Raw genomic sequence first — 50,470 nt, 5'->3', positions numbered from 1 at the left:
AATCATTTAAATTTTATGAGTTATTATTGTGATATCATGTCAGTTATCATTTCATATTATTATAATAATAGTTAATCAGATTATGAATAGAGTCTATTTACATGGATTCTCATGTGAAAACGATCGCCAAATACTTACGATGTTAAGAACAAACAACAATGAGCAAAAATAAGTTTGACAAAGTAACAAACAAGGACACAAAAATTTAAGGAGGTTCACCCAATGATGGCTACGTCCTCCGTGGTGTGTAGTTATGTTTATATTATATCAAATGAATACAAACAACACTTCAATATGAAGAATTACAATTGAGATAGAGATAACAACAATAGGCTATGTGTTTGGCTTAAGGGTTGTGTTTGATGTGTTTTTACACATGAAGTGTGGGTATGAGAGCCCTATTTATAGTGCTAGGTACTTGAAGATGAATGGCTCACATAAATACATAGTTAATTTAGGGTAATGAATACTATGAAATAACTCTAAGAACTTGAAAAGGCATTATCTCAAGAGTCACACACATGGGACTCTTCACCTTAATCTTCATTAACACCAATAATTCCCATGAATACTCTTCACCTTATTACACCCTTTTGGATTCCACAACTCAAGAGTCACACACATGAATTCAACCCTTTAATGTGCACTCAAGTCACACATTAGTATACTATCATTTATAATCACATTAGTATACTACCATTCATAACAATCTCCACCTTGACTTGAGTTCACCCAAGTCACAACATTCATCAATCCACTTCATATTCAAAAAACATACACACCTCAAAATGCCCAAGAGGGCATTATCTCAAGCAAGGAGCTAAACCTACCAAGTCAACACATAACTCAAACTTGGTAGTAGGTAATGACTTTGTCATCATGTCGGCCGGATTTTCCGTAGTGTCAATTTTCTTCAATAACACCCTTTTGTGCTCAACTTCATCCCGGATAAAGTTATACTTAATATCAATGTGCTTGGACCTTCTATGAAATGTGTTTTGATTCCTAGCCAAATGAATTGCACTTTGACTATCACAATGCACACTTACCTCACACACTTTGTTGCACATTTCACCAACAAGACCTTTAAGCCATTTTGCTTCCTTGAATGACTCGGCCACGGCTATGTACTCCGCTTCGGTTGTAGAAAGAGCAACCACATCTTGCAAAGATGATTGCCAACTAATCGCCGAACCACCCAAAGTAAACACAAACCCACTTGTGGACTTTCTATTATCTAGATCACCACCATAATCCGAGTCACAAAACCCGGTTAGCTCACTTGAATTTTTCCCATACATGAGACAAACATTTGAAGTATCTTTCAAATACCTCAATAGCCATTTTAGTGCCTCCCAATGTCCCTTACCCGGATTAGACATATATCTACTCACCAAACTCACCGCATGAGCAATGTCGGGCCTAGAGCATACCATAGCATACATAATGCTACCAACGGCACTAGTGTATGGAATTCTTACCATTTGCTCTTCTTCCTCTTTTGTTTGTGGACACAAATTCTTGGACAATTTGAAATGAGAAGCAAGAGGAGTAGACACACCTTTAGCATCATCCATGGAGAAACGTTGAACAACTTTCTCAATGTACTTCCTTTGACTAAGGTATAAGACACCCTTAGCCCGATCTCTCAAAATCTCCATCCCAAGAATCTTCTTGGCTTCACCAAGATCTTTCATATCAAATTCACTTGAAAGCAACTCTTTCAAGTCCTCCACCTTAAGCAAAGAGCTACATGCTACTAGCATATCATCAACATATAAGAGCAAATATAGTAAAGAACCATCTTCAAATTTCTTAAGATAAACACAGCTATCATAAGAACTTCTAACAAAATCATGTGAAATCATAAAGGAATCAAACCTTTTGTACCATTGCCTTGGAGATTGCTTCAACCCATACAATGACCTCTTCAATCTACACACATGATTCTCCTTACCGGCTACCTCAAAACCTTCCGGTTGCTTCATAAAGATTTCTTCTTCAAGCTCACCGTGAAGAAAAGCCGTCTTTACATCCAATTGATGTAACTCCAAATCCTCCATCGCCACCAAAGCAAGCAATGCCCTAATAGAAGAGTGTTTCACGACCGGAGAGAAAACTTCGTGAAAATCAATACCCTCAATTTGAGAGTATCCCTTTGCAACAACCCTTGCTTTGTAGATGGGAGGAATATCACTAGAAGGACCCTCCTTCCTCTTGAATATCCACTTGCACCCCACAATCTTCTTTTTCTTTGGTGCAACAACGATATCCCAAGTTCTATTCTTCGCAAGAGATTCCATCTCTTGTTTCATAGCAATCAACCACTTGCTTGAGTCATTTGAGGCCATAGCCTCCTTGTACGTACTTGGTTCATTTAACCCTTCGACTTCGCTAGCAATGTTGAGAGCATAAACAACATAATCACACTCTTCAATGTACCTCCTTGGAGCCACGATCTTCCTTCTTTGCCTAGTTGTGGACAAAGGAGGAGACCTTTGTTGAACATCATCATTTTTCTCATTATCAACATTGGAGGATTCAACCTCCACTTGTGCTTCATTATCATCATTATTAAAAGGTTTTTCAACATTAGATACAAGCATGCTATCTTCATCAAAAACAACATCTCTAGAAACAATAATTTTCTTTGATTCATTACACCATACCCTATACCCCTTTACACCCACTCCATACCCCACAAAGATACCTTTTCTAGCCCTAGGTTCTAACTTACCATCATTTACATGAATATAAGCTGGACAACCAAAGATTCTAAGACTAGAATAGTTTACCGGAGTGTTGTACCATACCTCTTGTGGCGACTTGAACTTTAAGGCGGTATGAGGTGAACGGTTGATCAAATAACATGCCGTAGCCACCGCTTCGGCCCAAAATTGTTTCCCCAAATTTGCTTGATTTAGCATGCATCTTGCCCTTTCCAATAACGTTTTATTCATCCTCTCCGCAACACCATTTTGTTGAGGACGACCTGCACAAGTTCTATGTCTAACAATACCTTCATTAGAACAATAATTGAGAAACTTGCTATCAACAAATTCAAGACCATTGTCGGTTCTCAAGGTCTTGATGCTCCTACCGGCTTTCTTTTCAATCATCTTCTTCCATTCCAAGAAGACATCAAAAACTTCATATTTATGTTTTATAAAATAACACCAAACTTTCCTAGAGTAATCATCAATAAAGGTCAACATGTAGCTACAACCACTAAGGGAGGGCGTTCGAGAAGGCCCCCACAAGTCGGAATGGACATAATCTAATATCCCCTTAGTGTTGTGGATGGCGGGTTTAAAACTAACTCTCTTGTGCTTCCCATAAACACAATGTTCACAAAAACCAAGGTTCCCAAAATTTTTTCCATCAAATAAACCTTGTTTAGAGAGTTCAAACATACCTCTTTCGCTCATGTGACCAAGCCTCAAGTGCCAAAGTTTGGTGTCACGATCGGACATTGTGCTTGTGGATACATTCGCCGAGCCAAGAATGGTTGAACCTTGAAGAGCATACAAACTCCCATTCAACCTCCCCTTCATCACCACTAGTGAACCCTTGGCTACCTTCATAACTCCACCTTCACAAGTGATTCTACACCCGATCTTATCAAGAGTACCCAAAGATAAAAGATTCTTTTTCAAGCCCGGGACATACCTTACATCGGTTAAGGTCCTCACAATCCCATCAAACATTTTAATTTTAATGCTCCCAATCCCAACAACCTTACATGTGGTGTTGTTTCCCATGGTAACATTTCCCCCATCAACACTTTCAAATGTATGGAAGAAAGTTTTGTTGGGAGTCATGTGGAATGTGCACCCCGAATCAAGAATCCATTCATTATTACCTTTGTACTCATGAGTGGCAACAAGAACATCGCCATCATCACTATCATTCACGTAACTAGCATTGGCATTGCTAGTTCCTTCCCTTGCCTCTTCTTCTAGCTTTCTCTTAAGCTTCCAACAATCCTTCTTGATGTGGCCCTTAAGCTTGCAATAGTTACAAGACTTATTTTTGTTTGGCCTCACGGACTTGGACCTTCCTTTACCCTTGTTTCCACTCCCACTAGTGGAACCTTTCTCTTGTGACCTCCCTCTTACAAACAAACCGTCACTAGCATTGCTTGGTGACTTTTGTGACAATTGTGTATCAATGAGATCCCTTTGAGTCAAGGCATTCTTCACATCATCACTACTCAAATTATCTCTACCATAAAGTAGAGTTTCTCTAAAATTTTTATAAGAAGGGGGTAAAGAACATAAAAGATAAATTGCCAAGTCTTCATCATCAAGCTTAACATCAATGTTTTGTAAATCCATAACAATGGAACAAAACTCATCCAAGTGAGGTTTTAAAGGTTTACCTTCCTCCAAGCGTAAGTCGTAGAGTCTACTCTTCAAAAGTAGCCTATTGGTAACACTCTTGGCCATGTAGAGTGATTCCAATTTCTCCCATATACTCTTGGTTGTTGTTTCTTTAACAACCTCTCTTAGAACTTCATTGGATAAGCATAATTGGATTGCCGATAACGCCTTTGTGTCTATCTCTTCCCGTCTCGATGCGGACATTCCTTCCGGCATCTTCTCTACACCATAAATCGCCTTGTGCACACCATTTTGAATCAAAATGGCTCTCATTTTGACTTGCCATAAGCCAAAGTTTACATTCCTATCAAACTTCTCAATATCGAGCTTCATTGTAGTCATGATTTTCAAGTAATAATTTCTTAAAACACCGCAAAATAACCTTGGCTCTGATACCAATTGAAAACGATCGCCAAATACTTACGATGTTAAGAACAAACAACAATGAGCAAAAATAAGTTTGACAAAGTAACAAACAAGGACACAAAAATTTAAGGAGGTTCACCCAATGATGGCTACGTCCTCCGTGGTGTGTAGTTATGTTTATATTATATCAAATGAATACAAACAACACTTCAATATGAAGAATTACAATTGAGATAGAGATAACAACAATAGGCTATGTGTTTGGCTTAAGGGTTGTGTTTGATGTGTTTTTACACATGAAGTGTGGGTATGAGAGCCCTATTTATAGTGCTAGGTACTTGAAGATGAATGGCTCACATAAATACATAGTTAATTTAGGGTAATGAATACTATGAAATAACTCTAAGAACTTGAAAAGGCATTATCTCAAGAGTCACACACATGAGACTCTTCACCTTAATCTTCATTAACACCAATAATTCCCATGAATACTCTTCACCTTATTACACCCTTTTGGATTCCACAACTCAAGAGTCACACACATGAATTCAACCCTTTAATGTGCACTCAAGTCACACATTAGTATACTATCATTTATAATCACATTAGTATACTACCATTCATAACATCATGGATGCATGGAACAAAAATGACAATGAAGTTATATATTGTTTGGGTGTTGCCGAATTATTCCTACAATGTGTTTCAAAGCCTTGGTTGATTGCTAGTTTGTGTCATCAAGACAAAAGTCTATTTACTATTATAGTTTTATCATTACAGTGTATGCTGTGAAAAAAGAATGTATTATAAACGAGATTTAAATTTAGTATTTTATATAAAAAATACTTTAATTGATAATACAAAAACTAATTTTTTACTATTATATTTTAATTCATATATTAAAAATAAAATAAATTACGATTGATTGATAAATAATGACAAAAATACATATATAGAGAAATGAAGGAAGTAACTGAAAATCAATAACAAAAGATCTTTACAAAAAGATAATTCACCAAATGTATTACAAACCATTTATCCTATAAAAAAATCTACAACAAACTTCAAAAAGATATTTATCCAACATGGTGGGAAATAGTTTATTTTCCTCTTATCATTTAGCATTATTTGCTATTTTAATTTATCCCATTTATTTTATATTATTTTTAATTTTGAATAACAACCTATTATTTTTTTTATCTCATTCGTATATTAATTATAACCCTCTTTTAATTTCATCTATGTAATTTAATTTTCTCATTTATTCATTATCAAATATTTACACTTTTCTTAAAACCAATATATTTTCTAATGTTAATTTAAAAGAACGTAATTATTCCGTTAAAAAGTGGTGGATCATTGATGGGTTGATAACAACACCAAAAATGTCATTATCATATTTGAAGCTTTGCAAACAGCACCAAAAAAAATAAAAAAATAAAAAAAAAAATAAAAAATCATAGTTGAGTATACACAAGAGGGCTATGGCAAGTTTGCTTAAAAGGAAGAACAACCGTTTCTCACTGTCTCCCATCAATTTAAATGTTATTTTTCTGAGTTATATATTATATAGAAGTATATTATATAAAAAAATTTAATAATTTAATGTTAATAAAGTTTTAAACTTAAATAATTAACATTGTATTTTTAAATCGACTTTCTTATCAATTTATAATATGCTGCTATAACATAACAGTGATTATATAACAAAATCGAGTAAGGTAATCATTGGTCAAATAATATATAAAAATGAAATATGAGGTTTTCGATTCAAATCTTACTATTATCTATAAATTTATTTTTAATTATGTTTAAGACTGAATTTAACAAATATGTTGTGATCGAATACTTATCGACATCTTCACACCTTCCCTACGTTACAAGTATCCACTAACAAAATTTTCCGATTCAAAAACAAAATTAAGAATTTTATCGTGTTTTGACTTTTGAACATATACTCCAATCCTTTAATTTACATTATTTATCTGATTTGGTTTTTACGCTATATCCAATGCACTAATTCAATCATATACATTTCTGACTGTGCATAACTAAATATTATAAAATATTAATATTAATAGAATTTACGTTAACACAAATCAAACAAAATCCCATTTAACTATATTTTGACATTGAGATTAAGAATAAAAAACAAATTAAAAGTGATCGATAAATAGTGTTAAAAAATCAAATGAAACAATTACTCTGCTTTAGAGGATGTATTATTCTTAATATACAGATTACAACAACAGTGTCAAACCCTTAATAAAAAAATTTTGTGTCAAAAACTAAATTCTCACGAAGCTCGATGAGCAAGTTACATAAACTGACTCGATGATAGCCGCCTGTTGCGCAAGTTTACCTATGTTTTGTATTGCTAAGTAATAAGTATACGTCAAGTTAGATGTAGTAGTACGCTTTTCTGGTTTTGGCCTTTTGTCATGCCCATAACTAAGTGGCGTGAGCTACGATCTTATTAGACTAAATTTTACGTAGTTTATTGAGTTTTTCTTGTGAGTTGTGAGAGACGGTTTTTAGGTCAGATATTTTAAAATAAGGAGCTTATATGCTAATAAGTGTATTATTAGGTTATTTAACCTATATATAAAAAACGTTTTATGAAGAGACCGTCTTACATAATAATTTTTAATTATTCAAATTAACTGAACTTAACATTGGTAAGTTTTTAAATACTCTTACGAAATAAACTAATAAAGACAAAATATATCAACTTCCTAAGATAGCCAAACAATCAACCATGAATCTTGAATACAAAACCATAACTCAAATGTAAAAGTTACTCACTTCGTTTTAGTTTGTTGGTTTTACTTTGATCAAAAAATTCTAATAGTTTTGGTCAAAGTGTAATCAATAAACTAAAACAGAAGGAGTAGTAATTAGAATTATTAAGCAACACATTTATTCTCTTTCAATGAATCATTAATAACTTTGTGAGTTGTTTTAAGCGCAAAAAATAAAGAGACTCTCTTAACTGATTAAGAAAACATACAACAATAATTCCTCCTTTATTGATGGCTTTAATCAATCATTCATCCTCTTCAATCATGAACATGAAAGGATACACTGAGTGGCGAAGCCATAACTTAAATTAATGTGAGCCCAAAAATCAAATTGTAACTACTCATGATACTAAAATTATCCACTATTTTTTCTACAAAGATTCTTGCAAGCAAAACTTCTTTAGTCTGATCAAGATCATGCATTGTTGACCAAAAACTTGACTTATTTGACCTAGACATTGATTTTGGCCACAACCTCGACTTTGACCATTAACTTCTACAATAAGGATTTCATAATTTACATTAGAAGATTAAATATAATAATAACACTATGAAAACTTGGGCAAGATCTGACCAACCTGAAATCGATCCAATCAACTATATTTTGTAAATAATGTTAAAAAAACCTTAATTTCCATAATAGTTCCAAAATATCATATTATAATTTCCACAATGTTATTCTTGGGAGTATTGATACTTAATTTGTTTGTTTTGTTTGACCAAAAAAACCTATAACACTATTTTTAATACACTATTAGCATATTTTCTCTTTAACGGGGACTTAGTTATTTATCCCGCTAAAACAAGAAAAGATGTTTACACTAGTGATTTACACTATTTTGATTTTAGCATACTAAGTTCCGGTGAAATGGAGCGTCTTTCGAATAAGCAAGCGGTTAATTCATAATACTTGGTTCTTAATAGACCAGTTAAAACAAACAGAGGTGATTTTTAAATTGAGTTATTTTTGGGTCAAAATCAGTTATTTTTTAGATCTGGTGGTTTCCAAATGTGGTATGTTTCGATCGACCATTTAGGTCAAGGATTTTATATAAAAAATTTCTTATCACTAATTTTTATCAACTACAACAGTGTTAGAGCCTTAATTCCAATAGAATGTACTCGTCTACTATCTAAATTTGTAAGTGTAGATCATTCCTATATTTTCAACTCTTGTTCTCCAAGTCATGTTCGGTTTTCTTCGTCTCCTTTTAAATCTCTCGAATTTCAACGTCCTATATTCTTTACCGGATTGCTAATATTACATTGAAAAGAGACTATGTATGCACAATGTAGCCTGATATATTCTTTTTAAGTCTTTTTTAAGACTCTTGAATTTCAGCTTCCCAAAGTCCCAAATCATTTTAAATATTCTCTTTTATATTTTATTCAATTTTTTGTCACTCCCATTCTCTACTATGATTATTTCTAAAACTCCCAACATTTTAATCTATATAATAGCGTTGAAAATTGATTTGAAACACAAAGTGTAAAATAAAGGAAAATGAAAATGTGAATTTATTAATGAGAAGGAAACTATATATATTACAATTTTGAAGATAATCTACACCTTGGAGAATAAGAAAGAAATCAAATGAATAAGGAAACAAAATGCCTAGCATATAATACTAATTTCCTAAATAAACTCAATATCCCCTCAAATTGGAGCATGGATGGAAGTAAGGCCCAATTTGGAGAGACGTAGATCAAATTGTACTTTCCCAAGAGCTTTAGTAAACACATCTGCGAGTTAAAACGAAGTAGAAACATGAGAAGGAGAAATCAGACCATCAGTAATTGCATCTCGAACAAAACAATCAACCTCAATATGCTTAGTACACTCATGGAACACTGAGTTTTTAGCAATATGTAAGACGGATTGACTATCACAAAATAATGGAATAGACTTAGAATGATGAACACCCATACTTAGCAAAAATCCCTTTAGCCACTTCAATTCACAAGTGATAGCAGCCATAGAACGATACTCAGCCTTAGCAGAAGATCTAGAAATAGTGTGTTGTTTCTTAGTCTTCCAAGAGATGGGATAATTACCCAAGAAAACAAGCCAACCAGTCAAAGAACGCCGAGTAATAGGACAAGCGGCCTAATCAGAATTGCACCAACCTTCCAAAGTAAAAGTACTATTAGCATGAAGTAAAATTTCATGACCAGGAGTCCCGTTAAGATAATGAACAACACGAAGAGCAGCTTCCATGAATTGGGACAAAATATGAACCGAATACGCAAGATCTGGTCAAGTAACAACAACATAGATGAGACGACCGACGAGTCGACAATAAGTTTCAGGATCTTGTAAAAGGGAGCCAGAAGCAAAACCAAGTTGATGATGTTGTTCAATAGGGAAGTTGCTGGGTTTGGCACCTAAAAGACCAGTCTCAGAAATAATATTCAAAGTATATTTGCGTTGACATAAGAATAAGCCAGAAGAACTGCGAGCCACCTCAATGCCCAAAAAATATTTAAGAGCACCAAGTTCTTTCATCTTAAAACAGTCACTAAGATAGGCTTTAAAACAAGTGAGAGCAGCAGAGTGATTACAAGCAATAATAAGATTATCAACATACACCAAGACATTGAGTTGAACGGGACCTTTGGTATAGTAAAAAGAGAATGATCGGAGTAAGACGGGAGAAACCCATAACTTTTTAAAGCAGAAACTAACTTAGCAAACATACAACGAGGAGCATGTTTCAGGCGATACAAGGATTTGCGCAAACGACAAACCAAGGTAGGATCAAGAGTTTCAAAACCATGAGGTAATTTCATGTATACCTCCTCATTAAGATCACCATGCAAAAACGAATTATGAACATCCATTTGATGTAGATGCCAATTCTTAGATGCTGCATTAGCAAGAAAAGCATGTACAATAGTCATTTTGGCAACTGGAGCAAATGTTTCGGTATAATCAAGACCCGCTTATTGATGATTACCCAACGCCACTAACCGAGATTTGCAGTACTCAACCTCGCCATTGGACAAAAATTTTGTCCGGTACACCCACTTACTACCGAGTGCACATTTTCCAGATGGAAGAGGGACATGAGACCAAGTATTATTATCCTCGAGAACCCATATTTCACCTTGCATGGATTGCCGCCAATGAGAATATTTTATAGCATCTTTAAAAGAACTAGGATCATGTGTTCTAACAATGGCTGCAAGAAATAGACGATAATTGACAGAAAAATTATCACAGTTGATACAATGTGCTATAGGATACGGAGTACCTGAGGAGTGCTTGGAAGGAGAGAGAGAAAGAGATGGATTATTAGCAAGAGTCGCATGAGTAACATAATCACGATACTTGACATTTGAAATTTTCTCCCTAAAACCGCGACCCAATTGACTGTCATCTAAAGGGGGAACCGAAGTAGAAGGAACAAGAGGTGGAGCAAACTTAGTGTCTTTAGTATCACTAGTATCCAAGATAGGAGGATGCGGCGAAGGAGGAGACACAAGAGCTGAGTTGGGGGAAGGCACAGACGAAGAAGCAACTTCAAGCATGGAAAAATCAATAACAACAAAGTCGTCGTGAATGTTCTCAGTAGGAAGGAAGCAGGAGAATCACCCAAGAAGGCAAAAGGAAAAACCTGTTCATCAAACTTAACGTCCTAAGACACAAAAAACTTCTTGGTTTCAAGATCAAAAAAACGCCACCCTTTCTTACCAAAAGGATATCCTACAAAGATAGACTTGCGACTACGACTAGCAAATTTGTCACCCTTAGTTTTCTGGTTGTGGGCAAAACATACACATCCAAAGGTGCGAAGTGAGGAAAACGAAGGGGCTTATTAAACAGTATCTCGAAAGGTGTTTTATTTTGTAAGATAGGAGTGGGGGTACGATTGATTAAATGAGCAACAGCTGGAACACATTCACCCTAAAATAATAGGTATTTGAGCTTGAAAACGTAAAGCACGACTAACATTAAAAATATGTTTATGCTTACGTTCGACCCTCCCATTTTGTTGGGGAGTGCTAATATAAGAGGTTTGAAACATAATACCAGTCGCAGCAAAATAATCAAGCAGACAATTAAATTCAGTCTCGTTGTCACTTTGGACGACTTAAATAGTTTGAGAAAATTGACGATCAACCATAGCAATAAAAGTCATAAACATGCGAAAATCTTCGACCTTATCAACCAATAAATAAATCCAAATAGTCTCGGAAAAATCATCAACAATAGTTAAGAAATAAAGAGCGCCACACGAAGAAGCATGTTGATATGGGCCCCACAAAATCACAATGAATTTTCTAAAAAGTACGGGAAGTTTTGTTGTCACTTAAAAGGAAACTTGTCTTGGGGTTGTTTAGCTTATATACAGACTTCACAAACAGTATCTAAATGATCTTTACTACTAGAAACACGAGGAAGTAATTGAACTACTTTTTCGAAGGGTAACCAAGACGACGATGCCATAACTCCAAAGGTGATAAAGCTTAAACTGTGGAAATAGTCTTCGGCGTGCTAAAGTAATGTAGTCCATCTCTTCTAATTCTCGTTCCAATCAGCTCCTTCATTTGGTCCTCTATAACACAATATTTAGAGTCAAAGTAAACTGAGATGTGTAAAGCATCATTAAGTTCGGAAACAGAGGGTGAACTACAACACAAATTTTGGACAAATAAAACTCCAGTAAGGATTAGAGAAGCTGATAAACAGACGGAGCCAACTAAGGTGGCACATTCGGTTGTGCCATTTGGTAAACCAACAGGACATTCGATCGATTGAATATCAAACATCTTCGAACGGTTCCGGTAATGTGTTGATTAGCACCAATATCAATAATCCAGCACAAAGCGTCAAACTTACCATTCAACCTATTGTCAGATAGGGGAGAATTACCAATGACCCCAGGGATCACCTTCCATTGGGCAGGAGTAAAAAAAATTGTCCATGGATGAAGCGGAAGAATTAGTAGTGGTGGCATTAGCACAAACTGGAGCCCGTGGAGGTTTCTTGGAGGCAGAGCGATCACCAGGATATCCAACTAGATCATAGCAGTGGTTTTCGGGATGACCTTTCTTTTTGCAATGGCCACAAATAGAATCAGCCCAACAAGTAGAAACATCATGACCTGGGAGGTTACATTGAGTATAGAAGGGTCTAGAAGTAGAAGGGCCCTGACCACGATCTGAAGAAGACCGAACAACAAATCCAATAGCTTCAACAGGCGCATGAATTTCCAAATGCGAGAGTCGAACATGTTCTTTCTGAGTGATCAATTGTTATGCGCGATCAAGACTGGGAAGAGGATCTTGAGACCATATTTGAGTACGTAAGAAAGAGTAATATTCTAGATAAAGTCCCATTAAAAAATCATGGATACGTGCCTCGGCGAGTCGATCTTCATGACGTTCCCCGGCAGTGCAGCTATTACAACATGAACATGAGATGAGTGGTTCATGACGATCAAGCTCTTGCCATAAAGCGTGAAGAGTGCCATAATACGTAGAGACCAACATGGATTTGGTTTGTTCGCACTTAGTAATCGAAGCACGAATTTATTGGATACGAGGGCCATTGGTTTGAGCAAAACGTTGCTTTAAATGATCCCAAAAAGGTTTAACCTTCCGAAACTTAGAAAGAGAGGCTTTAGTAGTAGGATCGATGGTGTTTGTTATCCAGGAGATGAGCATTGCGTTGATAGCGGTCCAATCCGACTTGCTGCACGGGAGTGAAGGTGTGATAATGGTGATCGAGAAAGTCGAATTTCCGCCGTGCTTCTAGTGCTGTTTAAATGTCAGTGTTGCTAAGTAATGACTCAAACTAGCAAAACAGGAAGAAGAAGAATTTTGGGACAGATTGATCTCCGCGGGGCGCGGATCCTGTACAGATCATGCTACGCGGGGCGCGGAGTTGCTTCTGGTCCTGCTTCGCGGCTCGCGTAATTTTACGCAGGTCGCGCAATTGAAGTTTATTTTCACGGGCACCGTCTTTTGGGACGGTTACCTTTATTTGTGGTCGGTTATTTGTAGTTACTTGGTCCCTAAAACCGTCTTTCATGTCGTTTTATTATAAATACACCTCCTTGTTAGCCTAGGATGGTATGATCACAAATTGAAAGACAGATCACAAGAGAGCCATCGTAATTTGTGAGCGTGATTGTAATTCATCTTGTATTCTTTGCGATCATAGTGAAATTGTTTGTTTTCGGTGCCGGTGGATGTAGCTATCACGTTGATAATGAACCATTTTAATTTCTTGTGTCATTTTCTTGTTGTTTGCATTGAATTTCTTGTTGTTTCATTGTTGTTCATCGACTTTGCTTCCGCTGTCGCACAACAGTCAGCTACCCATGTATCATAATTATCAGAATTGAGACGGGTGGAAGTAATGAAATCACCGAGTCGATCTTGAGGACCTAGAAAATATGGAGAACTAGGATCGATTTTAGGTGAAGGCGTTGATGAGCCTTCGGTAGACATTGAAACAGAAATGGAGTTTAGCCTGATACCATGTAAAATAAAGGAAGATGTAAATGTGAATTTATCAATGAAAATGAACTATATATATATTACAATGTTGAAGATAATCTAGAGAATAAGAAAGAAATCAAAATGAATAAGGAAACAAAATATCTAACATATAATACTACTTATTTTCTAAATAATCTTTAAAATGCTTTTGGAGCTATTTGACATATGTTTTATTATTTTTATAATAGGAAAGTTTTAAATTTGATTTTGCACAAGGAAAATAATTAATTCTTAAATAAAAGAAATTGGGAAAATTGTCAATAGCGTAAAATTGGGGAAATGGAATTGCACGTTTAATGTTCGATAAAATGTATCCGAGAGATTTAACCTTTTGGAATACAATGATCATATAGTTTAGCCTCATTTCAGCTTGCTCTGATTTGCAAATGCTTGACAAAGGAAAAGGATATACATGGCTATAATTGGAGGACTAGGATGTTTGATTTTTATAGATTTTTGATCAACTAAGGGCACAATCTTTTTGTTAGCGTTATGACTAACAAGAGTAAGGTTACGTACACTCGACCCTCAAACCCCACCAAGAGCCACTTAATGGTATTGGTGGTAATGAAATGCATGTATGTCTCTTGTTTAGTCGTAGTGTAACCGCAATGAAAGTATGCAAGATAGGTACACGACGCATTCAAAGGTTTAAGACGTATTTGCGAAATGGTTTTACATGTCGTTATGACTTAATAACAATCATCGTCGTGCTAGGGGCTTGTGAAGAGGTACCTACCATTGATTTTGGCTTGTATGGCTACAACTGCTCTTATGGGTATGTATGCACAATTCAGCAGGCTGCCTTCTTCACCACACTTTATTTGGTAAAATGACAGATAATACTTCGGTTTCTTCATATGAAATTCATGGGAATTGGGAAGGAAAAGGAACCTATTTCCATTTTGAACAAATGCTGTCCTAACTCCTAAGGCAACATTCCTGATGAGGGTAGTTTTTACTTTTTGACTTCATGTAGCCACGCAGGATGTGTCGAGGACAGGAGAAAATTTTTTATCAAATATGGAAAAGGAATATCATCATCTATTAATTTGATGAAGTTCAACACCTATGAGTTGTGAACTTTGGAACGGTGTAGCATTGCACATACAAATACAGTCGAACTGAAATTATTTTATAAGATGCATATCGTTCCATATATTATTGAACTCTTGAAGCATCCGTAAGAGTAAGGATACAAGAGCTTTCCTTATTGAATGTAAAGTACAACTGCAACAGCGGCAGCAACAACAACGAAAGACAACAAAAACAACGAGAACACACAGTGATGATCACACCACAGTAAGTTTTATGGCGTGACAATCATGTGATTGTCAACAGCTTTGAGCTTCACTCGATTATACACGCTTCTTAAACTATTACTTTCATATCTGTTTCATTGTTAAAGGGTAGTGGTTCCATAGGTTTGGTTGCTTCTAGAAGAACGTCGAGTGGAATCTTTGGCTTTGACTGCTCTAATGGAACGACTTGCCTTCCATAATTTTCAGGATTTGGACAATACTCCTGCAAACAAATAAAAACATTGTTACATAAACGATTGTGAAATAATATTTTGGATGCTTGAGCCTGTTGCTTACTTGATCAGCATGCATTTTCTTCACAAATGTCTTGATTACATTAAAGTTCCACCCATCTAGCAGCTGGTTGCACAGGCGAAGATATGTCAGGCCATACATCTTAAGTTTTGGTGGACCATCTCTATTAACTCCGTTTGGCCTAGCATTCAGCAGCATCTGATTGTAAGCGTTGGGATCATATCTGGGTAGTGCATTTTCACCTACAACCTCGATATTTTCTCTCCAGCTTCCACTTAAGACCTGGAATTATCGTCAGCGATTAAACATGCAACAAACCAATCTGATGTGAAATAAACTGCATTTTTAGTGCTTTTTCAATTTTTTTTTACAGGTTTCTCATTACTATTTGCAATTGTTATTCTCGTAGACTTTTAGTGCTTTAATCTTGTATAGTTTTCTATCAAGGAACCAACCCAACCAATAGCTTAAGCTGATGGTTAAGCCCCCAGATACTCTAACATGCCCCCTCACATGAGAGCCCAAATATGGGCTAGAAGTGTGGATGCAGCACAAATTCTCCCCATACCCGGCACTAAATATTTCACTCTAAATGAAGGGTGGTTGAGATTTAAACCCATGACCTCTTGTCACACTGGCTCTGATACCTTGTCAAGGAACCAACTCAACCAAAAGCTTACGCTAATGGTGAGGCTAGTGATACTCTAACATATTCTTCACATGCTCTTTTGTAGTCAGCAATCTGTTTGCAAGTTTTATGTAGCCAGAATGTCTGTCAGAAACAGTTGGTATGATGTTGATCTGATATTGTAGAGCTCACCTGTTGCACAAGCTCTTGTGGAGCACTATCAGCATAACCAGGCTGTTCATAGTCTCTCATCTCAAGACATGTAAAATCTAAAACCCCATAGTGTCGAGAAAGCATCCTTGCTATTGGTCGATACCCATCTCTGTCTCTCAAGTTGTAGTATCCAGCAGTAAGCTCAGCAGCATGACTGCTGTCCTTGTACCACCAATGTAATCCTGAAACCTGCCATTATTGAGGCGAAGAAAAACATTAGTCTTCTGCATGATAAAACTTCTACGGCCCTTGATACTCCTATATGAAAAGCTAACTATACCTACTTTAGCTGCTATTTTGACTTTGCAGCCACAAAATGCTTTTGTTGCTTCCTCTAGGATCTGGTCACCGTGGATCAGTAATTTGTTCGAATACCAAGTCAAGAAGAATTTCCCATGACCACTGAGGTATGCTCCATTGTTTCTGAAAAATTCGGTTGATTCTGGTCTGTCATTATATTGTCCTGCGTTATCTGGAAAATTCCACTCGGGATGGCCAGCATCAGCTGCCGCCTTTTTGAAATCTTCCGTCAGATATTTGTCATAGCACTGCGAAATAAACACATCGAAAAATAGTTAACTGTCAAGTGTTAGAGATCTTTTTTAATACATTGTGGTATCACCTAAAACTCCCCTATTTCGGGATAGCTCCATCCTTGGCTTTGTGGATACGAAGGATATCGCATTTCTCCTGCTGGCCCAAGGCCTACTTCAATGTTGACAATGACACCTGCGTGTAGGAAATCTGACATATTCTCTCTGAAACTCTTCATGTAATCAATATATATCTGTCAAGTTTAACAACAAATACATGTCATTCTCCCTTCTTTTGGCTATGTATGCATCTTAAGTGTGATGTAAAATCACAGAGAAAGAACCGTGTGACCTGGTTTGTTAATGGTAATGTAAAGCAGTCATTAGGTAATAGCAATGTCACATGATTCGCTAATCTCCTTGCAAATTGCAAATTGAAAAAGCGAATTATGGTTGGTTTTAGGCTATTCTTAGGCGAATTTGAGCGAATCACGAATTCAAAAAACGAATTATGTTACACGGCTATTGAATGATAGTTACCTGAATCGGAATTCGACCTCCAATGATGGGTTCGTTATCAATACCTAGAGTAAGGTACTCTTTGTTTTGGGTACCCCTTCTATTAGTATAGAAGATATCAGGGTTAGAATCTCCGACTTGAAGTACCCATTGAGGGAGTGGGATGTAAACGCCATCTCCTACATTCCCTCCACATTGGTGGAACGACATTATTGCTTGTATTTTCAGTCCACAATCCTTAACGACTTGAAACAAGCTTCTGTAAGCATGCCAATCATATTGCTAAGGTCCTTTCCATTCTATTATTTCCCACCAGACATCGACCATGACTCCATCAACTTCCGCTTCCCTAAGCTTGTATAATTGTCTCTTGATGTCATCCTGGTTCTCAAAGTTGTTGTCAGCTGTAACAACGCCCAACTGTTGCCACACAAAAAAAAAAAAGAAAATATGTCATTGTGCGGCTTTGTTATGTGAATAGCGAGCCAATGCTCGTACAAGTTTATCGAAGCTTACTGGTAGCATTGCGTAGACGGGCACATAGTTCAGCATCATCTTTTCCATATTGCTGACTTAAGCTGAGATCTGCACCATCTTAGTAAACTTTTGTTAGAAATGTTGGTAAAGAGTAGTCTATTTTTCATTAGACTTGCCAAAAATTGACTCATGTGCTGATGATTAAGCTACTAGAATGACCCGTTTGGCTGTTGATGCTAAAAGGTGGTAGTGAGAATGACTTGTGGTGTAAATTTTCATAAAATGTACCATGTCATTCCCATAAAACAACACTTTGATCATAAAAAAAATTTGTGTTCACAATTTCTCATTACCACCTAATACCACGTTTCTAAATGGTAATGCATTGGAATAAATTTTGTGAAGAATATGGGATACTTGTAGGAGAACAAACATAGGCATTAAAGGCCGAAAATTTTCAATCTTAGAAGTACACAACGTAGAAATATTACCACTAAGATAGCTCTATAAACTAACTCATCATCACCATTATATCACGCAATATATCGCTCTCATAGAACCTATGATCAGGGGTTTGGGGAGGATTAGATGACGGCAGATCATACCCTTACCAAAAGAGATAAGGAGGTCGCAGTCAGTGAGACTCTCGGCTATAAAATTACCTACAAACCCATAAATCTCAAATGAGGAGGGAAATTAAGGTCTCTTACAGAGTACTCCAATCACAGATATTGCTTTTCTTGGCTTTGTTTGACTCACAGTTGCTGTTTTTCTTTCAAATTTTGGGTCTGATTTTCTGTATGTCCAATGTTGTTATTTATACTCGTGGTCGCTGAATCTGTTACAGAAAGTGCCACTTGCTATCACTTTGCTACTGGATTCAGTCATCAGCTGTATGGCTGCCTGATGCCTCTAACTGTATGTAGTCATCAGCTGCTGTTTTCTGTCACTAGACCAACTGCAATGAAGGTTATCTGATATATATTCTAAGTAAACTTGTAAGTTTTTCCTGCTTCTTAATGCATAACATTGTTCTATAACATGATCAAGAGATCACATTTCATTTCTATGGTGTTTTTGTGATGCATGTAGTGTTAGAGTATATAACATATCATGGGACCTCAACCATTAGCTTAAGCTTCTGGTAGAGTTGGTTCCTTGACATGGTATCAGGAGCCAACGTGACAAGAAATCACGGGTTCGAATCTCCACCACCCCTCAATACAGTGGAATATTTAGTGCCAGGTATGAGGAGGGCCTGTGTTGAAACCACACTTCTAACCTAATGGACTCTCGTGTGAGGAGGCATGTTAGAGTATATAACATATCCTGGAGCCTCAACCATCAACTTAAGATTTTGGTTAAGTTGATTCCTTAACATGTAGAGGTGTTCATTCGGAATTGATCATCGGGTTATGTGTTTGGGGTCGGGTTTGTGTCCATATTGGTTTTTGCATAATTGTAAATCAATTTTTAAGTCTAGTCAAATCGAGTTCGGTTATAAGGTCAGATGAATATCAAGTCATTGGGTCTGTTTTGAACACCTTTAGCTGAATGAAATATGGTTCCTAGTCTTGGCTTCATCAATTTTACATAATTGTATAGAAATCGCATCACCCCCATTAATGCATAACGTGATTGTTACTGTATTTTGCATTATGCTCCTAGTCTTCCTTTTTCTTCAACCTATCTGTAATCATTAAAAAATAATTTCAAAGCTAGGATCTAATTTTCATGTATGAATAATAAAATTGCAATATATTATCTAATTTTCATATATGAAGAATGAAATTGGAATATTAATTATTTTATTTGCAAATTATTTTACAGTCAGTTGAGACTTGCAACAAAATGATGTCAGTTGCAAACAAATTGCTTATGCTTTAAAGAGAGTTTATGAGAGTTTAGAGACGTGTTTAAAATGATTGTTAATATTAATCATAACATTACATTATATTTATACTAGAAAAGAAATATTTAAAATATTACATATAATAATATAAATACTAAAAATAAAAATTACTTGTAATATTATAAATTATTACAAGATAAAAGAATTATATTCTCAAGATAATCATCATATCAATAGAGTTATCTTAATTGATATGTTGAGATTAAAATGATATGCAATTATATCTCTATTATGCTCGATGCCTACTTTTCAGTTGAGGGAAATTAAAGACTAGCTCAATCTTCATTTTTCCTACGATTTTGTTATTTTTATTATTTTATTTTAATTTAGTTGGGTTGAATGAATAAGAAAAATTGTTTTTAAAATTTGATGGAAGAAACTAATTTATTAATCATATAACAGGAGAATATAGTGTAATTTACTTGATTAAAAGAAAATATAACAAATTAAATAAGTGGGATAAATAAGTGAATTTTTACATTTTTTTTATCATAGCGATTCAATTTACCTATCATATAAATTGAAATTTTTGATTGATTCAAAAAAATTGATGTATTTGCTGTAGTATATTTTTTTAAGTTTGATAAATTGTTTATCTAATTTTATCACTAGAATTTCAAATATCCAAATTATAAACGTGTGTAATAATTAAAAAAAAAAGGTTTTTATTAGATTAGGTATCTTGATGTTTATTTTTGATGACTCGAAAAAGTGTACAAGTAAATTACTTTTACAATATTATTCATATAAATTTATACTATTTTACCAAAAATATTGTAATACTTAAGTGAATTTGCATGATTCGATAAGAGAATTATTATTTAGTGGGATACACTGAGTATGATGATGATGATGGTGAAAGAATTATTATAAAACCCTATATGCAAATATATTACCCATCTTTGTTGCATTATTTTCACTTTCAATGCTCTATTTTCAAACTGTTACATTATTATTATTATCTCTTTTTTAAAAAATCACTAGCATAAAAATATGAGTATTAAAAATTAAAATTATGAGTTTAATCTTTGTGAGAGTTTCAGTATGTATGTTGTCTTTTTATCGAACAAGAAATAAAATATATTTCATGGTTCTTGGGCTCCAATATATACAAAACCCAGCCCGTGTAATTATACACAAACACAATGTACCCAACCTCTAATGGGTGTACTATTCTTGGTGGTCACTCCACTTTCTAAATATTTTTACCCGAAATAAATGAAACAATTTAAAAGAATTGAAGGGAGTAATATATATACAATACATTAAAGCTTTAAGGTCTCTCACAAAAGTACGTGTATTTATAAAGTCTAAAACCGCTGAAGTTGGAGCATGTAGCTTATAAATCACCAACTTTGTAATGAAGATAAGTGGATTATGATGTACCCAAGCTAGGGTAAATATATTTTCAAGTTGTTCGGTGATAAATATACAACATAACTAACATAATGACAATCAACCTCTATATGTTTTGTGTGTTCATGAAATACGAGATTACCAAAACAAAGATGTATAGGAGTATTAGGGGAAGCTCCTAGACTAACAAGAAGAGCATACGACCATTTTAGTTCAACAATAACATCTAGCATGGAACGACACTCGAATTATTGAAATAGATAAGATAAATTATTAAAAAAAGCATGGAATAAAACGAAAGTTAACTTATTTCTAAAAGTAAATGTCTGATTTCCAAACCCGAGGTTTGGTTCTGTTTGCAGTTAGTAACTGTAAACAGGACTGTTGACTTTTCTGACCCTGTTTGCAATCACTAACAACCCCATTATACTCAAAAAAGTCAACAGCCCTGTTCCCAGTTACTAACTGGAACAACTTCTTTGCCTTTTTAAAAAATTAAGCACCTGTTCGCGGTTACTAACTGCGAACAGAGCCAAACCTCAAGTTGGGAAATTAGACACTTATTTTTAGAAATAGGTTGATTTTCATCTTATTTCGTATTTTTTTAATAATTTATCTTATCTATCTCATTTTTTGACGATACTCAACCTTAGAAGAGGAGCCAAATAACATATGGTATTTCTTTATGTAGGAGAAGAAGCGAGATAAACTATCCAAATTGTGTAATATATAAGGATCATCAACTAATATAATAATGGTGAAATTTAACATAGATCAAATTGCACTAAAATTTAGGGACAAACAAAATGTATCGAAACACAAGTTCATTTGTCTATAGTAATCTCCTTTGGTGTGAAGCACCATAGTAATAATCCTCTATAACAGAATGTTGACATGTATTCTAGCATTGGTGTTTTGTTCGTTATTAATTAGACCAACAAACGTCATTATTTGTCATGATTATTGTTTGTGCCTTCGTGTTTGTCTTGTATTTTTTAGTTTAAGATGTATTTTTTAGTTTAAGATAATTAGTCTTAATATTTATCTTCCTTTGCATTGTCTTGCTTTCCTTCATGATGCCTATGGCGTATTCTAGGTATGTCATTTTCATTTGCATTTCTTTCCCGAGTCCTAGTAACTGCAAGTCTGCAACGTCTTTATCTTCTTTGATAACGGTATGATTAAATGTCTTATATTTCCAAACCCTATTAATAACTCCTATGAGCAGAATGTGTACCGGTGATGATGATGAAGATGATGATTGATGATGAAAACGAAAAGTTGTGTTTGGTTAAATTATGAGTTTTGAATCCATTTGAAATAGAGGTAAAAAATGTGTTTTGTCATATAAGAATTGTTCGTTTGGCATTGTTAGCAACTACTTAAAAAAGAAACGTTGATATTATTAACGGTTTAAAGCTTAGAAGAAAAAAAAAAAAAATAAAACTAGCCAAAACCTTTTCAATCTAGTGGTTAGTTGTCTAAGTAATTATACATTTATAATTTATAGATATTCAACTGCTAGATAGTTGTGAAATTATTAATGTTAGATATAAGAAATTTTTAATGTTGGAATTATTTGTTAAGAAAAATATAAAGACAAATTAAGAATGCGTTCATTATAAGTGTAATTTTTTCTTTTGGTTTTGTAATTTATAAAAAACGACAACTAAAAAATGAAAATTATTTTTTCTTTAAGAGTGAGAAATTTAAATTAGATTTTTAAAGTATATATTAAATATAAAATATATTTACGTGAAATCTTGTTAAATTTGTCATGTAAAATTTTTTAATATATAATATTTTATTATGCGTACTTAAAAATATTAAAATTAAAAATTTACTTAAAAAAAAATACATATAAAAGGTAAAAATGGACAAACAAAAAAGCAAACGGTGGGGAGTAGATAATTATAAATCTAGTTTCCACTGCAAGTAACAGGCAAACATCTAGAACCCTCAACCCTGTCTATTGTCTAATCTTCGAGAATTGGGTGCGGGAAGCAAGAACAAAAAATTTAAGCTGGGTACTACTGATAATCACACTGTTACTCAAACTTCTCGATCCATCCATTGTTGTTGCTGTGTGGATTGGCTGCGTAACTTTCTACGGATGGATATCGATTCGACGCCATCCACTTTCTACGTTCGTGATCGAATCCTTCAGGTCATCTTCTTCTTCATTAAACCCGTTTTGATTTATGTTTTAATAATTTACATATATGTATGTGACGATTCTTTCCATTTTACCCAATTTTACTTTCTGGATGTCAGCCAAATTGAAGTTTTGGACCTGGGTTTTAGGATTTTCATTTTGGGTTTTGTTTAGTTTTGTCTATTCGTGAAGCTAGTGAAATAAAATTTGTAGGTTACATTTTTGTTGAAAAAATTTTGAACAAAGAATTTCCTTTATAGGTTTTTGTTGAAATTTTTGTCGGAGAATTGTAGATTGGACGATGAGAAATATAGTGACTCGAACAGAGGAAACTCCGTGGGGCGCGGAGAACCTGCTGTCCCAGTCCGTGGGGTGCGGAGTGCGTTCTGTCTTCTTTTCGCGGCTCGCGTAGTTTTACACGGCTCGCGTAATGACGGTTTGTTGGCACGTTTTTGGCCGGTTACTCTTAGTCTTTGACGGTTTCTTTTGTATTTTCTTAACCCTAATTTCTTTTTATTATGAGGTATACTATATAAAGGCCCCATATAATTAGAATTAGTTTATGATGCAATGCAAAACACAAAGTGAGGAAAACTAAGAGAGAAAAAGCTTGGAGAGTCATTGTTGTGGTTTCTCGTGTTCATCTTGTAATCTCCCGGTTTATAGTGAAAAGTTTATTCTCGGTGCCGGTGGATGTAGCTATCACGTTGATAGTGAACACGTTAATTTCTCGGTGTGATCTTTTTTTTGTTTGTTTGAATCTTTATTGCTTTTATTATTGTTTTCGATCTTTGCTTTCGCTGTCGCACAACAATTTGCATCAAGAGCTCAGGTTTTAATCCTAGGAAGAGTTTTTGAAGGAAACAATGGTAGGAGATTCTACGATAAGGATTGAGAAATTTAATGGAAAGAATAGCTTTGGGCTATGGCTGATTAAGATGAAGGCGTTATTAAAGCAGTTGTAGATTTGGCGTCCGTTGATCCCAAAGAGTGCGGCGTCTACGTCGGGATCTGGAAATGGATGGACTGATGAACAATTAGTAGTGATGGAAGAGAAGGCTTATTCTACCATCTTACTAAGTCTTGATGATCATATCATCACGGAGGTTGCTGATTAGGAGACGGCCGCAGAATTCTGGTTAAAATTGGAGTCACTATACATGACAAAATCTTTAACCAACAAATTACTACTGAAACAACGGTTGTTTAGCCTCAGGATGCAGTTAGGTACGCCATTAAGGGATCATCTAGAAAAATCTTAATTCTATTTTACTAGATTTGCGTAATTTAGAAGTTAAGATAGATGATGAGGATGCAGTATTAATATTGCTTGTTTCTCTACCGAATAGTTATGAGAACTTTGTGGAGTCTTTTGTGGTTGGCAAAGACTCGTTGACCCTAGAAGAAGTGAAGGCAGCACTTTATACTAGGGAGTTGCGTCAAAAGGCGATAGGTGATAATGAAAGTTATGACAGCGGGCTAGTTGTTAGGTCAAGTAGAAATTCTAGAAAGAAAAAGGAGTCTAATAATAGTAACGGTGCTAGGTCGGATACTTGTAATAGTAGAGATGGATCTAGCAACACTAAGATCATAATATGTTATCACTGTCAGGAACCAAGACACTTTAGGTCTAAATGTCTAGAATTAAAGAATAAATCTCAGGCCACAGTAGTCGAAAGCAAACAGAACAACAGCTATGATTCAGAGGAAGATTTAGCATTGATTAGTTGTGTTGAGTCTAGTGTTTTTGTTGATAGCTGGATTCTTAATTATGGTAGTTCGTTCCATATGAGTCCTCGTCGGGACTGGTTTGATACTTATGAGTCTTGTTTTGGAGCTTCAGTTACGATTGCTAACGGTACTCTATGTGAAGTAGTAGGTATTGGTTCCATAAGACTTCGGACTAGTGATGGGCGAAGGGTTACTTTGACTAAGGTGAGACATGTTCCTGCACTGGAGAAGAACTTGATATCGCTTGGGACCTTAGATGATTTGGGGCTCAATGGTGAGTTTAGCAATGGGGAAGTGAGTATCTTTTAAGGGTTCGGATGTGATACTTAAGGGTGTCAAGGTGAAATCCCTGTATGTCTTTCAGGGTGTTACGCTGCCTAGTTCTGCTGTTAGTGCTTCTACTGGTCACCAGGAGATGACGATTTATGATAGGCATGGGCATATGGGTGAAAGTAGAAGACTGGAATTGTCCATTGGAAATCGTCTCACATGTATCAAGGATGCCTACCTTGAGGAAGACAAGTAGGGTGTTTGGGTTTAAACATGGGTGTGAGCTTAGCATTGAAGCTCATGATCACTTGTATGGTAAGATAGTTAGTTGGCTACATTTGGATAGTTCGTCTTGTGGATTTGTTATGTTCTGTGTTTTAGGTATTTTGTGGCATCATACCTATAGGATAACACCATTGCAGAACGGTGTTACAGGAATAGCAAATTGGACCTTGTTAGGGAGAATCTTATGCATGCTTTCTGGTACTTGGTTGTTGAGTAGATACTTGATTAGTTTGTTCGATCGGGGTTTACACACGGGATTAGAGGTGCCCAGTATGTATGTAGTGTGGCTCAATAGGGTATCGTGTTATCTCATATCTGGAATCTTGTTAGGGCTTTGTGTGTTGTTGTGTATTTTGCAGCAGCTGGTTATGGTGATAGTGGTACCGAGTTTGAGGTGGAGTATGAGGTTAACTCCTCATCCATTTTTGTTCGACCCCAGATTGATGGTGTTGATGCTACCCCAGGTATCTCTCTGACTGTGATTTCTGGTGCTATCTCTATCTCTGTGGATAGTTTAAAGGAGTCAGTATAGGGAACATTCCGCCGATCTAAAGGGTTTCAAGAAAAGCCTATATGTGTTATCGAGAAGTCTAATAGGTTGGCTGTAGGGAGTGTTGTTTTGGTTGCTATAAGTGTGGTAGGTTATGCATTGAACCTTGTGGGATTGGCAAGGTTGGTAGCCAATTTTGTGGAGTCACTTGGACCACCAACTTATGAGCATGTAGTAGAGTATAGTGAACGGGTGCAGTGGCTTGCTATGACTTTACGTATGAGCAGAGTGTGGGAACTATTGTATGGACTGGTAGTGTTACTTAGCTCAATTACATCACCTCATGTTGAGATTAAGTCGGTCTACATGTCTAGAGTAATGGTTCGGTGTTTGAAGTATGCTGTGATGTGTACTTGTTTTGCGCATGCCAGAAGTGTCATTTGTAGGTTTGTGACTCAACCTGAGTGGGGGCACTGGTAGGTAGAGATTTGTTCTCTCTACGGTTTGCTTGGATCAGCTGTTGTGTTTCTTATGTACGGGAATGATATTAAGTGCTTTGTTACATCGGTTGAAGCTTGGGTTGTGTTCGCTGAGTTTGATTATGTCTTGATCTCGGTGATGGTTCTTTGTGATCAACCTTGGTTGGCTTTTGTGTACTACGATTGTGTTTAGTGATCAGGTACTTGATGTTCGGGAGAAGCACAGTGTGGTCAGATTTCATTCGGAATGCACGTACATGAAGATAGAGGTAAAGAAGGTAGGATGGTCTGACAGTCCTAGTCGATTCTTTACTATGCTGGATTCATTAGCATAGGCCCTTAGGGGCGGTGTGAGGGAGCTCACAGGTGGAGGTGTGCACAACCTCAAGGTGGAGCTTGCCTCGTGTACTCGTGATGCAGATGGAGCATTATGAGTGAACTTGTGATGCTAGTTGAGCGTTATGAGTTGTTATACTTGGAAACGAGTATGTGATGGGTCTTAGTTGAAGACTTATCGGGATGGGTCTTGGTTGGAGACTTGTCGGGATGTATGGCTTATGCTTGAGCTTTGCATCGGGTTTGGCTTGAGAATGGTTTTGTTTCACTATGGTTTGATGAGGTAGTGGTTGACTACGTGTTCTCGTCAAGGTGGAGATTGTTGAAATATAGTGACTTGAACAGAGGGAACTCCGCGGGGCGCGGAGAACTTGTTGTCCCAGTCCGCGGGGCGCGGAGTGCGTTCTGTCTTCTTTTCTCGGCTCGCGTAGTTTTACACGGCTCGCGTAATGACGGTTTGTTGGCACGTTTTTGGCCGGTTACTCTTAGTCTTTGACGGTTTCTTTTGTATTTTCTTAACCCTAATTTCTTTTTATTATGAGGTATACTATATAAAGGCCCCATATAATTAGAATTAGAATATGATGCAATGCAAAACACAAAATGAGGAAAACTAAGATTGTTGTGGTTTCTCGTGTTCATCTTATAATCTTTCGGTTTATAGTGAAATTTTTTCTCGGTGCCGGTGGATGTAGCTATCACGTTGATAGTGAACACGTTAATTTCCAGGTGTGATCTTTTTTTTGTTTGTTTGAATCTTTATTGCTTTCATTATTGTTTTCGATCTTTGCTTCCGCTGTCGCACAACAGGACGATGAGAAATTTATGAATTGATGTCAATGTAGTTCAAGTTATTTGCTAGTGTTAGTCTTGATTTTCGCTTTTTGGTGAATCAAATTTGCAAGATGGAATTTTTTCCTTGGGTCTTGCATTTTTATGACTTTGGTTCTTGGATGATTGAAATGAGTTGAGTTTAATGAAGTTGGCATGCTTTTTATTTTTCGAAGTTGGTATTATTGGTATTATGCGAAATGGTTTATCGTAGGTTACTTGTAAAGGCTTTTGGAAGGCTAAATTCCTTTGGAAAAACATTCTTGTCTTCTTGAAATTACGTGCTTGATTATGTATCTTTGTTGCCTTGAGATAGTAATTTGATTGAACTATGTCAACTTCTTCCACAAAATAGATAACAACATAATATTGTATAATTATCTCAACCAATAAAACATAATTCGCTAGTTAGTTCGCCTTTTGGATTCGCGATTCGCTCAAAATGGTTCAAAAGTAGCCTAAAATCGACCATAATTTGTTTTTTTATTCGCGATTCACAAGGCAATTAGCGAATCATGTATCACTGATCTCAACATCTAATAAAAAAAATTCAAGATTAAGACATTTATAGCCTATTAAGAATCTTAACCCACTAGGCTTTCAAGAATTTTTTTTTCTAGTAAAAGCAAAGTAGTTTTTTGAATTCTTGAAAAGTTAAAGTATTAATCTTAAATTTGCATATCACTAGAACTTATAAGCCCATGCTTGACTCTATGTGTTAGCATACTTCATAAAATTAACTAAACTATATTCAAGCATAAACAATCCAAAGAGTTTATATGGAGTTGACCAGATAATCTTGGGCTTGCAAGAGCTTTGAACTATATAACACTTGGCCTCAATAGAATCATATATCTTAGTGACATGGGTTGATCATTTGGAACAAAAGTAACTAGAAGCATTGGACTTTAGACTTATAAAGACTTCCTAATGTTTGGTAAGAAGATTGAATTTTGAGACTTGGAAATCTTCCTCTAGAGGGGATTGATGAGATTAATTTGTGGCTTTGCAACGATGGTTTTGTTTCATACTAGCTTTTACAAGTTTTTTGAAAGAATTTCGTCCATGGTTTGAATTTTTGAAGTCAAATGCTCGTCCCATGAGCATGTCCTTCGTTGAGATTTACCATATGAAACATACTTCATTGGCTATTCTCTTTGCGAATTCATAATTCGCTCAACATGGCCCAAAAACAGTCTAAAAGTGAACATAATTTGCCTTTTCAATTGACAATTTGTGAGATAAACAAATCAAGTGACACAAGATAACCCATTGCTTCTTTTCACTTAGGTCGTTGTCGAAAGAGAAGATCTCGTTTAAGGATTCCTTTAACAGAGCATAACTTGGTTTTATTAGCAATTTAAGTCTAAATGAAGAAGGTTCCTTGTCATAAATAAAAAATCTAGAAGAAAGAAAACATAAAAATCAAAAAGGAAAATCGCTAGTAGAAAAAAGAGGAAAATTAAAACAAAAAACCAACAAATTTTTAGAGTAGACGGGATATCAAGAATAGGAAAATCAAACGAAAAAAAATGGAAGTAGTCTAGAAGAAGAAACGAAAAAAAGAAATAAAAGGAGGTACCTAGCGGTGGTGTAGGCATGGGGAGAGAAATCCTCTAAGTATTAGAATTGTACATATGACATTAATGTTCGTTTTCTTACCCTTGTTAGTAATGACAAAGAGGTTGTTTTCGAATTTTGATTGACACCTTGGTAACAAATATCATTTGCCACTTCACATAAATAAGAAGTGCACACGATTTAATAAGTTATTTTAATATGATCTACTATAATACAAAATCAATAAACTAATAAACTATATTCTTTGGCCCCATCAAGAATGGACATGTTAGAATTGTATGAAATTTGTTATTTTTCCCCTTTCCTCTTGGTCTTTCTTCCAAAAAAATAATAAATCCTTTTCTATTTTTTATAAATGTTCTCTCTCAAAAGAAAATCACAAAAGGAAAAAGTGCATAGAAGTGTGCCTTTCTATCATGCAGAGCCACACTAAGAAAAATGATTTTTCTTGAGCCAACCTTGAAGCCGCATATTTTAAAACTGAGCTCGTAGATGTTGTCTAGCAGCACAATATGACTTGCCAATATCCCTAAAAGATGAACTGTAAATAATCTTCCACTCAGGCTTTGTTTCTCAAATTTAAAATACAAAGCAACTATAATAGGGTTGTGTCATTGTGTGCTCCTCAGCCTAAATTACAGTTAATCTTAGCACAGCAGCAGAATGAAACAAACACAAAATTGTATCATGAAACTTTGGAATAGCGTGTTTATAGTTTATGACCTATTTTGACATCATATTTTGTGAGATTCTAAAATTTGTCTTCTTTGACAGAGGCTCACAATAGTTGGAGTTCCTGAGGAGTACATTGAAGATCTTCATCCTGGTTTGATTCGCTTTGTAAAAATTAACAAGCCTTTGTTGTCTGATATAGTATTGGCTATTTTACCTACAGACCTAGATATTGCAGGAGTGGTTGGCGAAGGAAAATTTGGGTTTAAGAGAACACGGGCTCATAATGACTTGAAAGATGTCTTTAGTGAAAGCCTGCTTTGGATAAAATGGTTAATGTTTGAGCAAGAACCTACTATTGCCTTGAGAAATTTGGCTAATTTGAATGTTGGTCAACGTGGTGTTTGTGGTGCTATCTGGGGGAAAAATGATTTAGCATTTCGCTGTAGAACCTGTGAGCATGACCCAACTTGTGCGATTTGCGTCTCTTGTTTCGAAAATGGGAACCACAAGAATCACGACTATTCTATCATTTATACTGGAGGGGGTTGCTGTGATTGTGGTGATGAGACTGCCTGGAAACGGGAGGGCTTTTGTTCTAAGCACAAAGGGGCAGAACAAATGCAACCTCTACCAGTTGAGATTGCAAACTCAGTTGGACCAGTATTGGATCTTCTTCTCAAGTACTGGAAAGGTAAACTATTGGTTGCTGAGAACACACTGAAAGGAGGTTCATCCAACAAACATGATACTGATCTGCGAAAAGTAGCTAATGAGTTTTCATATGTTGTGGTGGACTTGCTTATAGATTTTTGCAATAATAGTGAAAGTTTGTTGAGTTTTGCTTCTAAGAGATTGCTCGACATAGTTGATTTACTGAATGTGTTGGTTAGAGCTGAGAGATTCTTAACTTCTGAAACGACAAAAAAGTTGCATGAGTTGCTTCTCAAGCTTCTGGGTGAACCTACATTCAAGTATGAGTTTGCTAAAGCATTCATAGATTATTATCCTGTTCCTGTGGCGGAAGTTCTAAGGACATCTAGTGAAAGTGTTCTCAGAAAATATCCTCTCTTGTCTATGTTTTCTGTGCAAATCTTTACTGTACCGACACTTACCCACCTTCTTGTAAAAGAACAACATCTCTTGGCTGTTCTTTTGGATTGTTTGGAGGAAATTATGATTTCTTGCTGTGTTGACAATGGTCAGATTCAGGTAAAGTTTTTAATTATTTTGATTAATTGTAATTTTTCACTAAGGTATAGCATTTTAATATTACATCAACAATCACATACATAGGCCCATTCCCATGTGTTGGGGACTTGGGGTTAAGGATTTACCATTGTCATATGTGGGAATAGTGGTAATCAAGCAGTGATAGTTTTTAGTGTGACATATAATGCGGAAGCACTTTCACTAGCATGGCAGGTGTTTGAAAAAGATTAATTAACTTGACCCAGCTCCCCCTTCTTCCACGAAGAAAAAATAACTTTTGTTGTCTCTTGTGGTAAAGAGGCTTGGATGTGTTGACAAGAGTTGGTATGGGGAGAGGACATTTCTAAGTTCTGGAACATCCCATAGATAATGTACGTTGTATTGATAAGTGTATGGGAAAATATAAGACATTAGATAATGACTTCTAGATAAAGATTAAAGCATACTCACTGATGTTTATTCTTATAAATCCATCTTTTAAATAATTGCATCTGTTTTAATTCCCTTATCTCAAATCCATTCTTGGTACTGGAGACTAAGATTATGGTTCTTTAGTTTCTGATTATAATGAAGTACTATAGTAAATGACTCATTATAATGGACTTTATTTGTTATAGATCTATTTACTTTTATTCTCTAGAGGAAAGAATTTCAAAATTCTAAACAAAGCTAAAAAAAGGAGAATAAGAGATTGACAGACCAACTTTCTATTTTTTGAACTCTAAAATTCAAAATTATATTATGCTATGTTTGAAAACGATGATTTCATTTGGAGATTTGAAATTGGATCAAAGTTATTGTTTGGCGAATCAAAAATTTTCAAATTGGGATTTGGATCAAATTCCACCATTGCTTTTAGAGTAGTTAAAGTTGAGAATTTGAGAATGACTACCCAAACCTTGTCATTCTCAAATACTTCATTTATGATTTCATAATTGAAATCCATAATTTGAAATGAAATACTTGTTCCCAAACACTACATCATAATATTATAAATTGCCGTGTCTGTGTTTGTGTTTGTGTCCGAATCCTAGATGGTGTCCCCTTGTCCTAAATTTTCCAGCATGCCGAATTCTTGTGTTGGACACCCAAACCTGAATGTGTCTCGTTAACATTGTTTATATAATGTGTGTGTATATGAATATTTTGGTTGGTTACTTGTGTCTATCAGTATTCAAATATCTTATCCAAAGGTGACAAAAGCTAGTTTGACTGTTAATTTTTTATTTATCATGTCTTATTAGTTGGTTTTATATTCCCAGTTGATGATCTTTATTTTTTTGCAATCTGTACCATCATAAATTTTTAATTTTTCTGAAGGAATTGCTTTTGTTTTCAGTTAAATGACAACTAGTAGACATTTTTTTTTTTATATTTTGCATTTTCATGGTACTGGGAATTTGATGTGCAGTTTATCAAGTGGGTTGCTGTATATGATTTATGTATCCGTGTTACACAAGACATCAAGTTTATTTTAAGCCATTCTGCCATAGCCATATACGCGACTCATAAGCAGACAGATATTGTCACTGCTTGGTTGCGAATTTTGGCCTTAGTGCAAGGCATGAATCCTCAAAAGCGAGAGACTAACATCCATGTTGAAGAAGAACAAGAAAGTTCACATCTGCCTTTCTTGATGTGCAACTCTATTGCCTCCATTCATGTACTTTTACTGAAGGGTGCTTTCTCTGCTTCTGGTAGTGAAAAAGTAGATGAAGAGGCTTCTAGAGAGATAGAGAGACAAGATACGGATGAGCAATATTGCCCAAGGCTTGCTAAAGTTGGCAGGCTTTCTGAAGAAAGCTCCATCTGTGGTTCAGTGGTCCACAGTAGTGTGTCAGAATGTGCGTCTCAGGAGTCTGGTGGTAATCTTGATTTTGTAGTGTCAACTTCTGTTTTAAAGTTGATATTTGAGTTAACAAAGGCTATAAACGGTTGGTTGGTTGAGAGTAATGTTGTATCTCATGACCCCAAATTATTAGCTTTCAAGGAAGCGTCATTGAGAGTCAAGGATGGATTGTGCATTTCAGGTTCGTCTGATGGCTCCATAACTGAAAATAGCCATAAAGGTAGGGGTAATCATGGAAGTGATGAATTTCAAGCACAATTTTTGGGTCATGCCATTCCGATGGATACCGGGGAAGTGGAAAAGGATGCGAGCATCATGGAAACAGAAACATCCTCCGAAAGAGATGTTTTATTTTTGTTGGGTTTTTCTGATTGGCCAGATATTGATTATGATGTAAGTTCACAGGAGGTATCAGTACATATGCCTCTGCATGGATTACTGTCTCTAATCATGAAGGATTTGCTTAAGTACTATTATGGTAAATCTATGCTGACAGATAAGGGTGGCAATGTTTATCTGAATCTTGCATCAGATGATCATGTTAATTTCTTTTTGAAAGTTCTTAGAGGCTGTCATCCAAATGGATTTTCTTCGTTCATGATGGAGCATCCTCTGCAAAGCAGGGTATTTTGTTCCCAGGTTCGAGCTGGGATGTGGAAAAAAAATGGTGATGCTCCAATAATATGCTTCGACTTGTATCGTTCTAATCGCTGGTAAGTACAAATGATTTTCAAATTGAGGTTAGTCTATTAATCTCTATCCAGAATGCATATTTTGTGTTTGTGGTTTCAGATCTTTTGCATACCTGAGGAGTTGTTTGTCAGTGCTACTTATTCATTTGGTTCTTGAGAAATTTTTTTTTTTCTGCAGGTCTGATCATGAGCTGGAGCTTGATTTATTTTTACTGCAACTATGCGCTGCATTTGCTCCTGCTGATCTATTTATAAAAAGAATCCTGGAACGTTTTCAATTGTCCAATTACTTTGATTTGGATCTCAAGCGTTCTAGTGAGTATGTTATCTCCTCACACCTTGTGAAATGCAAATTAATTAATTTGTGCAATTAAATTATCTTCAACTCTTGGAGATTCTTCAACATGACTATATGATTTAGGCTGCCCTGGTTTTTGTTCTAAGTTTTTGGATAAAAAGTTCAAGGGCCAAGTGCCAACTCGTTTCCGTAAGGGCTAATATCTTTATCCATAATGTTGTGCGCATATGCTTGCTTGCAACTTTCCTCGCAACAGGGATTAGGAAAGCTATATTTGGCTGCTCATTGTGTATTGTGTTGTGCTCCTACTGGATTATGTATTTCTAATTTTGGGTCTTTCTTATCTGTGGATAAATAATAGGGAAGCAGCGGAATATTCTACACACCTTTGTTGAGATGAGTTAACTGCAGAATCATCAAATTCGCTCCTATGGTTACCCCCTCGCAAATCCTAATTCAGTTTGACTTTGACCTTTCCCAAACTCTGTTTGTAGCATCTCAATTTGCTTTAATTTACAATCTAGATCTATCAAGCACCCATTTCTTGGGAGATCCTTCATCCTTTAGGAAGTTGACCAACCTATTGTTAAATGACTAATACTTGAAGGAATAAAGGACAGTTTACCAAGATAAATAGTTCGGTAAATTGTATTTTACGAGAGTTCTCCTGTTAGACATTTTATCTTTGTTACATGTATCAGATTATTGTCAAAATGAAAACCTTTTCAAAACAGCATCTTCATCTAGAGTTTTTCTGTTTTGAAATAAAATTGGCTCCTTGATCCATGCTCTATATCTCTAAATGATTAAATTCTGTATTATTCTGACTTGACATGATTTATGAGTTTAATTTAATGTTATATGTTCAATTTTTGATATTTTTAGATGAGCTAATCTCATCCTTTTCATCAAAGTGGTTTACACTTTAATTTTGTATTTGCAGGTATGAACCTATTTTAATGCAGGACCTGCTCACTCTAATAATACAGATTGTCAAAGAGAGGCGATTCTGTGGACTAACAGAATCTCAGAGTCTGCAAAGAGAACTGATATTGAAGCTTGCAAGTGGAGATGCTACACACAGCCAGATTCTCAAGTCTCTACCTAAGGACTTATCTAAACTGGATCAGCTGCAAGATGTCTTAGTTAAAGTTGCTCAATACTCTAAACCATCAGGAATGAATCAGGTTTTGTTTCTTAGCGTCTTGTTTTTCTCTCTTATCTTTCTAATGTTTATCTGTACTAGTGTTGCATTCTTACATGTATGCTTTGTACTCCAGGGAAAATACTCTCTACGAATGCCATACTGGAAAGAACTAGATTTGTATCATCCATGTTGGACTCCCAGAGACTTGCAGGTTGCTGAAGAGAGATACTTCCGCTTTTGCGGGGTTTCTGCACTTGGTGCTCAATTACCAAAGTGGGACAAAGTTTATCAACCACTAATTGGTATAGCTAGAGTGGCTACTTGCAAAACTATTATTCAGGTCATTCGGGCTGTCCTCTTTTATGCTGTCTTCACTGATAAATCAGCGGAATCACGTGCTCCTGATGGGGTACTAATAACAGCTCTGCACTTACTTTCACTAGCACTTGATATTTGCAATTTGGAGAGAAAGTCGGGTCATTTATCTCCTCAAAAAGGGATTTGCAGTCAGTTGCTAGGCATAGCTGCTGAGGAAATTGAGGTGGGATGGCATGGTGAATCTGGTCGCCAGAGTTTACTATCACTTTTGATCCTGTTGTTGAGGTTGCAGAGGAAAGATAACACGGGCAGCTTTACAGAAGCAGGAAACTTCAATATCACTTCACTTGTAGAAATTCTGTTGAAGAATTTTGCTGAATTAGACATCAATTGCATGACGAAGCTGCAGAAGATGGCTCCCGAGGTTGTTAATTACACAGCTGATGGAACAGTGAATTTTAATCCAGTTTCTGATACTGAGAAGCGGAAGATGAAAGCCAGAGAAAGACAAGCTGCCATATTGGTAGGTCTACTCAATGTGATTTCACATTTTGGTTTGGCATGAATAATCTAAATACTTGGTTTTGAGTATATGGAAGAATTAAGAAAACTAACGGTTTAAACAAAGAACGAACTCATGTGATAGATTAAGAGGGAAAATAACTTGAACTCGAAGTGTGAATTTTTTTGGGATACTCCAAAAGGGTATGTTTGATTAAGGGACTGGGGAGCAGCAAATGGTGCAATCTCATCACTCTAAGTTTCGTGACTCTGCCATTGGGCTGTCAAAGTGTGGGAATTTCATTAATTCCAATAGTTGCCACTTTACTTGGTTTTTTAGCTTATAAATTTGACTGTACTATTCAAGAAAAGCCTCTTGTGATAGTTTTTTATAATCTGATTTTGTGATTTGCCTTAATCTACCACACAGGCAAAAATGAAAGCTCAGCAAACCAAATTTCTTTCTACTGTGAAGTCATCAGCAGATTCTGTGTCAGATGATTCTAGTTTCGGAAAAGAGGAGCATACATCTAATGTACCTCAAGATTCAGAAGAAACTCATGTCTGCTGTCTTTGCCATGATCCAAATTCTAGAAACCCTGTGTCTTTCCTTATTTTGCTGCAGGTATACTGATTTTATTCTTTGTTACTGATAGAAATCATTTTTATGGATTCTTTTTTTTATCTGGCCTTCTTTTTTGGGAAATAGGATTAGGAAAATTGTGTGGGGTTATACCTTTTCTAATTATCTTTTTTAGGGGAAAACCTTATAAAATACCGTAATAAAAAGTCTTTTTATTATTTGGTTTTTATTGGCCTTTTTGTTAATTCTTTCATTCTCTAGATAGGGAGCACAAAAAGATAATAGTGAGGGAGAGAAATGTAAATGAAATAAATACGAAGAAGGAAAGAATGTAAAGGGAAGGAAAAAAACGTTAGCCAGTAGGGATACCTCCCTACAAGATACCCAACAGTTAATTTTAATTTAGTTTTCTAAAAATGATACTTGAGTAAAAAATAGGTGGAGTGGTCAGAATTCAGAAACATCATGGGATAAATGAGCTTGTAAATGAATTCTCTTTCTCTCTATCTTTCTTTTAGGGTTTTATCTGCCACCCTGTCAAGTTCTCTTAATTTTGAAATGGGGGTGGGAAGAGACTGCCTTTACATGTATCAAGATCAATTTTTTAAAGCTGTGAGCCAACAATTTCTTAAAGTATCAACCATGCCCACTGTCCAACTCAACTATACAGTCCTTGGGTTTTATAACAATAGTTGTTTTTCCTACCCTGGGACCTGGGTGAAGAAATCCTTACAGAAAATATCCAAAAGAGATTTTCATACTTCAATTTTTAGCAGACTCCTTATTTTTTTGGGAAAAATTTACATTTATAATCCAATTTTTCACCCACCATTGAGAATAATCCCACCTTTTAATTATTTTCCAATAATCCCAACTTAGAATTATCTTCTAATAATCCCACCTTTGCTATGTGTTTCCATTATCAGTCTTTTTGTTAAATAAAAGGAAATTACAACAGATTTTAATAAAATAAAAAAAATGAAAAAATGTCTAACCCCCTTCCCCCAACCCTTGTGCCGCTACTCCCACCCTCTCCCCCACCCTGTATGACCCACTCCCCTCGCCAGTTTCCACCCCCTGTCCAGTTTTCCCCTCTTCCTTGCCACCATCTTCCACCCACTCTCGCTTTCTTAACGTTCTCCATTAACTATGTCCTTCCCTTTCCCTCGCTTCTTTTATTTTCTAAAGGATGGGCTCAACCTCCATTGAAGGCAGCAATGTCAATACTACAGTTGATGTGGCCAATGTGGGTACAAATGACTTGAAGCCCTCCAACCTGGATACACAACAAGCTTCCTTAAAACTACAATAGTTCAACAACCTCCCAACTTCTCTCCTACATCTTGGGCTGTAGATGATTTGTTAGAGTTCTCTGATCTGACTCTTCCAGTAAGGTGAGGAGCATGTATTCGGGAATTTTTGTAATTTCTGTTTTTGCAATTAACATTACAATAGTTTAACCATTTAAGAGTTTCATCATTATATACATTATTTGGTTGATTACGAACTCTGTATAAGCAGGTTATCCTAAAGATTTTTGTGGGAGTATATTTGATAATGTACGTAACTTTTCGTGCTGTATATTTGAGAACTTCACTTAAGGAAGGTTAACTTGTGCAGGGGTTGCAACTGGCAAGGGGGAGGAGGTGTTGGGCAGGGGTTGGGGTCGCGTAGAGTTGGGGAAAGGGGTGGGGCAGTGGTGGTACATGAGGTGGGGGAAGCGGGTTAGGCTTTTTTCTTTATCTTTATCTAACCAATATTTTCTTTTTTTTAAAAAAAATAACTTGTGATAACAGGTCATAGGGTATGCTGTGGGCAAACACATAGCAAAGGTTGGATTATTAGAAAATAATTAAAAGATGAGATGTTTTTGGCTGGATTATCAATGTCATTTTTTCATAATTTTTGCAACCACTCAATTTTCATCACTTATTTCATCAATTATTACTATTGGAGCATCCTGTTTGCATCACTTATTTGAACCTTGTAATTATTAGATGTACAAGTAGATTCCTCCCTTGTTGTCACATGCAGATCAAAAGAGAGGACCACGCTCGGCGAAGTGTACAAGAACAAAAATACCAACGCCTTCCCATCAAAGGGGGTTGGCAACATGCATCCAATGTCTTTTAAAATCGTTTACAACAGTTGTCTTTTAACATTCACTCATGTCCATATCTAGTGCTATATTATCCCATAGACCCGAATCCTTTTATGATCGTATCATTTTTCACTCCCTCCTCCCATGTCATCTTTGGTATTAACTAGGCACTCTGTGTATGACATATTCATTTGATTGCTTTGTGTATTAATTAGGTGCTCTATGTACTTGGTTTCTGACTCCATTCAAAACACTATGATTCTCATTTTTGTTTCAGTACCTTCGACTTAGCGTTAACACCTGCTCTAGTTTCATCAACCAAAATTATATATCCTGCAAAAATAGTACACCATGTATAAAAGTATCTAAAAAATACGTAAATGTGTTGTCGAGATAATTAAAAAGATGCTAGGAAATTCCATAAGTGAAGCACCAAGGTCAAGGTGCATCTATTCCGTTTTATCAATTCTGTTTGAAATCCAACAGGACAGGATTTTTCTGAAGTTTTTCTACCATGATAATATTTTTTCTGGTTTATAGCAAGAGGGTTAAATTTATAATACTTGGCTACTAGATGTTATCAGCAATATTCTAGAGATAAGAGAAAGCTTTAATTTTTTTTTTCTTTTTTGTTTTGCATACTTAAACAGAAATCTAGGATTGTAACATTTGTTGACAGAGGGCCTCCTTCATGGGACCAAGGCTCGCAGTCAGATGGGCTGAAGAGCTCTGTATTGGCATGCATGGAGACAGATCCTCCTGCTAGGGATGCTAGTGCTACCTCAGTGGAGAAATTATCTTCTTCTCAATTGGCGCAGTTAGTTGAAGGAGCGATGAATGAGTTTGCTGCTCAGGCTCAACCTGCAGAACTCAATGGATTTATAGACTACATCAAGTCTCAGTTTCCTGAGCTGCGTAAACTTAATGTCCCTGGCAAGTCTTCTGAAAAGAGGGATAAGTGTGTATTTTCTCTTGAATCATTGGAGCAAGATGTGTTTTTTTCTATCCAAAAAGAGATGAGTTGCTTTCATGACTCTGATATTATGTGTGATGATAAAAAAGTTCCATTTGAAGAGGATGGAGCAAGATCATCTTATCCAGTGTCGTTGTTGCTTGGAAAATATATAGCCTCTCTCGTAAAAGAGTCGAAGGATCCTTCACAAAATAGAAATTTACCCAGAGTGGAGCGACCTGCTATATTGTTTCCTTATGATGAAGTTGGTCCCATGTATTATGACGGGATTTATCTTTCTTCTTGTGGCCATGCAGTTCATCAAGGATGTTTAGATCGTTATCTGTCATCAAATAAAGAAAGGTAAGTTCTGCTAGTAATTTTTATATCACTTTACTCCCTAAAAAACTTCCCAAACATCAATATGGTGTTCAATACACTTGTTTTACTGATTCTTTTTTCAAAAATATGAGTGTAGGAAATATTTTGTCTATATGACTCCTTGTTTTTTTTGATGAATTTCCTGTTGGAAGGCTTGCTATCTCTACGGAAGTCCCCAACTTGAATCGTTTCTTTTTGTGACTTTATACAAGAGTACATCCATCTGAATGTTTTGGCTACTCCTGATAAAAGATGGTTGGTGTAGATTTGGATAGAATTACTCAAATTTTGGGATTGTTGTGTATCTGGTTTGACTATTAATTGGAGCCTGGTGATTGTTTAAGGATTGTTATAAATATCTTATTTGGTTAATTGGATGTAACATCTGTGTAACACCTTCCCATTAACAATGTGTTACACCATTAACACTTTGTTTATTTGGCATGTTACTCGTTGCAAGTGATGTTATATGTATCATCACCCTGTATAAAGTATTAAGGGTGTATTGTAATTGTATGCATAGAGTAAATGCTAAGAACCACTAAAAGCAAGAATGTTAGTAGAAGTGTTCCTTTGATGTTCCGCTTCTCCACTAGTCTGGAATGTTAACAGCTATTTTGATGATTAAATGTGCAGACTTATCGGAAGAATGGTATACGAAGACGGCCGTATTGTTGATCCAAGCGAAGTATAGTACTATAAGATTCTCTGTACTCTTTTTCTCCAGGTTTTCGTTATCCTTCACTTATCGCGTTTTTTCAGGGTGAGTTTACCTGTCCAGTATGTCGCCGCCTTGCCAATTCAACATTACCTGCTGTTCCTGATGATTCCAGTAATCTATGGGAGAAGCCTACAGATTCGAGCATCTTTTCAGCACAGTCTTCTAGTTCTTTGAATGCACCCAAGGAGGAGAATGGCTCATTAAAGATTAAATATGCCGTTTCTATATTACGAAGTTCAGCTTCTGTAGTTTCAAGGAGTCAAACGTTAAAGGCTTTGCCTGTGCATAGAAACAGAAGGATAAGGGCTAATCTCGAACCTGTCTTTCAATCTCTAAGTGAGATGTATTTTCCAGGGAAGGATCTCTTTTTAAAGTCAGGGAGAGTGAGCCCTTCTGTTCTTATGTGGGCCACTCTCAAGTATTCACTTGTGTCAATAGAAATTGCAGCTCGTAGTGGAAAGTGCTCTCTGAGTGCAAGGAAGGGCCTTCATTCTCTTTCGGAGGAATTTAAGTCATCTGGTGGATTTATATTGCCGTTGCTTTTAAAAATTGTTCAAAGCACAAGAAGAAAAACGGTGCCTGATTTGCTTTTGAGGTTTAGAGGCCTTCAAATCTTCTCAGCATCCATTTGCTCTGGCATTACTTCTGATCAGGGTCATATGGGAGCAAGTAATGGAGAAGGTACATACATTTCTTTCAGTATAAATGGATATTTACTCTTTCCCTTTCATAAAACTGTGTTTGTTACTGAATGCAGCGCCTTTCTCTTTGTTCTAAATTAATATTGTGATATTTAATTGATTTTTAATTGGCAAAACTTTTGTATGTCTTTTTGTTTCTTTTGTATTGAATTTTATGAAAATGCTACAACAAAAATTTAACTTTAACAGGAAACATTGTGCGCCTACTGAAACATACAAATGGGGAGACGATGTTTCCTGACATGAAATTTTGGTACCAAGCTTCACGTCCTGTTCTTATCTGTGATCCTTTTTCAACTTTGATGTGGACTTTATTTTATCTTCCCTGTCCATTCCTATCCTCAACTGAGAGCTTTGTCCCTCTTGTGCATATCTTTTACGGGATCACCGTCATTCAGGTGTGGTGACACTTTCTTTAATTATAGAAGTATTTATTAATGCTGATTCCTTTTTTGTTGTTTGTGCATCTCTAAATAATTATAATCCTTTGCAGGCTATAATTACTTACTGTACGTACTCAAACTGCAACATCAGTGATTTAGGCTTCCATGATTCCTTAGTTGCTGATATTGCCAAATTAGCTGGAAAATCTGCGATTACTAAGCAATTTTTCATTTCAAATTATATTGATCCTTCTTGTCACCTCAAGGATGTCATCGACAAATTAAGCTTACCATATCTGCGAAGATGTTTGTTGTTATGGAAACTTTTAAAATGTCCTTCCAGTTCACCTTTTCCGTCAAGGATAGGTGACTTCGATAAATCATTAGAAATATCGGAATACTTTGAGGCCAATAATTCTGTAGACCATATGGATGAGGTTAATGAATTGAAGAATCTGTTTGGAATTCCTCGATTGGATATTGTTCTTAAAGACGGAGAGCTACGTTGTATGATGTTGAAATGGTTTCATCATTTCTCCAAGGAGTTTGAGAATCAATGCATTCAGCGTGTCCTGCATTTAACTCCAGTGGTTCCGTTTCAGCTGATGTCTCTTCCTATTCTTTATCAGGATCTGGTGCAGAGGTTTTTTCTTTCCTTTAATTTTCTTTCTTTCTATTATCAATATCATATTATTATATTGTCTTATTGAATTATTGTCATATGTGTTGTTTCTTTTTCTCTTTTGTTTTTTTCTTTGAGGGGATCTTTAAATGTAATTCTGTAGATGTACCAATGTCTATTTATTTTCCTTCAGCTTCCTATATGCCTCAATTTTATGAATTGATGCTGGTTCATTTAGGTATATAAAAGCCCGATGTCCTAGCTGTGGTGTTATGCCAGAGGACCCTGCCTTGTGCCTCTTGTGTGGAAGACTATGTTCTCCAGTCTGGAAACCTTGCTGCAGGTCCAGTATCACTTGTCCATTTTTGTTGCATTCAGTAATAAATAAAATTATTTTTTTAATTTTTGCCAAACTACATTATTCATGAGGTGTGCCTTGATTTGTTTCCATAGCGAAAGTGGATGTCATTCTCATGCCATGTCGTGTGGTGCTGGAACTGGAGTTTTCCTCTTGATTAGGGTTCGGTTTCACAACTTCCTGGCTATTATTATCCATGTTTTCAGTTGTGCACCTTTTTTGCTTTCTCTGAGCTTTTTCGTTTTCTTATGAATAGAAAACTATCATCTTTCTTCAGCGTAATTCACGCCAAGCTCGTTGGCCCTCCCCTTACCTAGATGCTTTTGGTGAAGAGGTAATATATCACCAGACTCGTTGCTTGAATTGCTTTTTTTATTTCCAAGTCTATTGGAATGTTCTTTGTGTAATAATCTTCCATCCAGTCTGTCTATATCATGGAATTAAACCTACTATATCAAGGCTAAGTTTTTGCTTGGGAAAGACTCTAAGGTCTACATGTTGTATAAAAGGAGATGTGATTTTCGGCCTACTTAGTTTCTAATACTTTTATGTTATAGTTTCTAATACTTATATGTACTTTCACAGGATGTCGAAATGTTAAGAGGCAAGCCATTGTATTTGAATGAAGAGCGTTATGCAGCTTTGACTTACATGGTAAGGGTCAAATTTATCATTGTTTTGTTGCTTCCTTATTAGTAATTCTGATTTAGACAGGTGAGTTTTGTTTTACTTGACAATATTATTGCATACAACTTCGTTTACACAAACATTTTGTCCTTTAGGTGGCTTCTCATGGCCTAGATTTAAATTCCAGAGTTCGGCCTAACGCAGTTGGTACCTTCATATGGGTTTAGAGCTCAAAGTGGTGCTGGAAAGCTATGGGTGTTGATTACTTTACTGTTCTACTTGTGTATTATCACGAGTAATGTTGCTAAACAATCATGATGAATATCAGATACTTGTGTACTGGAAAGCTCTGGGTCTTTATCTATCCATGGCCTCTAACTAAGATGGTATACAAATTAGTTCTGACCTGCAATTCCAATGCAGCTGAATCATGTAAGTTTCTTCTCTTTTCCTTGAAGAATTTTTCTATTTTCATTTTGTTATTGGTCATGTAATATTTTTGAATTAAGTAATATTTTTTTCCACTTGCTTGGAAATTTGTTTGTTATTGGTCATGTATGGATCGTAATTATCGACCATTTCCATAGTGTATGCTTTGAGGGGGATAAGATGCACTAGTTCATTCAAATATTACTGTTGGTAAAATATCCAAAACAAGGATACTTTCCCTTAATTTGTTTGTTATTGGTCATGTATGGATCGTAATTATCGACCATTTCCATAGTGTATGCTTTAAGGGGGATAAGATGCACTAGTTCATTCAAATATTACTGTTGGTAAAATATCCAAAACAAGGATACTTTCCCTTAAGCATCTCTTCTACATTCGTCTTAAATGGTTTTACATTCCTACTCACGCAGTCGTTCTGCCATTTTGTACTTGAGCCTCATTTAATTGTCCTTAGTAGAACAGGGCAGTTGTGGAATACGCAAGCATTACCTCAGAATCCCCACGAAACTTTCCCAAATATGTACTTGTAATTTTGTTACTATTGTTAACTTTTCTTGATTTGATTCGATAAAAAAAAGTGCATAATTCGTAGCTGAAAACAGTGTCTCCCAATGCTTATGAATCTCAATTGGATAGAATCCAAGCTCTCCTGTTTTTTCCCTTATCAATGCCTTTTTCACTTGACTATTAAAAGACTAGATAACTCGAAAATTGAATCTTGTCCCACAAAGGGAATGAGGAATCAATCCAACGCATTCAACAGACATATACAACAATAACAAAGCGAAAGGCTTAATCTCAATATATTAGGATCGGCTACATGAACCAATATATCATTTCCAATGTATCGCCTATATGGATTCTTCTTTTCCATCCATTCTAATTTTCTAACCACTCATGTCCTCTAAGTCATATTTGATCTTGCTCGCTCTCTTTTTAAGTCTCCCAAGCTCCGACCCTCTATTTTTCTTACCGATTGGCTAATGCCTGTATTTACACATGCTCAGACCATCTTAAATGATTCTCTTTCATCTTTTCCTCAATATTTGCGACTCATAAACCCTTTCTTATATCCTCATTTCAAATTTGATCCTTCAAGGTATACCCTCTTATCCATCGAAGTATTCCTACTACGATCCTTTCTGAAAGCCCTAACATTCTGATCCATAAAGTAGCACCAGTCTGATGTTCTTTCCATTAAACTTGTTTTTTAACTTTAAGCGCACATCAATCACATAATATTCAAGTAGCCGCTCTCTATTTTTGCTACACACACTTAATTCTATGTGTCACCTACACTTAATTCAACGTACATATGCAAAGCTTTTTATTCACAGCAAGCAAACTCCTTCAAAGTAACTTGCCTCCCTACAATGAAGAAGACAAGCTAAACATGATTGATAATTACAGCTTGGCTAATCTTGACATGATTTTGGATTTGTTGGTATTAAACTTACCCAATGCCACCGTTCATTGGAAATCCTTTTCTTGAAGATGAACATTAGACACTTCCAAGTGAAGCTTTTTCTCCGAAAAACTGAAAATTCATGGGGATCCAGATAGACAAGGTAGGGAAGGTTTACAAAAAAAGAATAGAAAATGACTCTATGTTGTGAATCTGTATAAAGGGGAGAGAAAAACACACCTTTATTCATGGATATAATTATATGAGAAATGGTGGAAGAATGAGAAGTGTAATTAAGTTATATGGTCAAAACGATTGATTAAAATGGCTTGATGATACCTTCCTTTTTATGTGACAGATGAATTTACTTTGTGGTCTCCATTTATGATAAAGTAATTATTACTCATTGATAATTTACAAGAAATAGAATTTGTTAGCCAATTGGGCAGAAAATATGGAGTGAAGGGACATTGAATAAAGAGAATACCCTAAGAATTGTTTATGAACACTAAAAACAACCTAGCTTAACTGAGAGAGATCTGCTACTTCTAGTTCTTGGATGTGTTTATAACAAATATTAAGTGCTCTGCAATAAAAACTATTCTAAGATTCTGATATTAGTGTTATCGTCGTGTATCCTTCATTTTTTGTAAGAATATGAGACTTTTCACTTGTGTATCAAGTCAAGTGGTTACTAAATACAAAACCCATTGATTTTTACCGCTGTAAAATGTGATTGTTACTGCTTTTGTGAGGTTGTCACTCTGAGTGACTCTCGAGAAGTGTTTAGTACTCTGCTGTTCAGTACTGAGAGAGGAGAGTAGTTATGTGACTGTACTTTTCTGGGCCCCATGTCACTCTCATGTTGGGTAGAAAACAGTTTCATCTTCCCATACTCCCAGTGTTTAATCTTCTGCAATATAAATGACTTTGTTCTTGTTTGGTCCATGTCAATTTATGAGTTATGTTCTGTGTCGGTCATGTTTCGGCCAGATTGGATCATTTTATGTACTTTTGCTTCATTATCGAATGCGGTACATTTTAAATGAAAATTTCATGAATTTGTAGTACGTAGAACCATAAAAATGAAGGTTTGTGATTATAGTGGGGAAATAGGAGAAGCAAATGAGTGGATGAGATAATAAGAGAAAGAAAATCACATTATTTTTGGAAAGTGTTGCAGTTTTATGTAAAATCCATATATAGTAAGTGTTGCAAAATCAGAAGAATATTCCCGAGTACATAAGCTCCGGTCACGAATTCTTAGGATCGTACCAATTCGTCCGAGTCTAAGATTACTACTTCTCATGCAGATCTAGAATGTGACCTTCACTTGTCGGTTTTTATGTCAACACACAACAGTTTCTCCATCCAGGATTACTGCCATATATCCTCAAATGGTCCATCAGCTAGCTTTTAATGAGGGCCTATTGAATGTATATTCATCATTCCCGATACGTCTTTGACCCAACTACCACCTCCAGATTTCTTCATTGTAGGCCTAGGATTGTTTATTTGTGTTTCTATACTAAAAAATTCAACCGTCTCCTGTGCTCTTTTTCCTCTTTCGGTTTCTGTTGTGCTTTTCCCGGGACACATTTGTAAGAATTGTCTGTCTCCTTTCAGACGTTTCGTTATGCAGCATTGTGGTATGCATTCGGTACAAAACCGGACTTATACAGTTACTGACAGTTAATTTTATTGTGTGACAGAGGTGTAGGAGCTACAAGTGAAGTATTATGTACAAAACCGGTTCATTTGTCATTTTTTATTTCAGTTTTCCATGTAAATGATTGTGCACAAGTTAGTTTCAAATTTCTGTTGAATTTACTAATTTGGCTGTTATGATGTTTACATTTATCATCATACCCAGTGTATCATCCTGCTCATTAATGTTACAATCTTTACGACAATTCGTTGATTTTTGTTTCTTTTCTTTTTGGCATATCATTTGATTATTTTTGATCGGTTGGGTCAATGGTTGCACCCAAGTACATGTTTGGTTTGTTTCGGTAATTCATTTCCTCATTTTACGTCTTTTGGAGCATGAGCTCATGATACAAAATGAGCATCGGCAAATTCAAGATATTGGTATAGAGAGCTTGAATTCTTGTCATTTTATGTGTACTAAACTAACTCTGTTACTATTTTTCCGTGTTACTCCTTCCATTCATTTGAATAGTTTACACAATATTCAGAAGGTATTCATTTTGATTTGTGCCTATAATATTCATTTACCCTAATACCATCAAATGGCTTTCATTTAGGATGGGGTTTGGTGGGTTAGATGTATGCATTATTATTCTTATTATTGATAAAACTAACAAAAAATGTTTTGAATTAACCTTTGGATTTATGTTTAGGTCGTTTTGAGGTAATTACATAATGCATTGAAAATTGCCCTACTGATGAAATCTATGCAAAATTGACAATTCGGTCAAATAACTTCAACTTTTGACATGAAAATTAAGAAATTAGAAACTAGAATACAAGATCGAGTTAAAATAATAATTCTAATGTTTTCTTTTCTTCTCATTCATTTTATTTGCAAGTTCTAATATAAACTTAAAAATCTAATAATTTAATTTTTAAAGTTTTCAAAAATCATAAAAATTAATATTTAAAAAATATATTATATTGAAATAAATTTATTAAAATATCACATAAATATGTTTTTTATTTAGTTTAATGAGAATTTATATTTAAAGTTTAGCACTAAAAATTCAAATAATCTATTTAAGAGGAACATATGAAAATAGAGTTTTAGTTTATTATTATAACTAACAAAATACTTTCACATGTATCACCCCATTAAAATAATTGAGAAATATATATAACTAAAACAATATTATTATACATTCACCTGTACGGTCAAATTAATATATTTTAAAGTATGCAAACAATAAAAAAAATTAAAAAAATAAAAAAACTAATTTTATGATAAAAATTTTAAAAAAGTTATGTGTATCGTCTCATTAGATAAGTGATTGTTTTTCAAATCAACATGGCACATTATATTCAGATTACTAATACTCTAATAGGTAAATGTTCAATAAAAACAAATGGATCCTAAATTTTGATGCAATGAATAAGTTTAGGTTTACTCAATTTCACTTGAATTCAAACTCTTCATTTCTATAATTAATTTAGATTATCTATATTCGGATTAGGATCATATTTTTTCCTTTAAATAATCATCTTAAATGATCAAATTATGAGTTTGGATAAATATATAGCCTATAGGAGTACTACTTTGCTTAAGAGTACTTCATATAATAGTTCAACTTTAGTTATTCTTTTAAAATATAATTTTATCTATTAGATGATGATTAGGAAAAATAAATGATTAGCTAAATTATTATCCTCATTTTTTAAATAAAAATAAATTGGGCCCTCTACTTTGTTTATACTCCTCCTAAAGTTCCATAAGGGTTATGGTGATATAGGAGACTTTTCTTTTATAAAGAAATTAAATTAGAGATATAGATAGATAATTTAGTAAGTTTGTTCTCATCAAGTTAAAAAAAAAATGATATGTGGCAAATCGAAACTATGACCTTTTTTTGCGGTGCATTCTTATTGAACTTTTTCAGTTAGGTCTCTGCTGAATATTCGATTATATATTGCTAGCAGTATTTCATATTTTCTCGGCTTTCTTAACTTTTATTTCTTGGTTTTTGGACTTCATTTTATCGTTACTACTTAATTAATCATTATCAATTTTAAGATAATTACAAAATAGCTAGCTTAAATTATATTTTTGGTAGCTTAACAAACTAACTAGAATAATAATATATCAAAAAAATAAATAATTAATAAGTGTATTTTCTCGTCAAATTTGATGTGTTTTAGAAGTTTTATTTCATTATATTTAAAATATTTTTAAGGAATATTTACAACTAAAATTAACAACATATAAAATATAAACAATTTTTTATGCTTAACATTATTTTAAAATAATTGCATTCTACACAATAATTTAGTTTGAAATCAATTATTTAGATGATTGAATATATGATAACTTGTCATTTGACGCTTATGAAAATTCCATACAAACTTTATGCAAGTGTATAACATCCCAATGAGACTAACTATGAGAACAAATATTGAAGCATAAAATACTATTATACATTTTAGCCTTTGAAGTTGGTTTGAAAAGTCATTAATTCCTCATTTAATTATTATTTATTGATCACTTTTAATTTATGTTTTATTCTTAAACTATAAAACATTGTCAAGTATAAAACTCATCTCAATGAGACAATAAAATCAAATAGAAAAGAATATTTCTCTCAAAGTATAATTTTTTGACCAAAACTAATTGTCCTGATGAGAAGTTTATCGTCAATCACAAGAACAAAAGTTGCGAATATTCTATATATAATTATATATAATGTGTTTTAACTGATTTACAAAGGTGGGTTATAATCGATTTTCACCAACACATAGCTCGACCCTTAGTTATCAATCCGACAAACTCAAAATAACCTTAATCTAGGTTACAAATCTACTAATTTCCATGGGAGTACTATTTAATTATTAAGTCATAAAAATAGATTTAATAGTACAACAATGAGCTTTCAAGTTTCAATAATAATCAACAATTGAGAATTGAGGTTCCAAGTCCAATTTTCATTGCGGAAAATGTGGGAGGGTTTGTGAAAATAACTCCTTTCTCTTCTATTGAAAGAAACAGCTCCAAGTATAATTAAAGCGAAAATCAAGAAAAATGAGTAACAACAGTAAAAAATTATTTTTAAAATTTTATGAGAAAATGAAAAAAATATATAATTTAGATGAAAAATTAAGTTAAATGTGTGAATAATAATTAAAAAAAGTATAAATTGTAAATAAAAATAAAGTAAATTCAATAAGACGTATCAAACAAAAATAAGGCTAATTGTTTGTGAGATACAAAATAGTCATTTTCAGGTTGTTTATGTCTACGTCTTTGAGATTATTTGCATTAAACGAGACATAATTGCTTAAATATAGTATTTGTACACCAAAACAAGATAACATAATTATATTGTATAAACAAATTATTATGGAATTCAACTTATTAATTGTGGTGATGCATTAATAG

The 50,470-nt window shown here is 35.0% G+C and overlaps 1 protein-coding gene and 1 pseudogene across 2 annotated transcripts; one reads left to right on the top strand and one right to left on the bottom strand.

Moving 5' to 3' along the window:
• Positions 1-15,220: 15,220 nt before the first annotated feature.
• Positions 15,221-18,093, bottom strand: LOC130805804 (beta-amylase-like; annotated as a pseudogene).
• Positions 18,094-23,170: 5,077 nt separating this feature from the next.
• Positions 23,171-47,297, top strand: LOC130806663 (E3 ubiquitin-protein ligase PRT6). Of its 2 annotated transcripts, XM_057671824.1 has the most exons (19): positions 23,188-23,420; positions 30,186-30,237; positions 30,322-31,295; positions 32,707-33,857; positions 34,015-34,155; positions 35,078-35,321; positions 35,415-36,122; positions 36,531-36,725; positions 39,435-40,099; positions 40,754-40,805; positions 40,880-41,519; positions 41,729-41,937; positions 42,033-42,565; positions 42,783-42,887; positions 42,998-43,064; positions 43,159-43,236; positions 43,488-43,556; positions 43,685-43,961; positions 47,097-47,297. In XM_057671824.1, exons 1-18 carry the CDS (start codon positions 23,367-23,369, stop codon positions 43,754-43,756), a joined length of 6,009 nt encoding a protein of 2,002 aa, XP_057527807.1. In that variant the 5' UTR covers positions 23,188-23,366; the 3' UTR covers positions 43,757-43,961; positions 47,097-47,297. The 2 variants fall into 2 exon arrangements, with proteins under 2 accessions (XP_057527806.1, XP_057527807.1); XM_057671823.1 differs by having other exon boundaries at positions 23,171-23,420; positions 30,186-31,295.
• Positions 47,298-50,470: the final 3,173 nt, after the last annotated feature.

Source organism: Amaranthus tricolor, chromosome 2, assembly GCF_026212465.1.
Source record: "Amaranthus tricolor cultivar Red isolate AtriRed21 chromosome 2, ASM2621246v1, whole genome shotgun sequence".
Taxonomy (NCBI): domain Eukaryota; kingdom Viridiplantae; phylum Streptophyta; class Magnoliopsida; order Caryophyllales; family Amaranthaceae; genus Amaranthus; species Amaranthus tricolor.
Note: the sequence above shows the minus strand (reverse complement) of the source record. Positions and strands in the feature narration are given on the sequence as shown.

Bases quoted from the DNA above. Each gene is read 5' to 3' on its own strand.
- LOC130806663 (XM_057671823.1), top strand. From the start codon at position 23,367: ATGGATATCGATTCGACGCCATCCACTTTCTACGTTCGTGATCGAATC. The intron at 40,806-40,879 runs GTATAGTACTAT...GCGTTTTTTCAG, and splicing joins GTATTGTTGATCCAAGCGAA to GGTGAGTTTACCTGTCCAGT. The intron at 42,888-42,997 runs GTCCAGTATCAC...TTGTTTCCATAG, and splicing joins GTCTGGAAACCTTGCTGCAG to CGAAAGTGGATGTCATTCTC.